Source organism: Castor canadensis, chromosome 2 (genome assembly GCF_047511655.1).
Source record: "Castor canadensis chromosome 2, mCasCan1.hap1v2, whole genome shotgun sequence".
Lineage (NCBI taxonomy): Eukaryota > Metazoa > Chordata > Mammalia > Rodentia > Castoridae > Castor > Castor canadensis.
Genome location: NC_133387.1, coordinates 179967144 through 180039232, shown reverse-complemented (window position 1 = coordinate 180039232; position 72089 = coordinate 179967144).

Below are 72089 nucleotides of genomic sequence, written 5' to 3'. Positions count from 1 at the left end.
GGCTTATTTCACTTCATTTGATGCCCTGCGTGCCATGCTCATCCATGTTATTGCTAATGAGAGAATTTCATTCTTTTTAAAGACTGAATAATATTCCATGTGTACGTGTTCCATGTTTTCTGCATCCATCCATCCACTGACAGACCCTTCAGTTAATTCTGTATCCTGGCTATCATAAATAGACAGTGCTATAGACATAGGTGAAGCAAAAAGTATAGCTGTCTTTGACACACTGATTTCACTTCCTTTGGATATCTATTCAGTACTTAGATTCCTGGATCACATGGTAAATCTATTTTTAATTTTTTAAAGCACATCTATACTGTTTTCCATAATGGCTATGCTTATTTGCATTCCCATCAAAAAGGGAAGATTTTTAAATGGAGTTGGATAACATTGTTGAACATTTTTGCTCCCCACTGTTTTCTATTTGAGTACTAATTTTTTTGATGGTACTGGGGTTTGAACTTGACTTTGGGCTTGCAAGGTAGGTGCTCTACCACATAAACCACACGTCCAGCCTGTTTTGCTCTGATTATTTTGGAGAAAGAGTCTCACTTTTTACCTCCTATCTTCCTATTTTAAGCTTCCACCATCACTGGGATTACAGGCATGATCCACTGTGCCTCAACTCGAGCAATAATCTTAATAAATGTTAACATGGATTAAACACTTCCTACAAACTAGGTTCAGTAGGCATTTATGATACTATTTTCCCAGCCTCTGAAGAATCTAGATTATTATTATCTCCAAGGAACAGATGAGAACAGTAAGGTGTAAGAGTTTTAGCAACATAGCCAAGGACTCAGGTAGAGCAGGAATTCAAAACTAGAACTTCCTGACTTAGAGCTCCTAAACAATCTGCTTTGGCACCTTCATTACTTGTCTCAGTGACTGATTCTCAGATAAACATTTGGGATGAGGACCCAAGGACTTTGACATACATGAGATTTTTTAGTAAAAAGATCTGAGAAATGAAGTAAGTAGGTCTGGGAGGTCTTTCCATGGGTGGTAGAAGCTACTGGGCAAGATGTCCTGATTGTTAGTGGGCATGGGTGCGGTGAGTCTAAGAGCAGTTTCTGCCACCATCCAACCCAGTCCAGCAATCACTTGCCATGATCCCTCAGGACTGCATGGAAGTCTGAAGGGATTGAAGCAGACCTACTCATACCACATATGCTTCAGGGTCAAACTTTCCTTCTTCAGTTTTTAAGCAAAGTTAGGGCAGCAGATAAACAAAAGATGGGTCTTATTCATTTTGTCGTTAAGACAAAGCCCAATTATACTTCAAAAGAAGAAATAGAACAACAAGAGGACCACTCCAATTTTATAGATCAGGAAAGCCCCCCAAATTGTCAAGTCAGGGACTAATTTAACTACTTAATAAAATGTGATCAGAACAAAGAAAAAAATGTAGGGGCTTTTCAGATGGTTCTGGAAATTGTGAATACTGAAAAGCCTGGGGCTCCTTTCTTCTTTCTTTGAAATTGTGGTGAAGTACACATAACGCAAAATTTAACATCTTAACCACTTTCAAGTGTATCGTTCAGGGCATTAAATACACTCACATTGTTGTGCAACCATGAACACCATCCATCTCCGAAACTCTTTCCATCTTGCACAAGTGAAGCTCAGCACTGAGTAAACAATAACTCCCCATGCCATCTTTTCTTGGGTGCTGGGAACCACCCTTCTACACTCATGTCTCCATGAATGTGTTTGTTCATCATTCGGTTATACAATATTTGCCTTTTTGTGACTGGGTTATTTCACTTAGAATAATGTTCTCCAGGTTCATCCATGTTATGACATGTATCATTTTTTAAGACTCAGTAATATTCCATTGTATGTGTATACTACATTCTGCTCTTCAACTCATTCCTTTCTTCTGTTTCCAGTTCATCTGAATTTGAGCATTTGGCCTGCCAGTTGGGTTGAAGGAATAAAGAAGACAGATAGCCCATCCCTGTGCATTCCCAAGTTCCATCTACAAGGATCTGGTCAGACTCCTTATCAGGCCTGAACGTGAGAAACCCTATTTCCTGCAAGGAGTTTCAAAACTGTCCTTGTCAAACATACTATTCAATGAAGTGTTTAACTAGGATTAACATGGAACCCTATGACCATAGAACTTTGGACACCACACTTCAGCCTCAGATTCCACTCATTCTTCAGGGACAATGAGGAGGAACCAGCGCACAGCACCCCTGGGCCTGCAAACTGCAATGGAGGAGGAACAGAAGAAGGAGGAGCAACACATGGTCTTCTACTACCCTCCCTCCAGCCTACACAGCTGCTTCAAATGCTTCCTGCCGTTCCCTCCTCTGGACCTTCACTCCTCTCTCACGCAGCTTCCAAACCTTCCCCTCCTGCCCACCTCTCACTGAATTAAGTCCTCTCCGTATAGCCATCATCATCAACAACAAAGTGAAGCATAACAAACGAGTAAAATGCACAGTTCAAGTTTTGTACTTCTCTTGCATTCAAGTGAGTGTTAGCCTACGCTCTGTTCTTCTACACCAATGTGACTTGGCCTTCATTTCTTCAAAACAGTGGTTGACTTTAGCTGCATTCATCTCAATGTTAGAAGGACAGTTAATTCCACTGGACTTAAGGTACATTATTCCAAAGGCTGATCTTCCTTGAAGGTGAAACAATTCTCTTTAAAACTTACCTTTATTCACTTGCTTATCAACCCTACTATAAAATGTATGAGCCTGAGACTTAAGAAGAAAAATGGTTTCAAGGGACATCTATTTTGGTTTATTCAATGTGCCTGGGTTGCATTAACTAAGCCTCACTCTCCTTACCTCTAAAATGGAGATGAAATCAACCCCTACCTCCAGTAACTGTCATAAGGATTAAGTGAAAGGGAAAAAGTCAAGTGCCTGACATTTAAGTCCTCAATATATACTAGCTGTATTCAGATAGTTAATAATTTTGTGTTAGTATGCTTTTTTAGCCTGCTTCTTCCTGTGGTTTCACAGGAACTACCTTTATTTCTTTCCATTATTTTGAATAATGAATAAAATATCACTGAAGGAAAGTATTCTTTCTATTATTTTTATTTGAAATTTCTAAGTAGACCTCACCCATAGAGAGTCTCTATGGAGCCCTATGGATGTCTGAGGTGCTCTGTTCTCTACACTGCACTGAAATAATTCTGCTGTTAGCTATCCTTTTAAGACTAACGATTGTGACAGCCTTTAGCTGACTTCTGTAGAGTACTTATGCTAGAAATGGATGAGTAACTTAACCAGCTGTCTCTTAAAAATCCAGGACTTTTAAATATAAAATTCACATATGTTAATATAAAGTTAATCATTTCACAATTAAAAGCAAATACATTTCTTCAAAATGTCTATATGATGTCAAAACAATTGGCCAATTCTATGAAAAAAAATATTAGCCAAATGAATTCACACAAATGAAAGTAACTGCTAAAACTTTTACTTTTCAATTGATTTTTATCTCTTTTATATTGCTATGGTATATCCTGGCTGTCTGAAGCATTGAGGACAAAAAAATATTTAACAGAATTAAAAAATATATACACTTCTACTTGTGTATATGTATGTTAATCATTGTTAATTATGCATAAATATCTTCACATATTATTGACTTATTTCAGAAGAAAAGAAAGAAATATAAAATATATGTTCCATCTATAGTAGCTATAGTTAGTACACCAATAGTTATATTTAAAAGGTCTGGATAAAATTTCCCATAGAGAAAGCATTAAATACCAAAGACACACCTGTATGTCTTTTTGCTGTTTTTTGTGTCATATGGTATTTCCTGAAAACATCATTCAGGAAAGATAAAAATGCATCAATGACCAGGTCTAAATTCTTGCTAAGAATTTAGCAGGTGAAGGAGGACATTTGCTACTGATAATGCTAGTTAATCCCCAGAGTACAACTTGAGTTTTATGTATTTTTAGATGGCAATCACAGAAATTGATCAGCATTTGCTTCTCATACAAGCTTTAAGTGCTAGCTGCAGAGAGGTCTATGAGTATAAGTGTATTTTACCTCCTGTCTCCCTGAAGAAAGAGACTCCAATGCTGATGAAAACAAGGGATCTTTTCTCATCAATTTTGAGAATGCCTTAAAAACATTAGCTACTTAACAAATATATCTGATGAGAAATCTACACTCTGCTATAGTCTATCACTCAGAGACAACTTTAACTGTATGTGATGTGATGCACTACCAACTACAGTAGGAAATTAACCTAGCCCTTAACAATGGTTCTTGGGCATGATGTAGAAACTGATTAATTACATGTAGCATTAAAAAACAATATTCTTGATCTTTCATCTATTACTTAGCCCAAGGAGTTTATAACTTAAAAGCAGAGAGAGAGAAAGAGAGGGAGGGAGGGAGGGAAGGAAGGAAGGAAGGAAGAAATCAAAAGACTGATTTGAAGGTTAACAGTTATAAAATCCAGTAAAACTACTACCAATGAAGCTTGTGTTTGGGGGTTTCTTTTCCATGCTGGGAACTGAACCCAGGTCCTCAAGCATGCTAGACAAGTACTCTACAAATTGAGCTCTATTACCAGTCCCAGTTTACTTTTTGGAGAAAGAATTCTCATTGGCTAGGGGATTCATTTTCTTGGGTGAGCATAGCTTATGTTCATGGGATGAGAGATTAGAAAGGTAAGTTTTTAAATTCTTGGTTTATGCATTATGTTGACAGTGAAAATGGTTATCCATATTTACTTCTTAGCAAGACATAGATTTTTTTTCTAGGGGATATTATATCATGTATCTACAGTATCTAACCATGATTTTTGTTAACACTTAACATACTCCCTGGTACTAAAAATGATTTTTGAGTGAAAAGATAAATCAATGACACCTGATACATGTTCACAGTTATATTATCAAGTAACTGTATGTATTTAAAGACTCGGTTTTGGACACAGGTTCTAGTAGTCTTAGAGTTTTACAAGACACTCAACATTTACAAGGTTTAAGACAAATTGCTAAACAGGTCTGAATCATAGCAAATGATAACATACAGTTATCCAAAATAGCAATGGATAACATACAGTTCAAAATAGTGAACAAATTTTTGGTTCCAGGTGATACAAGTTAATGCACATAGATTTTTGCCAACTGAATAGAAGGAATGCATGTGAATCAAATAGATCTACTTTGATCCATTGACCTTGACACTCTACCTGGTATTTCACAAATAATGTGAAGAATGTTCTTTCTGCATCGACAATATGAATAAAAAGAGCAAACCCACTTTACAAAGCAGTGCATGTAAAGTCTGTCAGGTCTATTAGGGTATAATTGACTCTAATTAGCCCTCCCATTAACAGAATTATTCTCTACCTTAGGTGAATAACATTGAAAAGAAATAAAATACAGCATTAAAGAAAACAGAAAAAGTGCTTTCATTCTGGTTCTCATAGCTGTAACTCTCACAGGGCTAAGAGAGATCCAAGCTAACAAAATTGATTTAAAAATTTGATAATGAAGTTGTATGCTTAAAACTAAGTGCTTGTTTGTTCTACACAAGTAGAGCTGTTTATACACTTATATTCAAACTAATCTTACTATCATAAATAACTGTAAATACATGAACTCATTTTAAAATGTTGAACAATAGGTGGAACAGAATGGAGATTATTGGGGAAAAGAAAATAAACGAGGCCAGTTTCATAATCTTACTGGAAGTACTTTCTTCAGTGAGAAGGAACTCAAAGCACAATAGTATTTCTTAGCTAAGGAGAAGTAAAAGTGTTTAGAGCTGGTGCAATGGCCAGAATCTATGGATTATTATACAAGATAAAAGGGAACTCTGCTGAGAAGGTCCAGAAATCTACACTGGGGGCCCTTGGGTCTTTGGTTGGATGCACAGGTTCACATGTACAGAGCCAGAACCCATAAGGCCCAGTTCAGAACAGCAAACAGAGACAAGTACTGGGGAAAGAAAACTACAGAGGAGCTGTGAGTAGAACAAGTGCTACAGCCTGTACAAGACTGAGAGACATTCAAGTCCTAACCAACCACAGCGTAGAGACTTCTTTACGTATCCACAGTGCTTATTAGAGAACACAGAAAGGCCATGTCTTAGTAAGAGAGCAAATTTATCCCTAAAAACTATTCTGCTCCAACAGAATTTAGAATCAAGACTCAAAAGAATCAATCAAGATGTCTCTCTTTAACTACCTTAACACTCTTTTAAGGAAGATGACAAAAGACAGATACTCTATATCAGATACACATCAAATCAGAAATTACTTGACATATAAAGACCATAGCCAGGAAAAAAATCAGTCAATAAAAACAGGCCCAGAAATGACAAGAAATAGTGGAATCAACAGACAGGAACATTAAAATTATTATTATAAATATGCTTAAGATTTGAAGAAAAGTAGATAAAGTTAAGTGACAAGTAGAGAAATACAATAGAGAATGGAAATTTTATAAAATAATCCTAGAATTTCTTCTAAAAATACATAGAATAAAAATTTCATTGAATGAGCTTAACAGCAAAAGGAAAATTATATTAATTTCAAAATAGTAAAGTAGAAATTATCCAAACCTAAACACACAGAGAAAAAAGGACTGAAAAATTAACCATACCTCAGTGACCTGTTAGGAAATCCAATTACATGCATGGATATAGAGTGCCAAAAGAGAGGGAAAAAAAAGGGAGAATAAAAATTTTGAAGCTGTAATTATTGAGGTTTTTCTAAATTTGATAAAAACTATGAACTCAGAAATCTGAGAAGCTCAATAAATCCCAAAGAAGGTTATTCCATGCACTACTTCAAGGTGTGTCATCACTCAATAGCTTCGAATCAGGAATAAAAAGAAAACTCATAACCATTTTCACTGTCAACATAATGTATACACCAAGAATTTAAAAACTTAACTTTCTAATCTCCCATCCCATGAACATAAAAGCTATGCTCACCCAAGAAAATGAATCACCTAGCCAATGAGAATTCTTTCTCCAAAAAGTAAACTGGGGCTGGTAATAGAGCTCAGTTTGTAGAGTACTTGTCTAGCATGCTTGAGGATCTGGGTTCAGTTTCCAGCATGGAAAAGAAACCCCCAAACACAAGCTTCATTGGTAGTAGTTTTACTGGATTTTATAACTGTTAACCTTCAAATCAGTCTTTTGATTTCTTCCTTCCTTCCTTCTTTCCCTCTCTCTCTCTCTCTCTCTCTCTCTGCTTTTAAGTTATAAACTCTGGCTTCTTGCCAGAGAAAACAGACATTTTACGTAGAAGGAAACAATTGTGAGAAAAGCTACTGACTTCACATCAAGAATGATGCAACCCCAGGACAAAAGGAGACAATTTCTAAATGCTAGAAAGAAAAAGTCAGCACAGAGTTTTATATCTTGTGGAAAATATTCCTCAATGACAAAGTTAAAGTCAAGTGCCAGTGGCTCATTCCTGTCATTCTAGCTATGCAGAAGACAGAGATTGGGAGGATCATGGTTCCAGGTCAATCCTGGCAAAAAGTTCATGAGACTCCATCTCAAGCAATTACCAGGCATGATGGTACTCAACCATCATCCCAGTGATGGCAGGAAGCATAATATCAGGGGATCGTGGTCCAGTCCAGCCTAGGCAAAAAGCAAGACCCTATCTCAAAGGACTAGTGACGTGGCTTGAGCAGTACAGTACCTGCCTAGCAAGCACAAAGCCCAGAGCTCAAAACCTAGACTGACAAATAAATAAATACATAAAAATTAAAAAGGATTAAATAGTTCTACATTTTTTGATGAAAAGAAAAATAGAATTTGTCACTGGCTGGAGGCCTTCTGGTACAGGGTATAAGAAATGTTGAAGGAATTTTTTCAAATTTAGGAAAAGTGATTCCAGATTAACACTCAGGTCTGCACAAAGGGAAAAAAGACTGTTACTTGGAGTAACAGCTCTGTAAGTAATGATAAGAGCTTTCTTATGTTTTTCTTCTTTAATATCTTTAAAAGACAATTTGTTATTTAAAGAAAAAATTTATAACAATGAATTGTAATTTTCCTAACATGTAGAAGTGAAATATGACATTAGAGGAAAAAAAAAAATCCGGATAGTACATATAGAGAATTCACTCTAATCATAGAAAATGATGTCATAGGTGTCAAAAATTGGAAAATGAAACTATAAATGTACAATTACAATATCATTTAAAAATGTAAAATACTATAGAAGTTAAAGAGACTGTTGTATTCGTGTAAAGATTAACAAGTAGATTAATGGAGAAGAATTGAGAGCAGAAAATAAGCCAATACTTAGATGGTTTAATTTTGAACAAGGTGCTAAAATAATAAATACGAAAATTACTTTAAACAAATAGTACTGGTTTCAATGGACTACTTATACCGGAGAAGAGGAGAAGATGAAACCCCTATTTCATTCCATACGTAACAATTAATTTGAGATTGATTAGAAACCAAAACCTAAATGCTGACATTCTACAACTCAAACTCTGTTGAAAGAATACCTTCATGGTATTCTTGAATTGAGGGCAGACAAATATTTCCCAGTTATATCCCAGAAAGTACAAAGTATAAAGAAAACATCATTAAAGAAACACCCAACAAAATGAGCACAAATCACTTCACAAAGACAACTGTATGGATGGCCGGTAGGCATCCAGAAAAGTTCAATACTGTTAGCTATTTGGGCAACACAAACTCAGGTCACCATGAGATACCACTGTGTATGTGGTAGAATGACTCAAAGATCAACCACATCAGTGCTGCTGGATGGAGGAACAACTGGAACGTTCGTGGATCATTGCTGGAAGTGTAAAATGGTACAACTCCCCAGTCTGGACATTTCTCACAAAGTTAAACATGTACCTGCTTTTATTCTGCAGTTTCATTTCTAGATATTTACCTAAGGAGAATGAAAACATAAATATATAAACTGATTTGTAAAAAAATATTCATAGCAGTTTTAGACAGGATGGCCCCAAACTGAAAACAACCATAGTAAGCATAAGCAGGAAAATGAAAATACAAATTGTTACATATTCCCATAATGCAATAGTTCTTAGCCATAAAAGCAATAAACCACTGATGAAATCAACAGGGATGAAGCTCAAAGACATCTGAACAAAAGAAACCAAGTACAAAACAGATCAGACTGTGTGACTCTCTATAATACATGATGTCTTGGAAGAGGTAACACTAATCTGTGGTAATAGAAACTGGAGCTGTGACTGCCTCTGGAAGCAGGAGTTGGTGATTGGGTCAGTGGCATGAACAATCTTTTAGGAGTGATGGAAACATTCTTTAAGTTAGTTTTGCTAGAATGCTTGTTTTAAAAATGTCAACTTAAAGCCAGCATGGTCGTACATGCCTATAATCCCAGCCTATCAGGAGACAGAGGTAGGAGGATTTCCAGTTGAAGGCCACCCCTATCTCAGAAACAAAATAAAAACAAACGGGCTCTCAGTTGCTAGAGAGCTTGCCTAGCATGCACAAGACCCTGGTTTTAATCCCTAGCACTGAAAAAAAAAGTCATTTTGTTCCTGTGCAATTGATATAGTAGGGAGAAATTTGAACATGATGTAGGTTTATGCTTATCATGATTTTGTAACAAGAAACATTAAATCCATGAAGAAAACTGCATCTAGCTGGATGGAGCTGTGTAGGAATACGAAAGTCACACACACACACAAACACACCTGAAACACCTGCTGTATTCCTAAATTCAACTGTTATTGCAAACCACACCCAACCTCATGGAGGATTCAGGTAATGACCTTCTTTCCACCTCACAACAACTCACAAGCTACAGCCCTCTGAGGCTTGTTGCCACACACTCATTGCCAATGGCAGGTCTTTTTCCTAGGAAAGCATTCATTTATTGTAGCATTTATGAACTTAATCATCTAACATGTAAAACTGTACTACCCTTTTACTAGGCGCCTCCCTGTCTTTAGGTGTCACCAATGAAGTATGTAATTGTTTTGTCCCTGCCCCATTTTTTGCATTAAACTTCTCCTGTGGTTTTTGTTGCATGATTTTGCATGGCAATGTTGATTTTTAGAAATGCACATTTCACATCAGGGTGGAGTTAACTGTCTCATGTTAGCGTAGGTGATACAGGCGAATCCGATTGTCAGATTTAATCAAACTGTACTCCTAAAATCTGGGCATTTTGTGGTAGGTAAATGCCATCTCACTAGTAACAGTAAATCAATAATAACACATTTTATGTTTGTTTAAGATTTATCTATATGTAGTCCTTTGGTTTCTTATGCATTTCATTTTACCTCTCAATGAGTAGCTAAACTACTCACACTTCCCTGATATATCAAGTTCTCTCCAACTCTCTGACCTTGACATTACTTATCTTTACAATATGCTCATCCCCCATCTTTGCCAGATTAATAGTCATTTAGATTTTAGTTAAACTGTCTCTGCTTTCAGGAAGTTCTCCTGGTTGTTATCTCCTGGGTCTGATTAAATACCCCTTGTCATGTGCTCACACAGCACTTGTGCTTAGCTCTAATCTCAACTTTTGCTACATTTTGAAGGAATTGATTGTCATTGCTTTGAGATCATAGCTTTCAAGTTGAGAGTTATGTGTTTAGTTTTGAATCTTCTCTCCTAGCTCAATGCTTAGCACATATTCTGTGCACTGAAAATTCTCTATTTGAATGAATATACATTTTCCTGAATGAGTTTGCTAGCTTCGTATCGCTAACACAGAAGCTAATGCAAATGCACTGGCTTAGCACAACACGGATTTATGATCTTATTTACTAGAGGTCAGAAGTTGGAAATGGGTCTCAGTGGGTTCAATCCAGGTGTAGGCAGGGCTGGGTTCTATTTGGAAACTAATGGGAAATCTATTTCCTTGTTTCCAATGGCTTCTGGAAGCTGCCTACATTCCTTGGTTCATGGCCCCTCTCCATTTCCAAAGAAAGCAGCAGTCAACAGTCTCTCTTCCCATCTTCTTTGATTGTCCTACCTCTCTCTCGTCCATAAGGATGTCTGTGATTACTTTGGACCCGCACGAATAACCTAGGAGCTTCTCCCCATCTCAAAATCCTTAACTTAATCTCTTCTTCGAATTCTTTCTTGCCATGTAAATAGTGTATTCATGGGTTTTAGAAATTCACATGGGCCTTTCTGGAGACATTTCTCTAATGACCATGCTGGGCAAAGTGCTCACGTCCCTTCGTGCTTTGTAGTGACTGCTCCAGTGGCCCGGATGACCCTGTCTCTGTATTCAAAGTCTGTCTTCCTCACGGAAGACATTTGTCAAATGTTGTGTCAATGAGATCCCCTCTCCCCTCTGTTTAAAATCGCAGACTGGGTCCCTCTTTCTGGGAACACCCCAGACTGCCCTCACTCTGTTTTCTTCCTTTCCCTCATAGATCTTTTTTTTATAGTTGTTGTGCTTTCTTCTTATCTTATAAGGTAGACTATATTAGGACCAGTTAACTTTGTTCTGTTCAGTGCACTAACATAGCCCAAAGCACGTACAACACAACCTGGAACATAACGGTGACCAAGGAGGCACTCAGTGAAGGAATTGGATGGCTAGATGGATGAATAAATATATAATAAGACTGCCTCTGTTGAGGAGTATGCCGGAGACGTGCAAACAAACTCAGGATCACACGCTACCCAGAGAATCCATGCTTTCGCAAAATAAAATCATATACATTTTTCAGAGGACACTAAAAAAAGTAAATTTCTTGGAAATATTATTATGAAGTTGTACTTACAAAATGAAAGCACAGAGAAATTCCACACTAGGGACTGAAGCTTAGCTAAAATGCCCTGATCAGGAAGTCATTTCCATAGATTGATATGCTACAGGAGTAGCAAGGGACCTTGAGGAAAAAGGGTCATTGACAAAAGCAAAGTAGGCTTTATACTAAATCAAATAGTGGTAGGACTGATGGGTTAATGTTTGTTTTCCAAAACTTAGAAGGAGTTGGAATTTAATAATCCAAATCATAGACTGTTCTTTCCAAGGAGGTGCCATTGAGGAAACACCAGGAGCTCAGGACACATGGCATTCAGTGCTTGGTTCATTTCCGCCATCATGCTGCCCAACTTCCACTACAGTCATGCACCTTTCAACAAATCTCTAATTTTCACTGTATAGTAATCACATTCACTTCTAGCTTACTTTGGGGAGGGGGCACCATTTGGTTTTGGGGAGGCAGATTTTTCACAACATGAAGAGAAGCAAAAGGCTCAGCAGATCGTACAACTTAAACACAGCTGATGATAACACAGAACTCACTGAAGACTTCTTCCATGAACTGAGCTGTGTAATACGTGCAGGAGTTTAAAATTTTTTTTGTTTTTGAAATTTCTTGTGATTTGTTTAGTTACTAATTTTTTGACTGTGCTTGACGGAAATTGCACATAATAAATCAGTGAATAAGGCAGGCTTACTGTAACCACAATTTGTTGGATACACAATGATATATGCTATCTGTGATTAAACTGAATATTGTCTTCATGACAATGCAAATAGTCTGTCATTTACAAGTAATTTATTTGCTGCCATCACAAATTCCCATGCTAAAGAAAACTTTGCATTGCTCCTACAGATCTTAAATAAATAAATTTGCATCTTAAATAAAGCAAATGCAAGTGACATTCTCATGCTCACAGTCATCATTTAAAGCAGTATTTCTAACAGCATAGGCCTTTACAAATCATACTCATTTTTTGGTAAATGCCACATATTGTAAGTGGTGTGCATGCAAATGTAACTTGTGTACACATATGTGTCAGCATATACAGATGTCACTGGTTCTGATCACTGTATTCTGGAAAATCGGTCTGGTCTAGAGCAAACCAAAAGTGTACTTGATCTTATTAAACTTTAAAGTAAACACAGCAAGTTCTTATAAAGTTAAAAAATGGGCTGAACTGTGGTCACTGCACATAGTGGTGGTAGTTGTTCTCTTTGGTTCAACCTTGCCCACAGAAGGCAAAAACTTTCTCTTGACTTCTTTATTGGAAAGTTGAGCTAAGTGGACTCTTTGCAAATGTCATTATATAATAAGATATGACAAAAGGAAAATGAACACATGGTCAGGGAATATAAATGTTATGGCTTAGGATCTAGAGGGTACTGATTCTACCATGACCTCATTGTCTTTTTTCTGAATGCTATCTCAAAATAATTGCATTTTATAGGTTTGAGAGTTGGCCAGTTGTGCACTTGATTGGGTATCTCACATCTTAGTTTCCAATCCATTTCTTTGGACCTTTCTTTTTAACATCTTTACCACTGGGTTATGATCCAACCTAAAGTCTAACATCAATGTCTGTTCTAAGACAGGTACTTTTTCCTTAGGTGAATAATACCTTTCAGGTGAAACTATATTTTATTTCCAACATGAATGGGGACAGATTCTATGAAATGACAGAGGCACTAATCTGGTAGTTATCTAAATTCTTGCCCTGTTTTTTCTTTTTATCTTTTTTTAAAGTATAAATGTGAGCCATTGTTTTAGTGATGTGTTGTTGTATTCCCCCTTGCCCAATTGAAACAACTATAGAACATTTTCTGGTAAGGGAGGTGGGGCGTAAAAGGGGAAATTTCTCTTAGCAAAAAGGAGATTGTTTTTTGCATAATTCCTGTTGGAATCCTCACCCTCATTTTCTGGACTACTTTTTTTTTTATTAGTATGCATTAATACTAGAAAGGGGTTTCACTGTGGGAACTCCATAAATGTGTACAGTGTACTTCAAGCAATTTATCCCCTTTATTATATTCCTTCCCCACCTTTTCAAACAGTATTTGGTGAGTTTTGCTCTGCTATCTTTATCTATCTATCTATCTCATACATATATCTACATGTATCTAGCTATACATATTTAATACTTCAATCCTCTTTATCCCTAGTACCTTATTCTTTCACTCTCCCCCTCCTGCTGACTTCACCCTCCAACCTTCCCCCTTTTACACTCATGTCACATATCACCATCATTTTAGGTCTAGTTTCCACATACGAGCCAAGTATTTGGCTTTTTAACCTTGACTTATCCCTCATGATGATCTCCAATTCCATTTTCCTGCAAACAACATAATTTCATTCTTCTTTATGGCTGAATAATACTTCGTTGTGTATACATAACACATTTTCTTTATCCATTCATCAATTGTTGATACTCTTGCTTTTCACCAACATAAATTCTGAAATCTCATCAGCAAAAATAAGGTGACTGACCTTGTCTGTTTTTAAGTCTATTCAAGTTCTGTAGTCACCATTAACAAGCATTATTGAGATTCTTCTAAATGTAGGGTACTTATCAGTTAATGAGTCTATCTTCACTTTTTAAAAGAAGACAAAGAGCTCAGAAGGGTCAAAGGTTTTGCTTTTGTCACACCTCCCATAAACAGCAGAGCTCAGGCTCACAGTTCTTGTCCTCAGAACAAACTTCTTTGTAAATGCTACACTATTATCCTTAAGAAAAATAGTTAAAGACAGAAAAGATTCCAAGCAATGCCTGATGCCCTGTACCTCCACTGTTCAGAAGGTTTCCTCAGAAGCCACCATATTTGATGAGATCTTGGCAGCTTAGTGTCTGCTGGTTAGTTTGAGTAGACACGAGTCACACTGACAAAACAGAATCCTTCCGCAGGACTTGGAATTATAAAAGGGAATTAATCTTTCTGAGGTTACTGAAGCCGTAAAATGAAAAACCCAGAAGATATTATTGGTAATGTCTCTTGCCAAGTGAAGAAAGCCACTTCTCAATGAGAGATGGAGAAGCAGAGGAAAGAGGGAAGGTTCTGGCAGAAATTGGGCCTGACCTTTGGTTTCTCATGAGGTCCAGTTGCATGTGTGGCCTTCTAACAGCTCCCTTGAGCTCTGTCTCCTAATTATGCCCCCTTTTCTTATATTGTTGAGTAACCAGTACTAGTTTCCCAGGGCTATCCTAAGAAATTGCCACAAATTGATGGTTTAAAACAAAAGTAATTATTGGGTAATTTTAGAGACCCAAAATCAGAAATCAAGGTGATGGCAAGGTTGGTTCCTCCTGAAGGCTCTGACAGAGAATTTATTCCAGGTGCCTCTCCCAGCCTCTGGCAATTCTTGGCTTAGAGGATTCTCTCTTCAGTCTCTGCCCTTCCCCTTGTGTGTCTCTATGTGTTGGATGATTTTATCTTAAGAGACTGTTAGCATAATTATCTCTGCAAAGACTCTCTTTCAGTAAGATCACATTCATAGGCTCTGGGTGGATCTTTAGGGAAATCTCTATGGACCTGTAGCAAAAAAGAATCCCCTACTGTGGTGGTGACAGTTTTTGAGGTTTAATGATACCCACTTTCATAGTCTTTCAAGTAGTTAATTGCATCTTCCCTACCGCCATCATTGCCTTTTTTTTTTCTTTCTTTCTGAGAGGTCATTTGGACATTTAACAAATATCGTGTTGGAGCATACATCCACAAACATTTTAGATTCATATTTTTGTGTGTTGGAAAGATAAGCAAGATGATCAAGTGATCCTAGCCTGTCCAGTCAAGTATCTTATTTTATTTAAGTTCTCCTTGGAAAGCTGAAAATTCATTTTTTAAACTGTTTCTGAACCAGAGTTATAAAATCTGGAAGAATGGCTTACTGGAGAGCTCTCATGTCTACACACCACATAGGTGTTTTTCTTTGTTTTAGTGTTAAAAAAAAAAACACAAAGAAGAGGAAATGCATTGGTATTTGGTCTTTAAACTGATATAAATTGCCTTCTTTTCCAGGGAAATGTCCTCTATTATGTGAAGTCAATTTCCATGGAACCAGCCATTTGGTAGAGTAACAAATTTACCCCATCCTGGAATCTCAAATAAAAAATCCATTGTAATGCCATTGTATAGCCGGTTTTATGTTCACTAGCAGCTGTCTTCAAATCGGCACTGTTGCAGAGTAAAACTATTATATTGGTATTAAAAATATTCCCATAACAACAACATCAACAAAAAATACAAAGGCCTTGGTTTACGAGAAGTGTTTTATTAGGAAAATACTGAGGGATGGATTCAATAAAAACAAGCCATGCCTTCCGCTCAGTATAATCTTATGGATGCCTTCCATCTTCCTGATTCATGGAGGAGGCGTTGTTTCAACCTACAGAGGACTTCCACCTGCTTGAAACTTTGTGATTTCTATTTCCTGCATTTATCCAAGGCAACTCCCCACTGCATATGGTCTCTACAAATCAAGTTTGAATTCAAATGGAACCAATCTTGAATCTTGTCGCACAAGTCTTGCATCAGATAATAATATAGAGTCTTCCAAAATGTATGCAAGGGTACCTCAATTTAGGGACCCTTACCTTGCTAAGTTGTAACCCGTCTCTTGTGTATCCCAAACACTATTTTAACAAAGTAAATCCCCAAACAGATGTGCCAAGCTCCTGCCATGTAAAATCTCTCAGTGGAGTACTCAAAAGGAAGATATAGCTTTCATAGAGTGACAAAAATGCTGTAAACATGTGATGGCAATTTTGTTTGGGATAGAGTTAATTACTTCCTTGTTAATTCCTGATAGGACTTAGAAGCCTCTTTAACAACTTACTTCTGGCTATTGATGTATCTTTTCATATAAAGAACCATAGATTATTCAGTATTTTTTTTAATCTGCACTTTTTTCTTATAGGCAACAGTTCTCTCTGATTTTATAATTTTCCATCCTTAAACTGATTTGATCCTTTTTAATGATGTCCCTGCCCTTAATCAGGATTATATAAACAATCCATATTACAATTTTCATAGAGACATATGTGAACATTTAACAGGCTTTGGGAGACATTTGCAGTTGAAAATATTTAGGTGGATTTTTCTTTCTTGGAGATTATCCTGTACTAGTAACAGGCAGAGAAAATATTTCCCAAGCCTGTGGGTGTTTAGGAGTTTCTTTGTGTGCAGATCTTTTTCTCCCATAAAGGGGAAGTGGTGTGCCTTGGGGGGTGGGTAAAAGAAAAATGACAAGACGCAAAGGTCCTGCTGCCAGAGGATCAGATTCCAAGCAAAATTCCTTCCTACACTTCCATTTCTATGAAAGTGCAGTGTGCGTTCCTTTTCACTGTATCTGCTCTCTTAATTGTTTCTGCCTGTTCATTTCATTCTTCAGTGAAAACATTAGCCTAAGGGACATTTGAAAATCAAAAGGTAGGTTTGAAGTTTAACAGGAAATGAATAGTGGTGTTGCTGCAATATTAAAGTAAAAGTTTAGAACCAGACAGGAATAGCCACAGCTCTAAACCCAACATGGCTTTTCTCCGTTTTTGCTGTTTCTTCCTGCTCTCCCAAGTGTCAAGGTTAAAGAAAAACATACCATAGGTTCCACATTTTTACATGGCCACTGTATACAAAGGATGCTGTGAGGTCTACATTAAAGGGCTTATCTTTGATGCCATGAAAAAAAATCAAGAGATTTTGAATTATTATGCAGGAATTTACAAAATCCAGGACAGATTTCCTGACAGCTATAATTATTTAATTCTTTTAGAATTATCCCTCTCCACCCCCAAACTTCTTCTTGCCAAAATTACTGAGATAATTAAGGAAGTGGTGGGAAGGTTAGAATCTGAACCATCCCCAAACCAACACTGACCCGATAATTGTCCAGGTTTCTGTTTTCACTTGTAACGTGGCAATAGGACTTGTGTGTCTCCGTGTGTGCCAGTTGACTTTGACCTCTAGCAAGGAAATTGTCTTTAGAAAGAGTGAAACTTGAACTTCAGAAGTTCATTGCTCCTTATCCTAGCTGCTCATGTACACTCTGAGGTAGCTTAGCTTTAATTACCACAAACACAGGTTGTTACTGCTGAGATATTAACAACTCAAGATGAAGTATTGTTATTATCTATCTTCTCTCTGGTCACAGAGACAAAAGATCAAACAGATATTCAAAAGCCACTCTGGGAAGACCTCAACATAAAATGCTGCCTATTTTACAACTACATTCTCCTCTTTAACAAGGAAATCAAACAATTTCAGGAGAGCAAAGAAAGCCATCAGCAAACTTGTTTAAAATGGCCCACTGCCGGATACAAACATTTTAAGAGTTGAATAATGAGGTGGAAAATATCAGGCCTTAAAAAAAATAAATAAACAAAAGCCTAGGTGTTTAAACATGCAAAAGTTATTAGACCATTTATTTTTGGAAATACTTAGGGTTAATTCAAATGGCCATAATGAGGAATAGTCGAATAACAAGTAATTACCTTTTCCGGCCTTTGAAGAACAATGGATTTGGGATGGATCCAAATTTGTAAAAAGCAATCATGATTTTCTATCCAATTATCTAATGGGAAAACTGCTGTAGTTTTGTATGAGTTTGCTGGCACTATATTTCCTAGGCATTGCAATGTGGAGGAATAATTTCATCAAAAGTTCGATTCAATTATCCATGGATTATGCATTGCACTCATTCTTTTTAAGAATAGCAAGACAACAGAACTGTGGATTACAAAACCCCACTTTAGGAAGCAAAACTGGCTGGGTTAGCTACCTTCACAGGGACTGTTCTCCACAGAGAAGGAAAGCTTTTGGCTGTTTCTATCACTGGAATGGAGGCAGTATTTGTGGAGGCAGAGGCTGGGGCACAGCACTAGGTACAGGTCTGAGACCGGAAAGCAAAGCAAATGGACAAATTGCAAGTTAAATACTTTAAAGGGAGGGGATGTATTTTTTACAGGTATCAATTATTGTCTTTACAAGTAATAAATAATGCTAAATAAAACATGTAACTAAACGGGCATTAAAGGCCCTTTACATACGTAGAAGACAAGAAAAGCTTTTTTCCCTCCTATGCCGCAGACTGCAGGCATTTTCCTCTGCCTCTGTCAAGTGCAATTCTTTCTTGATGAATGACAAGGCAGGATAATAGGCTGTGGTCGCCATGGCAACCAGACAGCAGCGCTGTGTGCCTAGCATTTTTTCATCTGAAAATGAAACCAGAAGCAAAGAAAAGCTGAAAATGTAACCAACAGATTAACTGATACAAAAAAAAAGCAAAGAAAGAAAGGAAGAAAAAAGGAACAAAAAGGCAAGTTAGATTACAAGCAATTAAAATTACAGTACCTAGTCTCTCTTTCCTCCTTCCTCTCTTTCACACACACATACACACACACGCACGCACATGCACACACAGGCTAGATATTCTTAAATACTATTTGATAAACATGAAACAATTATGTTTTATCTTTTATTTTCCAAAAAGCCTCATTTCTTTTTAAAATCTGGAAAGAACTGTTTTTTAAAGAGGCATTTAATTTCATCAAACACTGCAATTTATTAAGCTTTATGTATTGTGTTTGTGCTGCAATTTCTAAATTCCTTTCCTCTCTGGTGCCCTTCCCTGAACTCTCCAGAGACCAGGAGCCTATAATGTGCAACAGTTTTATCTGGGAGCTGGGAGGGGCGGGGTGAGGAAGGGAAGGAGACGTGGAGCTAAGAAATGAGAGAACGACTCTGTATTACCACTCCTGGATTCTGTAGACTGCATCCACTGTATTTACTAAGTAACCAGAGTTGCTCTTCTGTTAAGCTAAAAGAAAGTTACGGATTTTTTTGTAATATTCCCACTCCAAAGCCTGAGAAGGGTCTCATTCAGAATGTCGTATATTCTGCCCATTGACTTGATCTCAAAAACCCTCATTGCAAGTTTTCCTTAAAGATATTCTCTGGCTCTACTGAACACAAATTAAAAAGAAGGCAGACATAAAAGGACTATTTTCTGAGCGTAATAGTCTCTGCTCTGGATGTTCGGTATAAGCAAAGAACACTAGAGGAAATTAGCAGACAAGTGCCCTTGCAGGACCTCAGCTTCGAACATCAGGCTGATGAACACAGGAAAGAGCAAACCAAATAGGTCTTGGAATCAAGACCCTTGACTTTGAGTCTTAGCCCTGCCTCTTTGCTAACATGATAATAGATATCCATGCCAATTTTAAATGAACTAGAGTTGTTAACCCCTCTGAACTTCAGTATTTTTCATCTCTAAAATGGGTAAATCCTACCTACTTCATGGAAATGAGAGAACCTGTGAGACCATGTGTTCAAAGTGCCCGGTGTGTAGTAGGAGTCAGTTAAAGAGTCTTTCTTCCTGTAATCAAAATACTCATTTTCTAATCTTTGCTGTAGAAATGTCTGTATAGTGTATCTATGGGTGAGTGTGTGCGAGAGAGAATGAAGAAAGAAACTGTGTGTGTGTCTAACCACCTATTTCAGAAGGCTGTAGATCAAATAAATCATTCTAAGTGGGGAGCTTTGAAAGCATGACATTGCTTATGAAAAAGGAAGATGGCTGCACCTAGAGATGTTGACAAATAGTTTTGTTGTGCTGGGGATCACAGCCAGGGCCTTGCACATGCTAAGCAAATGCTGTACACTGAGCTACATCCCCAGTCCTTGTTGAAAATTTCTTTACAGGTGGATCTTAAAACAAGATACCTCCTCCACCTTAAAGCAGAGAACTAGACTGAACTGCTAAGGGCTCACTTCTTAAGAACTTCCCTTTGCTGTCCAAGAAGATGAAAAAATAGAAAGAGGTTCTCAAGCAAGTTCACAGAAGACAGTGAGAGCATAGGGTGTCCGGATGCTGACAAGTGTCTAATGTGTGTCTGTGCAGAGCCCTCCCAATTTCCCTCTAACATGCCCAGTGGTTGCACTGGCCACCCACAGCAAGGCCTAATAAATCCTTCCTTTGTCCCCATTTCCCCCAACACACACAAATGCAAAGTAAACAGTTGGATCAAAGCTTTTAATGTGCTTTGTACTGTTTTATTTGAAAAGATCAGGTCTGATATTTGAGAGGAAGAGTCCATCTGGCTGGGCTGAGCTCAAGAAGCTTCAGACAAATTGTAAACAAGACCACAGCACAAAGTCCTCACAGCCCATAGCTGCCATTCTCATTGCCAAAGCACCATCCCATGTAACTAGGTTTCCCTGACCATTCATGCAAAGGAGTTCAGCATATTGAAATTGACCCTCTCACAAGCTTCTTCTAGAATTTTCTAAAACATATATTGCAAATTACCATTGTTAGTTTTTTCTAAACTTCTTTTGGCCTAAGACCAATACCTGTTCATATGTTTAAAGTCTCCAACAGTAGATACCATGGTGCTTTACAAACCAGTAAAATGGGTTGTTCAAACTGAGAGTGAAAAGCTGAGAAGTGAAGGTAAGGGGAAAGAACTAATCACTTCTTTAAACGTGGTATATATTTCTTAAAAATGTTCGGCTTTCACTTTTTACCACCTCTGAAATACATGCAAGGAGCACATCTCTCACACTTCCTCCATCTTGGTATTTATTACACTTGACATTTTCACTGATGCATGGGTCTGATCCTGTTGCATTGTGAACTCTTTGCAGACAGGGGCAACAGCCATCTTGCTGCCTTGACATATCCCCAGGGTTAAACAGCATGCTTGGCTCATAGTTGGCACTTAATAAATACGGATAAATCAATCAAATCAAACGAATAAACTTTGAAGTCAGGCACACTGAAGTACTACCACGTGCCAGTTGTGACCATGGATAACTGTACTTTGCTAAGCCTGATTTCTCCCTTATAAAATAGGAGGGAAATTCTTCAGGTGTGAAAATGCATAGTGCCTGGCATAAAACAATAGATCTATAATTTTTATTCATTTTCTTGCCCTTTTAAAATTCAATATCTTTCAGTGACTTTTTAGAGAATTGCTTGCCATTCCAAAAGATCTTTGCTGATAGTCTTTGGAAACCCATGTGATGCTGGTAGAAGAATTACAAGTTAATAAAAGACTCATTCCCCAGAGTTTCTATGTGCACCTGTTCTGAAGACCATGCCTTTTGCAGGCACAGAAGAGCAAATACTATCTATAACTAACTAGAACAGGGAAGGCTGAAAATGATTGGGAAAACCAGTATGGAAAATGAATATAGAACCAAAGGTTGCAGAGGGTGAGGGACCAAGCATAGTTGGACAACAGTATAACCATTAATCTAAGGAAGGCCATGAGCATCTGGTGAACAAATCACAGCAGAATTGGTACACACAGCACTGGATAGGATCAAAGATGGAGCCAGCCTCTGGACACATATTGAGCACCTACTGTATATGGAACAAATGTGTACAAATAGGTACATCCTATGTGGCTATTCTTTAACCTAAGAGGGGTGATTACAGCTCAGGCTTGAGTCAGATTGTCAGTGTTTCTATCCAAGCTCTTCTGTTGGATGATTGGGTGACAAGGCATACTACTTAAATTCTATTGTCATCGTTGATAACAAGAGTAAATGGGATAACAATGAGCCCACCTTACAATCTGTTCTGTCACTCACAAACCTCATTTTCCTCATCTGAAAGTGCTAATAAAGAGACCTGGCTTGGAAGATGTATGATGAGTTGTTCACTTACTTAAGGAGACCATGACTGTCAATAGAGACCATGCAAACTCAAGCAAAGTTTCAAGCTGCAGGCAATGAGGATGGGTAAAGTCACTAGCTGACCTCAAGCCAGGGAAACAGGGGTGAGAGTTTCTGATCTCTGAAACTAAGAAAAAGGGACCCAAACTCTGTGATAGAAGTTGCCAAAATCAGCATAATGGATAACTTCATGATGAGACACAGGGAGGCAAAGTTACTCTTTCAAACTTATCATTCAGATGTGTTCATCATTTCATTGTTACGGGCCTCTGATAAACTCCACACCTGCCTAAGAGTAAACACTTAAGTTCCTGCAACCAGTACACAAATTCTTCCAGGTTCTGCTTCACTTTCAGCACTGCCTCCCTTTTGCCATTGCCTTGAAATGGCCCTTTCCTATGCATACACGTGGCATTCTAGGGAGAGAGATGTCAACTTTTGGTCTCACTCTTTCACGCCTCTATCCATTCCTGTCCAAGTTCTCAGTAACCCTCAAGTCTCAGCTACAGGCTACCTCCTCTATGAAGCTGTTCCCAGACATCCAGGCTGTAAGCAACCTCTAGATCTCTTGGGCAGGGAACAGTTTCTATTTTGAATTACATTTATTTATGCATCTATATTTTCTCCCCAACATAATAGCAAGGTCCTTAATGAAGGGGTTTTAACTGTTTCACCTTTGTTTGCTAAAAAAGGGCTTAAACATAGTAGTTATGCAACATATATTTGCTGTTTGTTTGGCAGTTGTATGGAATAAATGAAGGGAGGGAGGGAGATACAAAAGAGGAGGGAAGGAGGAAGGAAAAAGTGAACCTATACATCCAAAAAAGTAAATTTGTACATTCCTTACCTATAGCCAGGTTTGGTTTTATAATAAAGACAAGATTTTCATAAAAGTTAGTATTAGTAATACTGAGTGTTCAACACTTAGCAATATGTACTATGAGCCAGGAATGAACTAAGATGTGATGAGACAGTGGTGAGTAACCATGTACACGGTCCCCCTGCCTGGAGCTCACAATCCTATGGACAAGACACAAGTTTATCAAATCACTGCCCAAATATGTAATTACAAACCATGAATGGTATAAAGAAAAACACTGTAGCAAGTTATGAGAACACAAACAAAAGGACAAGATCTAATTGGGGACAGGTCATGGAAGACTTCCTTGAGGAATTGATGCTTCTGTTCATGTTGAAATGGTAACAGTTGCTCATGGGTTGCACAGTGACTTGATGACAGGGGACTGAACAGAATGGCCAAGAAGGGCATTTTCCCCTGTAATCAGTTTCTAGGACGGTGTGAGATGAGAGGTTGTGCTAATAATTTTGAGTGTACATTGAAAACAAAGTAGGAGGAAATAAGAAGAACTGTCCAGAGAAGAATGTGATAAAGGAGGTGAGAGATAAGGTGGGAGGGGAAAATAGCTCAATGGAGAAATGATAAACCTGAAAAGACAGAGAAATAAACACAAGGCAAGAATGAGGGAATGTTGATTATAGTATCCATTTTCATGCTGGATATGGTAAATAAATCCTTTAAACCTTTAACCTGTATGTACATTTTCTTTGTAGTTAAACTTTCTGCACTCAAAATTTAAAGAAAGAATTTTCACGAAAGAGAAACTGTAACCTGGCTTTACATGAGAATATGCACATTTGTATCCAGATGTTGGGCCAATGTGATTCTTATTGTTTGTTGGATGTGTGTGTGTGGTTTGGGAGACAGAGGTTAAGAAGAGTAGGGGTTAGACAGAATTAAAGGGAGCAGGCTGGAGTCAATGTCTCCATGTCTTTGGTTCTGGCTAGATATCTTTTTGTAAATATAACTGTAGTTGAACTTAGGAAGAAAACTGGAATGATTGAAGATGCTCTTGGAGAAGAAGGCTGGTGGAGTGACATTGATGACCTCTAGGGTTTGTTCCTGAGGCTAATGTCTTAAGAGTTGAAAAAGGAGACAAAGAAGGTGCGTCAAGAACCTCGAGACACAGCACTGATGATTCTGTATCCACAGTGCACTGTGTACCGAGTGGTGTTCTTGGATATAAAGAGACTTCAGGTATGTTTCAAAGAAGTGTCATATTTTCTGTACTTTTCCATGTGTGTCGAATGAACTTACCTAGTTTCATTGGCACAATCACGGAGAGAGAATGTGTGTTCCTGGGCACATTTCAGGTTCAGTGGGTTTGAACTTGAAGGCAGGTGGAAGAAATAAGAGGGTGCTGTGCCTACATTACTGAGTGCAAAGAATAGAGAAAGTAAAAGCTGTGGCTATAAAAGATCAACTTCATTTGCTAGCAGTTTTTCCCAGGTAAATGATGTTGAGAAGCTTTAATAAAAATGATTTAGCCTGAGATCTCCCCATTCACCCTACATGTCTGGCATGGTGTCAAAAAAAAAAATCTATCATGGGAGAATCCTTCTCTGAGCTGTTAAGTCTATAAGGTTCCTTCATTAAAGCACGAATACTCGTGGGAGGTACCCACCTTATTAAATAATATCTTAAAGAAGGATTAATCTATCAGTTATTCTTTAATAGGTACAGAGAGTGAGCCTGAGGCGCTAAAGGAGGAGACACAGGAGAGAGATGAGGGCTGGGCAGAGTGAGTGGGAGAACGCTGGAGACAATTCCATCCAGCTTCACAAGCAATGCTGGATCAGGGACTTGGTTGTGAAAAAGCCTCTGTTGGCTTCCAAAAAATAGCTTCTGACCTGACCAAGGTTGCTGTATGTGCAAACATTTTATTCACAGAGTCACTTGCATCAGTTATACAATAGAAACATACACATATTTGGGGCATTCGCTCTTTAGTATTCATGGAACTTCACATAGTTTGGATGTTTAGCCAGATGCAAGAAAAAGTGATTTTAAGCTACATATAAAATGAAGAGTGTGTGAGATCTGTTCCTTGAGCACATGATTGCCTCATCCTGTGCTGCTGTCACTGGGCACTGCTGGCTCCATTAGGACCACAAGCTGATTCGTCAGTCAGAACTCAGTAATGACTTCATTCCAATTTGGTCATGTTACACATGCCATATTCAGAATATGATAAAACTTTAAAAAGTCTTAAAATGCAACTTAATAAGCAAAAAATTTATCAGTTCAAAAGGTGAATTGCTTACTCATCTAAGAGTAAGACTGTAGTCACTGCAAAAAATCCTGGAGGGCTGGGCATGGTGGTGCACACCTGTAATCTTAAATACAGAAGAAGCAGAGGTAGGAGGATCTTGGTTAGAGGCCAGACCAGGCATAAAAGTTAGTGAGACCCTGTCTCAAGGAATAAGCCAGGTATGCTTATGATTACAGCTTGTAATCATAGCTACTTGGAAGGTGTAGATAGAAGCATCACAGTCTGAGGTCAATCCCAGGCAGAGTGTGAGACCCTATCTGAAAAATAAACTAAAGCAAAAAGGGTTGGGGTTATAACTCAAGTGGTAGATCACTTGCTTAGTGATCTCAAGAACCTCAGTTCAAATCCTAGTACTGCCTAAACGACAACAAAAATCTCAGAGAATGTGAAATGTTGGATAAGGCTGAAAGTGGAAATGGAAATGAGCTGTGTTAAAAGTGTAAACGACTGACTTAGGGAGGAGGTAACTTGCTTTTGGTATGACTGGTTTTTTTTTTTTTTAGCATTCAAGACCTACTTCTATCAGGAGGCAGAAAGAGGAGGATCATAGTTTGAGGCCAGCCTGGACAAAAGTTAGCAAGACCCTATTTCAAAACCAAGCCAGATATGGTGGTTCATGTCTGTAATCCCTTCCTATTTGGAAGTTGGAGGTAGGAGTATCATGGTCTGAGGCTTAGACAAAAGCAAGAGACCCTATTTGAAAAATAAACTAAATGCAAAAGGATTGGCGGTGTGGCTCAAATGATAGAGCATTTCCCTAGTAAACTCTAGGCCTAAAGTTTAATCCTCAGTACCACGGGGGTTTAAAAAAAAAAGACTTACTTCTAAAATTTTCTTTGGCTGTGGTTCAAAGAGGCTTAGCATTTGACTTCTGGGGTTTGCGTGACATACTTGTCACCTCACAGGCTGCAGACCCTCTTTTCTAAAGTCAGGAGGAACACCTGTGTGGCATGCATTAGGAGTGTCTCAAAAGCAGCATTTAATGCAACATCTGGGTTATGCTTTTAAAAAGATGCTTAAAAAACCCTCAAACCAGAAACATAATTTTTCCCTCATTCTAGGGCCCTGAGATCAGCGGATACAGACTAAGTATTCTTGAGGTGAAAAATTCAATCCCAACAGGAACCAGATAGTTCCATTCCACAAATGCTCATTCGGCACTGTGATCTTGAGTGGTCCAACCTATGCACAGCTAGCACTTCAGAAACGGGTTCAGCTAAATGTGAGATCCGCCAAACCACCTTGCTTTGTAAAGGAATGGATGTCTTACCTAAGTTAATGGATTCTCTTTAGGACAGAGTACAGCTCAAAGACTGTGACTGTTTCCCCCTTGCTAGTGAGTCTTTTGCAAATATGTTTTTAATATACTTGATATAATTATCCACAAGAACAGATGGAATGGAGGCAAAGGTAACTCAGCTTTCTAGATAATCTGAGGGCCGTTTCTGTTCAACTTCCTACACAGGCTCAGTGTCTCCCTTGTATTTAGCTTAACCTAAAACCTGCCCTTAATAGAGAAGGTCACATGATCCTTTATGTGGCCTTTCTCAAATTTAATCTACTGTCCTCTAGATATTTTCCCCAGTCTCTTCATCTATTTCTCCCTTCTTCCTCAGTCAGGCAGAAACAGGCACTGTTGATTTTCCTGGGATTAAATGCACGTCTTTTGATGTCTGCTTCTGCTGGGTGAGCACTTAGAAGCTCAAGATAATGTCTTACTCATCTTTGTATTCCCAGGATATAGTAGGTCTTCAATTAATGATTATTGAATGAAATAAGTATAAAATGTGTAACAACTCATTAAAATATTTTGCCCGTTGATTCTATAATTTTTTTTAAACTGTTGGTTTCAAAAGCATCACATTGCTTTGGGCAAGCAGGTAAGTGAGTATTTACAAGGCAGATTTATATATAATTGAATGTAATGTATTCTAATGATCTGAATTGATTTGGTTAGTCTCATTTGGATGAAAGACACCTAGTCCCTTGGTGTTATTTATTTCCTTGGGGGTAATAAATGAGATCCCCTTTAATACCTTGCTGATAGCAATTTGTTTGTCACTCCAACAGTCGAATCCTTTCACTTTTGCAACAATGGGTTAGGGGCAAACAATAGCACCCTTAAAAACCTATCTAATCCAGCTTTATGGTTTCATAAGATGTCAGACTCTTCATTTTCTTTGTCATGATGGGAAGACAAGACAGGATATAAGAAAAGCTGAGAGAGGACCATGGGACCTAAGGAGCTAAAAGACTTTGAGTTCATAAATAATAAAATTGGTTTGTTGAGAATAGCTTTCCTTTTAATCCCTCTTTCTCATTTTTCATTTTTGGAAACACATACATAAAATCTTAATTCCTAATGTACAAATTCTGAATTATTCTAGGAGTAGTAAATTAGGAAAAAAATGTCATAATCAATTTGTAGAATGAGGTAGAAAGTTACCACACTAAGGGAGGTAAAATTCAGGGACAAAATACTCCCACATTAACATTGTTTAGTAAATTGAAAGTCAAAGATGGGATCATAATTAAAAGGCAATCCTGGCAATTATAGAAATAATGGTCCAGGTAAAAGCATTTAAAATTTTCATATTGAGTAGAATTCCTTAAATTAAGTTTAGTTTATATCTGTACAACCAATAGCAACTTAGACTCAAAATTAAGCAATCTTCTAGTTTTTGACAGTGTTTTAGTAGATCAAAGCATTTGGCTTGATTCAATGACCTAATCTGGACTTTGGACTTGAAAAATTAAGCAAATTCTACAAGTACTTGGATAGAGCCATGAAGCAGGAATTAAGAAAACTAAGAAATTCAAGTTCATGCCTGGTCCTGCCTGCCTTCATGATGGCTGCTCGGTATCTCTTCCTTCCAGTGTCCCTTTTACCAAGATGAAATAATGTCTTGTGGATATTAGGCAGACAAATAAGATGCTTGCATGATAAGAAAGTGCTGCTCTGTCTCTTCAGGAGAAATCGATTGTAGAAATATACAGGGCTGTTATTTTTATTATGTCAGAAATAGCCACAGTCCTGTATCCAGTTCAGCCATCCTGCTAAAGATGGATTTGGAAACAGTTCAGGGAAGTGCCACCCTGATGTTAAGAGTTCTGGAAATGGATGTTGTTAAAGAAGGCTAAAGGAACTGGGATTGTTTATCTCATTGAAGAAAAGACAAGGGAGGGTAAAATAATGGTTTAGAATTAGAGCAACGGTTCTCAAAGTACAATCCCAGGACCTGCAGTAGCAGAGCCCATGGTAACTTACTAGAAATGCCAGTCCCAGGCTTTTATTCCTAACCCACTGGATTAGGAACTGTGGGGTGTGACCCAGCAATGTGTGGTTTAGCAGCGCTCCAAGGCGATTCTGATGCATAGTCCAGTGTGAGAACCACTTAGTGAACCAAAGTGCTGGTTGTGAGAAGGGTAGTGACAGTGAGGAACAGAAAAGAAGGTTGGGCAGGTCTGTAATGTTGCATCTGTTTCCCTGGTGAAGTTTCCAGACAGCAAAAGAAGAAAGGATATAAGTAATTCAGAAAAAGACAAGATGGGAACCATCCCTCCCTCCCTCCCTCCCTCCCTCCCTCCCTCCCTCCCTCCCTCCTTCCTTCCTTCCTTCTCCCCTCTTTCTTCCCCTCCCTCCTTTTTTCTTTCTAATACCACACAAACAAACCTATATTACATTTTACCTGTGGTTGTATATCCCATGGAATGTTAACATGGGTTTACTTAGAGGTGAAATCTTCCAGAATGATGGTACAATGAGAAATAAAGTTGTATGGATGGACCAAACTGAAGTAGCAATGGCTCTTAAATAGTTCATAAGTTGAGGGAAAGAGCTTGACTTTTCAGAAATCCATGAAAAGAGAGAGAAACCACAAGTTAAAAAAAAAAAAAGATAGAGGAGGGAAGGGAGGGAGAGGAGAAAAAAGGAAAGAGCAATAGCAAATAGGGCACAGAGAAAGAACTGCCAAGTCTCAGTACAGGAGGAGTAGGAACAGATATGAAAAAAAGGGGACTTTCAATGCTTGTAGATATCACTGCTATCTGATAGCACAGTCCACTGGAGACTTGCTAAGAGTTCTGTCCTCTGGGGCCAGATTGTGGAATTGCTTTCTCATGAATTTCAATTCATTTTAAGAATTTGAATTGCGTTGAAATGCCTTATTATGAGTTTCCTTAGGCACTTTGGTAATTAAACCCTCTGGACAGGTGCCAGACCATAGTCACCTTATATAACTCCCTCTCACAGAGACTAGTTACTACACTGAGGAACCAGAAAGAACTATTTTAAAATCATATTTACTTTTGCTTTATTTTGTGGGATAGATGAGAACAAAAGATTTCCAACTTCACTTCCTCTAAATTTCTTCTTTCAAAGAGGGTTATGAATCAACCCAAAGAGATAGCAAGAAAGAGGCAAATTTAATTATGTGCAATAACTTAATGCATGCAGTAGTGACTTCAATTATTCACTTATGATATAGTCCATCTTTTGATGCTCTGAAGCAACTCTTGATCCCTTGCCATTCAGTGGTTACCTAGATGTTTGTTTTCTAACATTAGAATTTATTTAGAAGTATGTAAGGGCTTGAGGCATGGCTCAAGCAGTAGAGCACCTTCATAGCAAAGCAGGAAGCCCTGAGTTCAAAGCCAGTACCATCAAAAAAAGGAAAGTAAAAATATGTATAAATATAAGATCAAGTCAAGCAAGTAAACAAACAAAACTAACCACGTCCGGGAAACTTCCCTTCTTTCTTTGGTGGCTGTTAGACTGACAGTTCTGGGAAATGACATCTGCAATCTTAACTTTAACAAGTCACATGACCATGCTTTATCCCATCTTCCTTGGGAAAATTTGAGTGAGTCAAATGTGAAGTAGAGGACTCTGAGAGTCCAGGCACCAGTCGCTCACACCTGTAATCCTAGGAACTTTGAAGGCCAAGATGGGAAGGATAGCTCCAGGCCAGCCTGGGCAAACAGTTCACCAGACCCCACCTCAGTGTTAAAAAGCTGGAGGTGCTGGAGCTCTGCTGTCATCCCACTAATGGTAAGAAGCCTAAAATAAGAGCATCATGGTCCAGGGCAGGCCTGATAAAAAGCAGAGCCTATCTCCAAAATAACCAGTGCAAAAAAGCCTGAGGTATGGCTCAAGTGGTAAGAGCATTTGCCTTACAATTGCGAAGCCCTGAGTTCAAACTCCAGTAACGCACACATACACACACACACAGGAAAGCTCTGAGAGAAATATCTAAAATATCAGATTTCCTAATTAGGATAGAAAAAAGATAGTGAGATCAGAATAATGGGCCGAATCTAGGCTGAGAGAAAAGGTGTTTGATAGCGGTACATATAAAACAGACATGTATTTTAATAGATAGGAAGACGACACCGGTAAGCACCATTAAATGGTTAATAAGAAGAGTAATGTGAACATTTATTCATAGAAATCCAGGGTTCAGGATTTTTTTTTCAACAAGTGGTCATTATATTCCACACCCCATTTGTCAGCCCATATCTAGAAAATTCCATTTAGTTCAGAGAAGTGCATGTCATGAAGCAGCTAGACAAACTGGAGTGCAGACTCACTCAGAGGATGATGAAGGTATTTGGATTAGTGCCATGGCAGCGTGGTTGAAGGTGCTAAGTGTGTGCAAACTGAAGAAAAGAAGATCCTGGAAGGAACATGATTCTTCCTTTAAATATTGTAGGACTGACAAACAGAAAAGAGATCAAACTTACACTACGTGTCCTAAGGGTAAAATTAGGAACAATGCAAGAGGCCGTTGTGATTTAATAGGAGGAAAAAGTATTTAAACCATCCAAGTTGGAATTTCTCTTCAGGGAACTTGTCCATTGGAAGCTAGCACAGAAAATTCAAGCAAATTTGAGAATTAGATTTTGTGGTTTCTTCATCATTGAAAGCCTATGACCCTAGAATTAAAAAAGAAATTTGACTGAGGCAAACATATATAGCACATTCTGAAAAATCATACTTATTTTTTATAACAACCCTGCTTATCTCTCTTAACTACCTATCTAAAAACAGTGGTATTTAATCTATGGCTTTCTCAAAATGGCACCATATTTATTTTCAAAATCTTTGTAAGGTAAGGACATGTCAGCTACTGTGTTCCTCCTTTTACATAAGAACTAACTTAACTCTGAAAATTTTAGAGGAAATAATTATAAACAGATGTATTAGTCTGTTTTTTGTTCTTATAACAAAATTTTGGAAGCAGAATAATTTTATAAAGAAAGATAATCATTTAGCTCACAGGTTTGGAGGCTGAAAGTCCAAACAAATGGTGCAGGCTCTTGTGAGAGCCTCCCATTTACTAAATTACCCTGTAGTGAATGGCAGGGGCAGAAGCCCATGTACCAGAAGAGATCACATCTCAAAACAGGAAGCCAGAGAGACTAGGGGGAACCAGACTCAGACTTTTATAACGACACAGTCTTGAGACCTAACCAGGCTCCCCCAAGAAACACCTTAATCCCTTCCAAGGACTTGCTTCCCAACTCTCCCCTGCACCCCTCCCTCCCTCCCTAAGGAGTTCCAACTAGGTCTTACCTCTCAAAGTTTCCACACTAATTCCCAGTAGCACCATCTTGGGGTGCACATGAACCTTGGGGAACAAACCACATTTAAACCATAGCAATAGAGTTAGATTTGGAACATGGGGCCTTTCATTCACAAAGATGAAGCTTTCAGCGTGTGTCTCTTGACCTTCACTGTCTGATGTACCTCTTGAATTTTTCCCTAATGTTGATTAAGGTAATTAGTTGATTAGTTCAAGTTCACAGAGTGTCATCTAAAGTCATAACTCATTATCCTATGATCAAGGGAGTACTTTTGTGAGCGCAAGGATGCAAGTATTGGTGATACTCCAAGCACAGGGGGAAGTTGTGGAGGGTCCTTCTCTAAGGTTCTTCCAGATGGTGAGATCATTCTACCACTGGCTATGTCATACTTTCACACTGATCTACCACTTATCACACTGTGGGAAGAGTGAAAGAAAACACTGTGAATCAAGCAGTGCTGGCAACCTTGTTTGTGCTTTACGATATCACTGAATTTTTTTTTTTTCACCATTTCAGTGCTGGTATGGTATGGTCCCTTGCCACAATACCCAACTCCATGTAGTAATAGTGGGGGCTCACAATTCCCATTTATTCAAAGTGTTGTAAGCACCAGAACAAAATGAATTCCTTCAAGGTTCCTTTTGGTCCTTGAGTTTATCACAAGTTTAACATTAATCAAATTTTCGTGGTATTGGAAATAATCCTGGTCTTTTGGCAGTTATTATTCCAAAAGGATTAAATCAGAAAGTTGAGAGGTAAAGCCTACAGTAAGAGTTTTCTGATAGACTAACTTAAGTAATTAGATACCAAGGATATAACAGGAATAAATCTCAAGGGCCATGTGATTTTTACTAGTAGAAATTAACCTTAAGAGTCTTATCTTTGGACATCCCTCCTGTCTGAGCATTTGTCTGCCACATAGGAATTCCTCACTCTGCCATTACAGTTCTTCCACATCATAAAAATTCGGTGGGCTCTTTTAAGCCAGGATAATTGCTCAAAGTATTGAAACATTGGTGGACTAAGTTATGTCTACAGGCTAATACTGATGACACACACATGAACACAGAAGGCTGGCTTACCTGAAATCTTGGCATCATAAAATGTCAAATGACTTTCAAATGTGATTAGCTGAGACTTCTAAGTGAAGAGACAGTGAAATGACAAAGAAATAGGCATACATTCCATATTTTTGCTGGCTATACATAGTGCTGTCTCTGAGGTTAAAAGATGCCAGCATTCTTACGTAGAACCTCTCCCCACAGCTTAGTTTACAAAAGCTGAGTATACTAATGGAATGTTGGTTATAGCAAAGATTTTGCAAACTATTCATTTTTAATGTTGCAGAGTATCCCTATTTAACATGTAGGAACCTAAAAATATACCCAAACCAAATGTGGATGCATTGTAGGAATTGCATGTTATGATTCCCTCGTTGCATCTGGTAACTGCATGTGGTTAGCTCCACTTGGTACAACTCGGTACAGCTTGACATATTCTGGGATTTATTAAAATGTAAATGACAAAGCAGAAAAGAATGTTCAGACAATTGGATTACTCCATTGACTGAATGTTCCAATACTGTATCTATTTTTGTCAAAGCAATGGTGGCTCCTGCTGTGGAATGCTGAATGGAATATTCCACTGGAGGGCATGGGGAGAACGTGCCTGAAGGAAATTGAAACCAAATCATTTACTTTTTAATTCACTTCTCTGAAGGCAACAGATTGTCAATACTTTCTCAAAGAAATTATGATAATTTTGGTATGTAGTTATTGGAAGATTATCATTCCCAACTATTTATTCAGTGTCTATTATTGGATCTGTAACTTCATTCAAGAAAACAATGAGGCAGTTTCTTGTTTCTGTGCTGGGCCTTGGATTGTTTTAGTGATGAACATTGTGTGGTATGGCAGTGAATATGCACAATCCAAGAGAGCCGTTTTCCTCATGGGAACTTATTACTCATTCCAGGGGAGAGAAGGCTGAGAGGTAGGTGTCTTTAAGGACATGTCGGAATTGAGTTAGAAAGAATGGAAGCCAGCTGTTCTTCCTCTCCACGGGGAACAAGAGAAAATGGTATTAGACGACAGCATGAGGGATTTGGAATAGAGATGAGAATTTCCAAACTGTGTAGGTTCTTGAGCACTAAAATGTGTTTTGAAGGAAATATGGGGACAGTCATCTTATTTTGATGTCTTTAAGAAATGAGAAGGCACATCCTCACTCTTTGCTCTTTATGGATGAAGAGTGGGCACAATGACATACTTTCTCCTGGTGCGAGTAGAATCTCAAAATGGGACATGGTAGTAGCTAAAAAAGTAACTATTTTTATAGTAGCAACTTTTCTCAGGGGGACAGACTAGCAGTTTTTACCTGCATTGTGAAATGTAAAGCAGAATGGAATGTCATGTAATAAGGTAGGTGGGAACTGAGAATGTGGGAATACCATGCACTCTTTCATTTTCTCTTCCCACTACCATTTCTGCTATTGAGGAGTTCAAGTTTAAAGGCAAAATGCAATTCCTGGTTATGAGTGGAGTTTAACATATGTACATTGATTTTTGAATTTGTGAGAACTTTGTCAACATTCCTGGGGAACTGACCTCCTTCTTTATGGATTGTTACGTAGATGATAGCTAGCTAGCTAGATGATAAATAGATAATAGACAGATAAAGAGATAGATGATAGATCTGCCTCATATATATGTGTGTATGAAAAGCTGCATGCATATATAAATGTATGTATACACATGTATGAAGTCGCATTTTAATAAAATGAATAGTGTTCACATTTGATTACCAGAAATGTTTGACTGTGTGAGATTCAAACTGGTCCCAAATCAATCCTTGCTTTTAAAAATATGATCACAGTGGTGCTGTGAAATCTCTTGATTTGATGATGATTATGGTTTCCATTTCCTTGGAACAGTTTATTATTGCAAGAAGAGTATTTTTTCCAAAATCAGAAAGTGGGGTTAGGTTTTATCTCAGTCATGAACTGGCTGTTTGACTTGAACAATTCAGTGACTAAGTATCAGTTTATATTCTGAGGAATAAAAAATAGAATGAAGATATGTTAGACAGATGTTTTTAAAGTTTCTCCTTTTGTTTCTAAACTGCTATCAACTATCAATACCCAAAGCTTAGTTTGCTGAACTCATTTTAATGTTGTATCCCTAAACATCAATAGTTTTAACTTTGGTAGCACATAAAAGCTCCACAGGAGCTTTTAAAAAACAAAAACTAATTCCCAGTCCACTCCCCACAGCAATAAAATTAAAAAATCTTTTGAGAAGAAAGCCAGGTATCGGTAGTTTTCAAACTCCCTGGGTGGTTACAAAGTGCAGCCAAACATGGGAACTCTTGCTTTGGTTACAATGCAGGACAACTGAAATAGCTATATTTATATTACTCACTCTGAATACAAGAATTATGCCCATCCTGTTCCCCGCTACATCTATAGGATCTAACAAAGTTCCTGGCACACCATAGGTGCTCAGTAAATAATATTTTAAATAAAATTTGGCTAGTCCTTAAAAGAAATAGGGCTTATCAAATTTGGTGTCTACATGGGTTATTTCATTATGATCTCACTCACTGAATTAGCACTCAATTCAATTTTTTTCTTTTATTTCCCTGTGTAAACATCAAAGGAAAGAGAAATAATAGGTAATCCTATTCAGTAATACTTTTTTTTAATCTATCTTTGGGATAAAACTAAGGAAATTGTCTATCATCAAATCCTCTAGAGAAGGGGCTCTTTGGAATCTCATGTGATTCCACATCTGTAGGTGAAAATACATAGAACTAAGTATCTCTAAGTATACAGATGTGTCATTCATTGGCAAATATTTATGGAACACTTACATATGCCAAACACTGTGGTTAGCTATTGTAGACAGACATTCTCTACCAGAGTTTTATGCTAGAATTAAACACTAATGCCTTGGACATCTTTACATATAATGAACTAACTTTCTGCCTTTGCATGTAGTATTTATTATATATCAACCTGGGATAATTGTGAAAACAGTCATTCTAATCATGTTTTTCTTCTCTGTGGTTCAGATTTTAGAATGCTAAAAGTCCAGAGAATGAAATGACCAATGACACACAGTACTTATTTTCTAGAAGGCACCATCCAACAGAACTTTTTTGGTGATAGAAGTGTTTTATATCTGTGCTGTGCATTAGGGTGGCTGCCAGGTACCTTGGCTATTTAGCACTTGAAATATGACCAGTGCAACTGAGGGACTAAGCTTTAATTTTTAAATATCAATTAAAGCTTAAATGGGCACATATGATAATTGGCTACCATGTTGAACAGTGCAGCTTTAGAATCTCATATTAAAGTAGTGGATGGAGAAGGCACAAAAGTTAAAAATACTTGGCAATTAGTGTTAATACAGAATAAATACATAAGACCATGAAGGCTCCTTGCTGGAGAAGATAGCTGTAGGGATGAAGCCCTTCAAGAGGAAATGACTGCTAGTGTGACACGTGAAGGTCAGTGATGGTGGTTGGAAGGAGAGAGTACTAGGCAGAAAGTTATGTGTATGAGAAAACTGAAAAGATAATGTTAAGAAAAAATGCAGAGAACATGGCTTGTGCCTACAAAAGGAGGAGGAGACAGGAACTTAATGAATCCAGAGAGGACCCCTTGGCCCAGGACATAAAGGGTTTTAGGTACCATGGTATCTCAAGGGGAACTGGAAACAGTGAAGCATTTGAAACCATGGAATGATATGGTCAGAGTTGTTATTTGGAGAGTTCCCTGGCTGCCACTTAGCAGTGTGGAGGGATATCCTGGAGTCATGATGCAGTAATCGGCTGAGGAATGAGAGTTGTCTTTACTGCAGTAGCATAGAGAATGGAGAGGGGCACACATATTTGAATAACAGAAAGAAGGCTACATCAGGGTTACCTGAGTGATTGGCCATGGCAGGTGGAAAGAGAAGGACCATAGTTTGGTTTCTCATTTGAGTAGATGATAGTGTCATTTATTTAAAAGTAACATGGGGGTCATTTAGAAATTGTTTCTTAATTTAAATTTTCTTATCACATTAAAGTATTTGCTTTGCTCCTTATGGATGCTGACACTAGCTTTGACATATATATACATATATATACATATACATATATATGTATACATATACACATATATACGTATATATACATATATATATAAAACATAGATATTAATGAAAACAAATTATGAAAGCGTGCTTTTCCAAGAGATCAACACAAGTTCACAGTTAATGCAATATCTCTTTTATTAGGAGTCAAGGACATATGACAGTCTCATAAAATGTCAACAAAGTCACACTTTGTGCTTGGCTACTCTTAAAAAAAAAAGTGTTTATTTATGAACTCACTTAATGAGAACAGTATGAGATATGGCCAAGAGTCATCATTTTGAAAACAGGACAACCAGACCCACAAGAAGAACTAAATGTGAAAATGCCAGATATTTAAGTGGAAATTTACAATAGTCAAATATTCAGGTGCTTGCAAACATTGAGATGTCTGTAATTTAATAAACCCAGTTTAACTGACTCCTTCAAGGCACATGGCATTTTGAATCTCTATGTTACCCAGTCAATCTCTTTATTAATCATTCCTGAACGGCAACTGAATGCAAAGGGGATGAAAAGTGATTTCTTAGTTCTGGCTTTTTATGAGCAAAGTGTTCTTGAGTTAGTCCCATGGATAAATGAGGATTATAATAGCAAATAACTTGATATTTTAAAAAAACATAAGTACTACTGACAGTTTTGTATAAACATTCCTGCAGAAGCATTTACAAATTTTTACTGTGCATAAAGTTGTCTGAGAAGACGTGTATTAGAAGAGTTAATCTGTGTAAATGAGCTAGAATTCAAATAATTTGAGGGTATCATTAAAGGCACTGCTCACATAAAACTTTGGCCATGATGCATTCTTTGGGGATGGACCATTGACAACTCTGGATTTAAAGATGTTAGTTCGATTTAAAGATGTTAGTTCATAGCTAGCTGTAGTTCACATTGAAGTGGGATGCCAAAGAGGTCCAGAATTGAAGCAATCTACTGGGTACAGTGCTCCCTGATTACTTAGATATATTGCTTTCTAGAACCAAATTCAAGATCATGCTTCATTTGGGCAGGATGGAGTTGTTCAAGAGCTACTGAGAGGGGACTGGAGGGCCTGGTTTCTGGTCTTTGCTCTACCCCACCCAAACATGTGACTTCCTGTAAGTCACTAAATTTATGGAGTATAGATTTAGCTCATCTGTAAAAAAGGGGGTATTGTAGTAGGTCACTTAAGCCCCTACCTTCTTATTCTTAACAATGTAAAATTCCATGCAGAACAAAGTAGAAAATCTCATTAAAGCCTGACCAAAATAAAGAAGAAATGTCTAAAATGCTGACAAGCTCTACTCTATAAAATTTAAAATTTTCTATTATGAAAATATATTCTGTGATTGTAGTATAATTTAAACAGAAAACTGAAGAAGTTCAGATAATACTTAAAATAAAATATTTAAATAATAGTCAATAAAATATTAAATAATATTTAAATATTTAAACAAATATTTCAGTAAAATATTTGTTTACTATACACAAACATTAAGGAATATAGAAAAAGTGATTGACATTGAACATTGACGTTGAACACAATATTGTCATTTTGTGCTTTATTTTATTTTTCATTTTTTTGGCAGTACTGGGGTTTGAACTCAGGGCCTCATGCTTGCTAGGCAGATGCTCTACTGCTAGAGCCACTCTACCAGCCCAACTTTGTACTTTAGATCATGAGATTTACAATCAAAATCTTAAATGTGAACCTCCCTATATGGCACTTTGGCAAGTTACTTCCCCTCATTAAACCTCAGTTTTATTTCCTATAAAGTGGTATAGTCTCTAATTTGCATAGTTTGCCATGAGGCATAATATGTAAAAATGGTACTCAGTGAGTACCAATTACTGTTAAGAGAAAAACCATGAATTCTCCATACAATCACATCACCTCCACTTACTTTAATGGCAAGGAAATATGACTATACTTGCAGGTGACCTGGAGTGAGAAAGAGGTGTGTGTGCAAGTCTTTACCAAATACATAGAGATGCTAAGTGGGGGTGAGGGTGAAATCAAATCAATATGCATATTTATAAGCTCCAAAACTCACCACGTACATTTCCTCTTCCTTGACTTTGCTCACAATATTATGTGAGCAAAGGACTTTATTTTCTTCTATCTCTCCATTTATGACAATTTTTGACTTCTTTCAAATTTCACCTCATGTTTTCCTCTTTAAGAAACTTTCTTCCCTAAACAGTCAGCTTTGCCCACCTTGTGGTGCAGTTTCTGAGCTCAGTTACTTATGAATTTTGTTTTGGTTTTACTCTTATCATCTACTGACTCAAGCTGTTATTTAGCATTTCAAAAGTGTGTGTTCCTTTGTTTAGAAGCAGCAACTCCATCTCACAGAACCAAACTTGCTTGATAAAAGTAATGGTTGTTTGCTCCATGTCAGGTGGAATAAAGTGGGATTTCTGCACTGCAGTAGGAGTTTCTCTCTTTATTTTACCCTTTGAATTGCCTGTGACTACATTGCTATTTCAAAAGTACTTTGAATTCTCTCAGTCACTGTTGATAACAAACTCCGTGTGTGGCTAAAAATTCTCCTTATAGCATTAATTTTGTTCTTTAACACATTTGTGCAAATTTAGATTTTTAAGCCAATGCATTAATAAGCATATTCATCCATACTAGAAAAAAAACGAATGCCACATGAATTTAAATCAAACAGAGGAATACACATGAGGAAGGAAAAGTTGTTGGTTCATCAGAGATGTCATTATTGGGTTTTTCTATTTGTTGCAAAGACTGCCTCTTATTCTGCAAGATTTATTGGCTGAAACTGCACCACTGGGTGTGTTGCTTGGCAGGAGAGATGTCTTCAGATGGTCACTTTCTTTGTTTCAACTTCACAGTTGGTATGAAGATCCATCAATATAGCAGTCTCTGCACTTTTTGTCCTTCCACTGGGGAGACATTCCTGAGGAGGGGGACTATGGGACCAGCTGAAAGGAACATCAACACAACTAAAAAAATAACAAAACACATCACAGAAGGTCATCACATTGACTCTTAAATAAAAACAAATATATGATACTTTGGGGACCATACTATTTCTACTGAGAGTTGAAATGCTGCTTCATTAGAAAAGTTTACCTTCCTTTTGCTATTCACCTGGCTCAAGACTCAGTCAAGCAGTGGCCCAGTGTGTGTATGAGCACCACTCAACCTTGGTGGGGAAAGCTCTGTAAGAGAAGCTTCAGTTTTATCCAATAGGGAACTTGCTGAAGTAAGACACAAGAGGAAAGAACAAAAGGCCACAGGTCACCAAGGACACATTCAAATAAATCCAAGGACCAAGGTGAGATGAAGCAGTTTGAGGGTACCTCACTGCCTAGTGATACAGACATGAATGAAGGCATTAGAATTGTTAGTCATCAATTCCTTCTATTTGATTTGTCTTAGTAGTTTTGGTACATGGCATAGAATTTGGCACATGATGTTGGAAAAGAGAAGGGAAAGGAGAGGAGGAAAAGTAGGAGGAGGAGAGAGAAAGAGGAGGAGAGAAAAAGGGAGGGAGGGGAGAGAGAGAGAGAGAAAAGAAGAAGGAAGAGGAAGGGAGAGCAAGAGGGAAAATGAAGGGATGGAGGAAACAAAGGAGTAAGAAATGAAAAGAAGGGGGAAAAAGAAAAAGAGAAGAGAAAGAAGGAAGGAAGGGGGAGAGGAAGGAAGGGAGGGAGGGAGGGAGGGAGGAAGGAAAGGAAGGGAGGGAGGGTTTCTGAAATGCTGCAGCCCTGTATAACATGTACAGAAAGAAACCAACTTGATGTAGGTGTATCAAAGATGTGAAGGTAGCAGGCTTGCTTAATTCAAAAAGAAATTGTATGTTCTGAGTGGTTTTACAAAAGGGCAATATCCAGGTGGCTTTGAACAGGTTAATTTGGGAAGTGTGCTGTGTTAATGCAACCACTGTAAGCATCTGAGGGGGATATTACCTTGATATTACCTTGACTTAAATGAATTGAGTGGAACAGGAACGTGAAACTCAAGTGTCACTCCAATGGCGGGGGGGGGGGGGGGGGGGGGGGGGGGGGATCATACTACAAGAAATGACCTGAAGGCAAAAGGACTAAAGAATAGGGTTTAGTTTAAAATAGCAAGGCAGATGCTTGTCTAGGTTGCTTCCACACAAATGTCAATGGAAAGGGCTTAGAACTCAGATCAAGAATTTGCTTCTCCCACTGTACAGCTTTTTTCACTCCTCAGCTGTTGCTTTTTGTTGTCACTGCCCCTTCCTGCAAATGAACTCCAGTCTTGACTGTTTTAGCATCAGGGCCAAATATGTTATTAAATACAGAACCTGGAGGTGGAATCAAATATAACCTGGATTCACAGGTACTGCTATTATTCCTGTTGCTCCGTACTTTCAAAATAGCTTCAACGATTCTCAGAGCTGGAAAAGAATTTAGAGTCCAGCTAACCCAATCCGCTCATTCGACAGATAAAAATATTTGAGAAGAGTTGCATTAATATTTCTCTCTTTTATTCTACTAAAGTTGCTGTCAATGAAACATGCTTTTCAGGTAGATTTTAATTTAACTACAGCCTTTATTATGCTCACACAATGAAGACGCACAATGAGTTAGGCATACTAAAAGGGATATACCATGGCACGTCACTGCTTTCTGCTCTTACCACTTCAAGCACACGGAGGATGCTAGTCCTCATGATGGCAAATATAATATTTTTTTCAAGCCTGTTAAATAACTTCGAGTTAAGTATTGTTATTAGGTGTTTTTCTGTTCCTGGATAAATAGTTAAGTATACATTTTAATGATTTTTGGAATGTATTTTGTGAAATTGATAGCGATGAGGGGTCCTAAGCTTCCAACATACATGTGTAAGATTCATTTGTGAATTAATGAAAATATTAGTGTATTAAGAAGGACATTCCACATAATAATTTTTGTGATTTACTTGGCTTAATGATGAAAAGTCCTTGAATATATGGGTAGATAAAAAGTATAGTAAGGCATGCTTTTGGTGTTCCATTGAGACAAAATAAAGACTCTATTATTAAAATGAAATTTGAGGAATAAATAATATAAATATGTTAACAATCACACTCTAGGCGGCTGGTATATGTTAAATATTTTACAAATCAGCTTTCTCCAGGCCCTGTGTCTACTTAAGTGGATTTAGTAAAACTTTGATCACCTCTACAAGAGCTTCCCTTAGAACTCTTTTTGTCTCCTGAATGCAGAAGTATAAATCGAAATCCTTGTATGGCCTTGCTCAGGTTCCCCCTGTAATCTGTTGGTAATGATTCTGCAAAAGTACGTTAAGAACCTTTTCACCTGCTGAACACATGGAAAATGCCAGGATGACCAGTCAACTCACTGTGATTCTGCCCAGGTTTTTTTCTGAATAGGTACATCTTCAGAGGCCAGTTCCTTGGAGGGGGCTTTCCAGTAATGCCAGCAGTCGACGAAAAGGGAAGCTGATGTTAGTGCATAAATGACCTAAGGCAGAGTTTCAGTTATTCATCATGCGCCATGCAAAATGGAAGGAAAAAAAAAAAGAAAAAGAATTGTTTATTACTGTTATTGTTTTGATTACATTGATTAAAATTATGATCTCTGCCTAAGGCCATTTCCCTGGCATTTATCTCATTATTCCAACAAAGGAAATGGATTTCTTATGAATAAGATTTACTGTTCTAATATTCTCCATACTTGAAGTTGTCCAAAGTCAGGATGAAGACTCAATCAATAAATAGTAACAAATATTTTACAAATAATGCAGGTGTCCACAGTGATAACACTTTTAGAGATCATTTCCAACAGCTAGGTCATACACATTCATTCTGCACAGAAACGCAGACTGTAGAGTCCTTTTATTCTTATATTAATTAACAAGAGATTTAAAGCAAATAAGCTAACTTAAAAAAATTCTACTCGAGCAATTTCAAATGATGTGAAATGCCCAAGTGTGTGTGTGGTGGGGGGGAGGGCAGTCGGCTACAAGCTCAAGTAGGCAGCATGCAAAGCAGCACACAACTATATGCACATTAGTATAATTACACATTGCAAATTATATCGGATGTATCTAATATCTAATTTTTTGAAAGCTGATTCCACTTGAGACCTCAATAACAGCATCAACATTTTGCAGGTGGCTCCTTCTGTAGAGTATCCAAAGGGAATTATTCCTCTAATGTGCTTAGAGCCGTCAAGTGAAAACTGGAGCTCTCTCTTAAAGCACCAATGAACAATGAACACTGGGACTATCACCTTGATAAAGGAAAAGGAAAGAGTTCCACCCTATGTAATACTGAGCACCGTTATTTTTTCTGTTCCTTCTGTGCACATGATACTTCCTTCTTCAAGCAATAAAGAACTTGAACATACCTCAGTAGAAGATGTGGGAGAGGCAACACGTACATTCTGAGACAATGATGTGAAAGGCTAAGTGTTGATGATTATTTTTAGATAACAGATTTAAAAAAACAGAGCTGTGCAATAAAATGACATATTATACCTTTGATTGAAAACGGCAAGCCCTACATCAAATTCGGTTGTACTAAAACATACAGTTAATTTGACCTACAGAGGACAGGAGATCAAAGGTCTGTTTTTGAGGACTGGGCTTTTGTCCTCATCTTTCTGTATGAATCAATCATCAAATAATCAAAATATATTTGTGATCTTGGAGAATGAAACATATTATTCAAGTTGATTGGATCCATTTTCTTGATTCCTTCTTCAAGATCTTTCTGCTAATTAGTCAGGATTACTCTTGAATTATTTAATTATCTGCACTTTTGTGCAATGAAATATGTTGTCATATCACATGCTTTATCGTGCTGCTGCTGTTCACACTTAATGATGCCTCTATAGTTAGCAGTTTCCTTTGTTCTGCTCAGTAAGTGGTTTTTGAAAGGGGTGGGCCAGGAAGGAGGAGCCCTGGGGTTTGTAAAATAAAATCATACATTCCTGGCACAGAACTTTATGCATTTACATGAATTTGGCTTAAGAAATTAAGTTGCAATTCCATTTGGAACAAGCTGAGAGGCACCTGCCAGTGACTTCCAATGCAGCCAAAGGATAGGACTACACCTTGACCATCTCTCTAGTGCACAGCCACTATGGTGCAATGGTAAAGGGACAATTTAAATTTTTTTTAATCAGCAAGGAATGTCTTTAACAAGGAAGAAGTAAATTATGATAATTACTCTGAATGGTCGGATCCTTCAGCATTACTAATTAGCATTTATTGCCTGGATTACAGAACAATACATGTGAAACTGAACTGCGATTGCTCTTTCACCTTGAAGACTTAAAAAGGCAATGAACTAAAAAAGACAACAGCAACACACCAGTTTAGCAAGTGGTTTACACTTCTTGATAGTAGACAGAATTCTTTGCTTCAGAAACATAAAAATACTGTATTTCCTCCCTATTCAGTTTTTGTGTTGGGTATATATTTGCCTACGAGATCAAAGTTACAGTAGATTCATGAGATTTCTTCTGATACTATTTGGGGATAATATTACCAGTTGTGAGGGATTAACAACAAAGAGCCTAAAACTTACTGTTTCATAAAAATGTGAAATTTTCCTAAAGAAATACTGACTTAAAAAAGGGAGCAGAAACTCAGTCCTTTGTGAATAAAATTTTACATTCAATCCTCCACTTTCTCTTGGAAGGACTACAGTTGAAAATAACTGAGAAAAAGCTATTGGTTTCTGGCTTAAGAACCTTTTTATTTTCATTAGGACTTTGCAAGAAAATAGATTCTGAAATTAGAAAAATAAGTGGATGTTAATCAACAGACCAACACCAGTCATGTAGATAAATGCCACATGTATAATTTGGCAGCCAAAACTCTGAAACCCACAGGTAGAAGGAAAGAAAGAGAAAAAATTAGCCATTCACCATTCTGCTGCAGTCTCAAGGTTTTCCTCCACACCCCAGAATAGCGAACGAAGAGAAAAGAACACTGTGAAATATGAAGTCAGTACTAAATACAGTCACTATTCTTCCTAATACCTGCATGAATTCCCCATCCTGATCCTTTTTAGCTTGAAAGACTATGTTTGACTAAATCTGTGAGAAGATTAAATAGGCTAGTGATAAAAATTTATTCTGCTGAATGAATGAACAAAATGCATTTGGATGTCAGAGATGCAAGTAAGATAATACTTTTCCTTTGACACACTAGGCAGATTAGCTTAGAATGTTAAATTTGATTTTATTAGAATATATTAGCAGTGTTTTAATTAATACCAATCAAACATTTTCTTTCCCCGGGGCTTGATGTGTTCCTAACACTTTCTAAATCAGTTTTTTTTTTTTTTCAGGAAAAAAAACCAAAAACCTTACCAAATCACCCAAACCTTTTGTTACAGTCCTCATAATTTTACTGTATTCCAAGGAAAACTATAAGCTCTTTTACCCAAGGCTGTTTTGTCCATAAAATTTGTCCCCAGTTGCTAGATTTGAAATGAGTACTGTTGACTAGCGCACTTCATCTTTTACAAAAGGTACAAAAAATCGAGACTTGAAAATAAACATCTTCTGTATTTTTCTTTGGGGAGATATGTTGTAAAAGGGGTTTGGGCTGCTTCTTATTACTTGTTTTAATGTCACTGTAGCTACCTAAAGCTGTTAAAATTTCCAACTACATTGATTTCGACCTGGCATTTCTTTGGAAATAGAAGCAAAAAATAACAATCTTTAAAGGATATGGTGGTGATGGGGTGTTCAGTGAAGAATCTAGTTAAAAATACAGTGAGCCAGCGCGCCCCGTGAACTGAATTGTAACTGTGTTCCAAGGAGGTGCAACACTGCATTCCACTCATTATCCCTCCCTTTCTCTCAAGCTTCCTGTCCTTCTGCGTCCCAAAGCTCCAGCTCACTCTGTTCTCTTTTCTTCCCCCAACACACCCCCACTCCAATTCCCCGCCTTATTATTTTTTTTTATCTGGCAAGCTGGATTTGCACTTTTAAAGATGAGTATCAATAATGCCCTGCTTGTTTCGGTTACACTCTCCCTTTAAAAGACAGCCCCCTCTAATTGATGCGTCTGGGCTAGTCTAGACTGGTAGTGATTGAACCAACCACCAATTATGTTATTCGTTTCAGTGAACTTCACTGATGGGCTCCGTGAGGAAGAAGGGGTGTAGAGAAACCTGCCCTTGCGCGGAAGCAGTTGCCTGCTGAAATACAAAATCTGTGCGTCATATGCAGTCCTAAATGTAGGATCAGTTGTAGGATAGCAGCCTGGGAACACTAGCAATCCACTTAAAAACGTAAAAAAAAAAAAAAAAAAACCTGAAGGAGTGCTTTGGATACAAACTGAAACACTCATTAAATTGCTAGCTAGTTATCATTTGAAATCACAGGCGAATTCCATCTTCCATGTTTTTTTATTGATCCATGCACACATTACCACAGAACACACTGCAGATATATCTTGACTTCAAAACGTACCAAATGTTTTGCAAATATTTCATACGCATTGTGGTAATATAGATCTGTAAGTTAAATAGATGCTTTGCTATGATTGCCAAATACCTATGCATACACATCGCTAAGATGGGGAGAAATCATTAATCATTTTATGTAAACTAAAGATGACTCAAAAATCTTTTAAATAACCCTCTTCTTTGAAGCAGAGTCTGACTCTCAAAGGCTGAAAAGTAATAGTAAATATTATAGCTACACAAGAGGTTTCAACAAAAGACATGTTACAATTGTTATCAATTCAGTTTTCTGATACAAAATGGTTTCTTGATTGCAATTTAGAATCAATGACTAAAATTTCAATAAATACTTAAAAAAAAACAGGGAAAAGAAAGATCTCCTTAAACCTTCAACTACACGTAGAAAATGAGGTTACAACCAATATAAAACCCTTAGAAGAAGAAAGCATTTAAAGTCAGGGTTGGGTAAGGTATTTTCCAAAAATAGAAGAGAAAGGTTGGCCCCAGAATACAAAAATTGTTTAAAGGAAATTGTAAAGTGGAATTTTTCAAAACAAAGGAAAGGTAAGTTACTGTTTCTCTTTCCCAACTCTAAGTCAGACCTAAAATACTGAAATTATTCTGTTACAAAAAGTTACAGCTCCAAAAAGCTACAAAGTAGTAATGCTAAAAATTGCCTTACTGGAGGATAATTTTAAATGTACAGTTTGGCTTTATGAATAACTTAGTTGGATTAAATTTAAATCCTGATATAATTTTTCCAGTTTTAAAATGAAGCATAGTAAGCCTTGATTATGCTTAAAGAATACAGTAATTGTTTTGTGTTGTTGTTTCTTTTATTTCATATATTTAGAAAATATATTTCCAATCCTTATCACTTTTAAATTGATTAAATGCCACATTTTTAAAGAGGTACCAACCAAGGAGGCAAAATCTCTCCTTTCATTAAAAAAAAAAAATCTTGCCAAGTAATAAAAATTTAACCCTTATTAATACTATAAATTCCATCCTTTGTGTAGAATAGCAGGAATGTTTTAACTACCGAAGAGTCAAGCCCAAACTATCGGTTCGCCCCTACCTGTGTCAATGGGACCGCGGTGTAGCCATGTATGATACACGTGTGGACACTGCGGATAGAATGAATTCAGATGCGCATTTTAATTGGGCACAATTTTGAGATTAACTGTTGAGTTTAAAAGTTGGAGGCACGGGGCATGCTGGGATTTCAGCTGAGATGTTCTGAGGTCAAGCACCAGGTACTGAGCTGTTCTTGTTACGCTCGGATAGTACTGCGTGTTGCTCTCAAGGAATAGACGTGCCGTTGCGTTCCCCCAGCCTCGGCATCAATAGCACACATAGCATCCACACGCGGCTGTAACGCACTAGATACCTACTTTAGCAGAAATCAGGGGCTGCCACTGTCTGGTCACCTGATCCCAGCTAACAATGAAAACCTCAGAGGTGTCCTCAATCACTTCAGATAAACTTTCTTTTCTTTTGTTTTTGCTTAAAAAGAAAAAAAGTTCCACCCAATTTCCAGGATGCGAAGACACGACTCGCAGCTCCCAAGAGCCTAACCCGTGGATTTAAACGGTAAACATCACAAGTTAGGGTCTCAGGGACCGAGAGGAGTGCAACAAATTGTCCTTTCTTGAGACAAAACAAAGCAAAACAGGAATGACAGGCAATTTCTGTTCGAGAATCATCACTAAATGCGACGAACAGGTGGCACGATAGGGGTAGGTCCTTCCTCTGAGCTTCCTTCCTTCACAAAATTCAGATTCCACTTTCATAGACTGTACATCCACACACACGTAATCTCAGGGGCGCAAATACATACCTGAACATATAATTATGAGTCTATCAGAGAACACTCTCTTTCAAGCTTTGGGCAAAACAATTTACCAAAATGGAAAATAATATGAATAGACCTAGAAATCCCAAGTTTTTTTTTTTTTTTTCTAAACCAGGATCTATGATCAGGATTAAAGATCGCTTCAAAGGTTTCATTTGCAACTAACAGAAATGACTGAGAAGAAAATAGGGAGCGTCTCTTTCCCCCAGGGCAAGCATGCCACATGCAAAAATCATAGAAATCCTGGCAATCGGGTTTGGGGAAGGAAGGGAGGCTAGGAAGGTATTCAGACGCAAAGCATTTGCAACTCACCCCTTCGAAGCAGAGCCGGGCTGCACAGCCTCCAGGCGCACCATCCCGAGCGAGCAGTGCGCTAGGCTGGGCGAGGTGTTTCAATAGAGCACAGAGAACGGGGCGGGGAGGGGGAGGCGGGGGCAGGAAGCGATACACCAAATCTAGAGACTGTAACTCTGGAGTTTATGCTTTGACGAGGGGGGGTGGTGGTGGTGGTGGTGGTGGAAGCAGTTGGGTGGGAGTGGAGGGAGGGGCTGGGGCTGATCAAATTTGGAAATTATTCAGTTAAAAATTCAAAAATAAAATCCAAAGTGAGAGAAACCTCCCCAGAGCTGTTTAAAAAAAAATTTTTTTTCCTTTCTTCTTTCTTTAGTGTGCACTTTGCCAGTCCTGCAAACTGGGCCCTCCTCTGTATCAGCTGCTTGGCGAAACCCAGGGCCAAATAACCAGGAGCGAGCACCAGGCTGTCATTTGGTAGACGCGAAGTGGGAAGGGGTGGGTGCGAGCTGGGGAGATACATTCCCCCCCACCCCCAACCTCCCGCTGCGGATCCTTTGAAACCTTTGGCCAGTATTTCAGAGGAATCCGAAGCATAATTTCCCTCCATCTTCGCAGACAGCTTACTGCTTCTGTACCTGATAGATAGTCGCTGTCTCCCTCTCCCTGCAAGCTGCGCTTTGCAGAGTCGCCTCCAAAAACGAAAGGAAAGGGAGGGGAAGCGGATGGAAAGATGATTCTTTTTCAAATATTTCTTCCTCTTTTTTTTTTTTTTTCCTTCTTTTATCCCAGGCCTGAGCAAAGTCCATGGCTGGCTAGTCAAAGAGAATGACAAAGCAGCCATAGCAAAGAAGACACTGGGGGGGTTGGGGGGCCTCCCACACACAGTGAAAATGCTAAATATTTTTAATATCTTTCCATATGCAACTAGGAACAGTTAGAGCTCCAGGTTCGCCCCATCCCCCCCTTTGAAAAATAGAACCATACCATCAAGACAGCTAAATGATGTCTTTTCCCTCTGTACAGGGTCTGCTTAGCACCACCCTCCACCACCCAAGACAACTTTTTTTTTTCTCTCACCTCTGTAGGTTCTTCTCAGGCACAATCCTCGGATCAAGGTCTCTCCTTTTTTCTCCCTTCCCCTTTCCTCTTCCTCTCAGAAAAGCTAGTCGTCAGTCACCATCATACCTAGTCTCTCTCTCTCTCTCTCTCTCTCTCTCTCTCTGTCTCTCTCTCTCAAAAATAATAATAATAATGGCCCTTTCGACATAGCAGCATGAAGTGGCTGTCTTTGAGAAAGCACATTTAATCTTCACTGGCTCCCCTAGGCTTGGTGAAGAAGGAGAAGGCAAGGGAAAAAAAAAAAAAGGAGAGAAAAAAAGATTGTAAGGGAGGCTGCTGACGGACAGCAAGCATCAGGCACAAATCAGCGACAAGTTGAATTTCCCTAGACCACACTGCCCCCTTTCTTCTCTGCTCTCTCCCTAGGCTCCTGGAAAGCCCGAGTGTCTGGTTACAGGAGGCAACGGGTCTCTTTTTTGCCAACCATGGTGCAGATTCTTCCCATGCCTGCCGAAATCTCTAGCAGAATAAGGAATCAATATCCCCCTCTAATCACCTTTAGCTCCTCTATGGCTTCCCCCCTTTCCTGAGAATCCACTTGGCTCTCCCTGCTGCTCCCCCGCCCTGCCAGGCTCGCATACAAAGCTTGCAGCCCTGTCATTTCTCACTTCCTTCCATATCTTGGAGACAAGCTTCTCTTCTCATATTCTCTCGCGCTTGCTCTCTCTGTCGTAGCGTGTCTCATCCTGGACTCGCAGCGCCGGATACACTAAGGCATCTCCCTGACTACTAATGAGACCAAAAGACACCAGCAGGTCAGGGGGAAGTCAGACACTGTATTATACAAACGCAAAAAAAAAAAAATCCTCAGCCATCTAGGCCAGGAGATCAGTTATCACATTTTCTGAAGGGGGGGGGGGGGGTAGGTAATAAAGGTGTGTGTATGTGTGTGGTGGGGGTGAAGAAGGCAGGCTATACTGGAGTTCTCTGCTTAATTGGGAATTGCAAACACACGTGCTTGTATGAGTGCAAGTGATGTATCTTGTGAATCTTGCTGAGTTTCCTTTATGGACAGAAAGTCAACAATGCCCAAACAGTTCTTTGAAATTAGCATCTAGAGGGATAAAAGAGCAATGACTCAAACCTATACTTAAGATCCATATACTCTTCAGGCATGTAATGACTACAATGAGAAAAATCTCTTTCCTTTCAATGGTTGGTTTTGCTCCTTGGCTCTGGTTGCAATATGGACTAATTCACCACTTACATTCCCTTGGATTTTAAAACACATTCATCACTCACCACAGTTCAGCCTCACCCTTGCTTCTACTGCAGACATTTTTCTGATTCCGGAAGTGTTTTTATTCTCCAACGTTCATCACATACATGTACACTTTATTGATTGGCCTAAAGTCACTCAATAATAAGTAGTATTTCAGATGACAAAAAAAAAAAGACACAAGAAAAAAGAAAGCCATCCCCAGCTAACTAAGGAAGAAAGCCTCCTACGTCGTTTCTGTTGGCACCCATTTTAAACGCTCGGCTGCACAATGATCCTTTAAAGCAGGTGTCACTCCCAAGTTAGAGTCTCTACCTTTCTGTACACACAGTGGGTATATTACCATCTTAACCTGATTTTCCTGGCTACAGCCATGCAGATAACCGGCAGTGCCGTGTTTAATAGAATTCTGGGATCTGCAAATGACCAAGAAATGGGAGGAAGGTATCTAAGAATGTACGGCTCCTCCAAGTCCATGTTTTAAAAGGTAGCTTCTTTGTGCTCAACTCAGATATATGCTATGCTTTGTCTCTGACTGTGAGACTTAGTGGAAGCACAGCTGGATGCCAAGGAAAAGGAGAAGCAAAAGCACAAATGAGAAAGAGAAGAGAAAGAGAAACAGAGAGGAAGAAGGGAGAAGAGAGAAGAGGGAAGAGGAAAAGCAAGGTGAGGGGAGTAGAGCAGAACAAATAGAGGCAGATAGAGAAGAGCTTACAGAGTGCTGGATGTTCTTTAATACTTTTTATTTCTGTTTTGTCATTATCGGGAAGGAGAAAGAGATGGTTACCAGGGGTTGGTGACTTGGTCATAATCTTTTTCAGATTTGGCTAACAGGGTATTTGCACTAGACTGATGGAGAGAAAAGAAACATGCTACAATGATCACGAAGGGTGGAGTTGTCAAAAAAAATATCTTTGACTCACTGGGTGCCTCCCTGTAACACCAAGATGAATCATTCCCTGCTAGAATCATCAATTAATTGTCTTACTGGACTTATAGATGAAGGCCAGAGTATATGTCACTGCACCCATTTTCAAAAAGAGAAGGCAGAGAATGTGATTCCCTGTGATTCTCCGAAACCTCTCCATATTTGTGACAGTCAGCATGACTTTCACATACAAAGCTAATTTGCCTCTGTCTGTACCCACTCTGCTTACAAAAATATACAAATATATGACTTATGAAAGTTTTGCTATGAACACATCATTTTCTCTATACAACTCAGCGATGTCTTTGGAGGATACTTATTTCAAGCAGTTAACACCTGACCCCAATTTCTGTGGGTAATTAGTGAGCTAGATAACCACACAAAGTGGGTAATTATTTAGTACCCAAGGGTACGCTAGAAGTGGGTAGTGGCTTTGTTAACAAAAGCATACCTCTAATTATTGTATCTGGGATGGGTGTTTTTAAAATACCAGTTACTATATGAAGTGAACCATGATAAATAAGTGAACTGTTTTGCTGTCCTTAGCACATACATACCTATCTTAAGAACATTTACCTCTCCTGTGTGGTGTGCTGTGGTGTGATTAATAAGCTGACATCGGTAAGCCTTTCAGAAGATGAGATGGGCCAGAGAGCTTCTAAATACAGTATTATAGTTACTGTGATTTTGGCTAATAACCCCTGGCTGGGAAAAGTTAAGGAAGTAATTGCTATCCTCTGGTTTATGCCTTGGTATGAAGATGTGCTGAAATCACAGGCACGATGAGTGTGATTGTGAGGGGTGGTCTCCTATCTGACAGAGTCTAACATGGCTGTAGCAGAATGGTACATGATATTGCGTTGACGGATCTGGATCTGAAGTGCTGAAGTTGGAGGTGGGCAGAGGGAGGAGCAGAGGGAAGGTCGGAAAGGGACCTGAATCAGCTGGACCACATCCTCCTTCCAAAGTCTTTTTATCGTTTTTGGAGGAGCAGCACATATGTACACAAATCCCCAAAGAAGACATCTGTGCAAGTTCTGAGACAAATTCGGCATAATGACAATTCATCAGTCAGTTACATAGTATTTATTCTGAAGAAGAGCCATAAGCACAAAAGAAACAAATGCAGATACATTTTAAAATATTACAGTGTTGAGAATAAGCAGATCAACCTCAGATATCTTTAACTCAGGATATGAACAGCAATGAAGAAGCACTTTCTAATTGAGTTGCTTTTATGAATCACCCCTGGGAGGAGAAAGGAGTATTATTTATTTTTTTCTGAGAAGGAAAGAAATAAGGAAAGTAAGAAGAAACAAGACAGAAACCCCATGCTTTGGGGGACCCTAACTTTGGAGAGCAACAAAACCTTAAAAAAATAACGAACAACAAAAATGAAAACTTACTGCTCTCCCTGTGAAAGTCCATCTCCTTGAGCCGGTTGCCTGGGTCTGGCAGAGGCAGGACAGACAGGCCTCTGGGGTCCAAATCTTCAAGTAGCCTCACCACATTTTTTCTTTCAAAGCAAGGTTGTCCTGAGGATTAACCCTAGAGGTCTGAGAGATGCAAGGATGTAGGAAAGCTGAAGGAAAATATGCAAAGATGTTGTTTTCTACCCAGTTGACAATTCCAGGGGCCAGGCACAGAGAGAACCCCATCAGTCAGTCAACAGGTACCACTGCGACAGACATCTCAGCTGGTGGGCCCCCTCCAGGACACGTGTTTAGGCTGTGATTGGAGGCTGGCGGTGTCACGAACACATTTGGGAACCCAGAGGAAATTTCTCCAAAAGGCACCCAAGCCAGGCTTGTGACCTGAAGGCCAGTATTGGTCATCCCCTCTCCGAGCTCAGAACTACAAAGGCTAACTGGCATTCTCCAGTCCGCCCAGCTCCTTTCAAACCCACAGACTGTGCCAGACTGGCCCCACCTCCCACGGCAGCAGATTCCGTAGCCCTGCTCCATGCTGTGCCGCCAGGAGCATGATTTCCGTTTTAATTGTCCTACCTGGCCGTCCCCTCTGCCACTAGCCCTGGCTCTTGGTTCCTGGCATGGCTCCAAAGGCCCAATCACTTGCTTTCCCCCCCTTCAGAATCTGCAACACCTCCATTCCTCCTTTCCCAAATGTATCCTTTTCAAAAAACAATGGTTGTTTATGTCTTGCAGTCTTCTATGTCTGGTCACCACCACCTTCTTCCTTCAGCCTCTCTCACTCTTCAGCATGTTTTTGTTTTGTTTTGTTTGCCATGTTCTTTCTAACGTTATGGACAAGCCCAAAAGTCAGCTGGTAGCATTTCCTCTTTCCCCTCCCCCACTATATTAGCATAGCTGACAATCCAATTCATTTCAGGACATTTCCTAACAGCTCACCTAAAAAGAGCTTGGGCCAGCAAAGAGTAAGTGCATGTGTTGTGTGTGTGCTTGTGTGCATGTATGCATGCGTGAACTGACCTAACTATGTGAATGCAGCAGGCCCTCATGTAATGAAGGAAGAACAGAGAAAAGAATCTGGTACATTTGTAGCTATGGGGTAAAAGCAATGACAGCTAAGAGTGGCAAAAACATGCAGGGAAAATACTATATACAGATATATGTTTATTTATATATATATATATGTGTGTGTATACACACACACATAATCGGTATCAAGCATCCACACTGAGCAGTTACATCACAATACCCTAAGATGAGCTGAGTATCTGAAAAAGTATTTACGGTATTGTGCACTAGTGAGGCCAGGCCTCATGGTTCTGCAGCTGAAAGCTAAGCACAGAAGCCTCTGGGGCAGACTGGAAGAGGGGGACAAACTCCCTAAGTCATCTGCTTCCTCCACCCTTATCTGGGCTCAGGGGCCAAGAATGCTGTAGCTTCTTTCTGTTACTTCCAAGATGACATGAAGCTTACTATGGCTCTCTCTCTCCTGAAGGTATTTGTGCCCTAACCTTCTTACTTAGGCATTTGTTGCATTTAATTTGTGGTTTTAATTCAGGGCTTTATACTTGCTAGGCAGGCATTCTTCAGCTTGAGCCATGACTCCCAAATCTTTTAATGCAGGTTATTTTGGACATAGGGTATTGCTTTTTGCCCAGGCTGGCCGGGACTACAGTCTTCTTATTTTATGCTTCCTGCCATAACTGGGATGACAGGTATGTACCTCCATTCCCAGTTTTTTTGCCATTGAGATGGGGTATCAATCTTCTTTTGGCTCAGGCTGGCTTGGAACCATGATCTTCCCGATCTCAGCCTCCCAAGTAGCTGGAATTACAGGGGTTAGAGGTCAAGTAGGAATTTACTGCTTTAACGTTGTGATTCTGTTCTCTGTGATTCCTCTAGTAACTACTAGTGGGGGGCTTCTAGGTATCAGATATGGATAATAAATAGATAATAAATAGTCTTTAAAACCATCATCAGTGTTTTACAGTGTAGAGAACGATGAAGGTGCAAAATAGTTAACACTGCCTAGCTTGTGTGTGGCACTGCCAGGATCTGAACCCAAGTCTAACTCCTTACATATGCTCTTTCCTTTGGATTCTTATATTCTTTGTCTTGTCTCAGTGTGACAAGTACTTTTGGCTGTTGGTCTCCTTAAACTAGCTTAGTTTCTTCTGTGCGTTTTCCAAAGCACCCCATCCTGACTCTGTCTTAGCACTGACTCATTCATTTTGCAGATTTTCCCTAATACCTTGCTGCCCAAGTACTTAAATATATATCAGACACTGTTCTGGGCAGTGCAATTTCTTTAGCTGGAGGATAGAAAAAAATGTACCACCTGCCTACTGTGCTATATCCATCTCTGAACTCTAAGGCCTTGAAGAGAGAGGCTGTGACAGGGTCCTCTCTGTATCCTTAGGACAAGGGCATAGCACCTGGAACACAGCAGGATCTCACTAAATGGGTTTTGAACACATTTCCATACTAATATGGTTTTGATCACAGCTTTTTGAGAAAACAGAGTCCCTATCTAACTAACCTTTAGGAAAACGTCCCACAAAAGTAGCATTTGATAAATAGTGAATTGCAGTCTAATTTTCTAAGACTGTACGCTAGTTGAGCTCCCACTTACAGCCACATTTGTGTCTCTGAAAAATACAAGATTGGTCTGTTTAATTCCTTGCATAAGTTTGGAGTTCATGCTGTTTCTGTTTGAAGCCAGCCAAACTCTGCCTGAAATTTCACTGATCTGTGGAGTAGGAGGTCGTGTCAAGTGATAAAGTACCCGGTGATGTGGTGGTGAAGGACTATTCTGGGATGCATGCAGGGAAGGAGTGCTCTTACACATTGGAGTGTTCACGAGTCCAGATTTGTGATACACAACTCAGCTCTGATGCCCTCGTTTCAGAAAAACAGGTTGAGAAGCTAGAAATGGTTTGTGACCATCTGACCCAAATGACTCCAGGGTTTTGTCATGTGTATTCTGAAGAAAAATTAAACAATTCCTTATTTTGCCTAAGGAAAGAATATTTTAAGAACATATAATTGCTATCCTTGGCAGGCCAGCTCCTATTCTAGTCTCTCTCTCTTTTTTTTTTTTTTAACAAACAAAAGGTTTCACGTATTTATCACTAAACCAATCTACTAGAGCAGAGTATAGAAAGAAAGAGAAAAATCAGGTTTGTAGTAAAACATAGCCATCTGTCCAAATTGGGGGTGGTGGTGGTGTTTTTAGCTTGATATAGTAAGACAATGTGGTGGCCTTGAGACAACATAAATCCATGTGCTATCTCACATGGAAATTCCTTATGGACTTCTCTCAGTTTTTCTCCAATTTCTCTACTTGGGCCTGTACCTGGTTTTATTACCAATTTTCATCTGAATCCTGTTTTGCTTTTGTTTCTTGGCCAAGAATTCCTTAATCCTGAAAGTCTTCTGAGAGAACATGGTGAGGAATGGAGTAAGGTGTACAACCTGCTGGCAGAGGAGAAGACGGGGAAATGGGTGGGAGAACGGGTTTAGAAGGGGCCATGAGGTGGGTGAATCCACCCTGCTGTTGATCTGAGCAGTCTCTGCTCTGAATAGAGGTGGACATGGGCATATGACATGAATGGCATTCATTCTGTCCTTCTCTGTCATATTTGGCATTTTGACAGCACTGAATTTGGTTACAAATATAATGCTATCTTCACTGGCTGGGATAATTTTCATCATGTCCATCTAGAGCTTAGTTTGTAAAGATGTGTTCTTTGGGGGCTGGTGACATTTCTCAAGGTAGTGCTGGGTGGGACACCATTGTCATTATAGTCTAAAAGTACTTAAGATGCAGACTATCTTCCCTCAGTAAGAGTGCCTCAGCAATTGGCTATTCTTCATGGAAAGATGAAGAGGAAGCCTACTTATTTACAGTTTGCTCAGCAAGAAGTTCTTTTCTTAAAGCAGTGAGACTTTGAAACAGTAGGAGCTGTGTGTGGCACAGGCCATCTATAGCTCAAGTGGCCTGAAAAGGACTCATCTGGGATTTTATACCAGCTCCAAGTATCAAGCTAAGTAGTATCAAGTTAAATACTTGGATTTTTTTCTAGAAAGAAAATTTCATGTGTGGAAAAAGTTCATGTGTGTAAGGCTTGGTCCCCAGCTGATGGTGATACTGAGAGATGACTGGATTGTAAGGATGCTAACCTCATCAGCAGATGAATCAAGTCACTGATGAATTCACAGCTGAATGGGCTATTAGGAGGTGGGGCCATGGGGGGCAATGCCTTTCAAGGATACATCTTGTCCTTGGCCCCCTCCTGTCTTTCTCCCTGTGCTTCCCAGCTGCCAGAACAGTTTTGTTCCACCACACTCTCTTGGCCGTGATGTTTTGCTTCACCATAGCCCCACAGAGGTGGGACCAAGGGACCACAGACAGCAACCCCTGAAACCAAGAGCTAAAAGAAATAAATCTTTCCTCCTTTTAAATAATTTTTCTCAGGTATTTTGTCACAACAACATAAAACTGACCAACACAGGGTATTAAGGGAAATCAATATTTCTTTAGTATATATATTTAATAATACTTATTATTATGAATATATAAAATAATTCTTTTGCCTCCTATGCTTTACTGAGTGACTTTTGGAGGATTTTTTCTGGTTTTCAGCTTAACTATAAACTGATTGGTGCTTAGCTGATGGACCCATGTGGTCTTTGAGGCTCTCAGGAAAGTAATCTATGGTTCACTGGTTGCCTTGGGCTGTGACTCTACCAATTTGTAGGAACTATGTTTCAATAGGCTTCAGGGTCTAAAAGGTGAGAGAGAAAAACTTCCATATCTCTATGACAGAGAGAGAGAAAGAAAGAGAGAGAGAGAGAGAGAGAGAGAGAGACTCCTCTAAAAGGTGAGATGCCTGTTACCTGTGCATTAAAAGGACTGAATCTGACGTTATAAAATTCAGTATTCATGGCTGGAAGTTGTCATCTAAGAGCCAAGTTCTATTTCCACATAGTTTCCCTATTGTTCATTCAGTCAGGTTCAGACTGGCAGGCAAAGGGGCATGGTGCCTTCCCTGGGACTTTGGAGAGTTGAGATTGATGGGCCAAGAGTTTAGAGAGGAAAGTCAACCAAGTTTAGAAACCAGGGATTTGGTCAGAGTCATTTGTATATTTTTTGAAACAGCTGCCCACAGCCTAGAGGTCATGAGGGAGAGGACAAAAGTGAGGGAAGAGTAAAGTTTTGGAAGCCAAGAGTGTTCTTATTTAAATCTACTCTTATGGCTACCATGGTTCCTAGAGATATTGTGGCTAACCAAATTAATGCACTCTAGAAGACTGGGCCCCTTTTGTGGCACTCTTGGTACCTGGGATCTGTAAGTACTTTTCAAGATACAGGCTCAGAGGCAGACAAAACAATGACTCACAACTAAGGAGAGATTGGATTATAATTCAGATTTCAGGGTTTTCAGTCAAACTCTTAACATATGGTCTCTCATCTTTTCATTCACATTCTGAAAGTCAAGGTACCTTATTTACTTTAAGACTCCTCAGTCTTTTCAGATTCTTTTTTTTAAAGCTACTTAGATTTCATAGGTTTAGGATAAGGAGAAAGAGAAGCAAATACTCTCCCATCACTATTCCTGTTTCATAGGTGGAACCAAGACAATGAATGACTAAATGCTTTTCTTGGGAAGGTAGTAATGACACTGAACAACAAATCTAGGTCTCAACTCAGCTCTTGTGAAGACGAAATGAGTTCATACGTATGAGCTGCTTCAAATTCATTCAAAGAGTGGGTTCAAGTGAATCTAACTTGTCATTAGTAATAGTCACACCCCATGCATCTTGGTTATGCATTACTAACAAATGACAGTACAGTAGGGTAGAACTTCAATAAGATGTGATTAAATTTACTCAAGCATTTTTCAGACAGGTAAGTTTCAAAAGTGCTGAGTATGCAGAATTAATAAAATTAAAAGAACATAGAAACGCTATTATAGCTGTATCTAGGGTTCAAGGTGTAGTGGCAGAATCAAAATTCCTGCTGAGATTAAAACAGAGAGTGTCAGAGCAGGAAGACTCTGGGAATAAGCCAAGGAATATTTTAAAGGTGGAAACTGCTACCTTGGAGATTTTAAATTTGGCTCATTTGACACTTCTCAAGGAGTCTCTCCCTGCTACAAATAGCCGGTACATGAATACCATAGAGAACTGTGTCAAAGGGAGCCAGGCTAGCTTTCTGGGGTCTGAGGCTTTGACATTCATGGATGTTGTTCTGCATGTCTACTGCAGGCTAGCACAGGGCAAACCAACTCCAGTCTGCAACCAACCTGACCTCCCAACCCTGGGAAAGTGGAGTAAATGGGTTGGGGGCATTGTCAAGTTTTCAAAGATTCACTGCGATATCTTGACTACCTACACCAGTTCTGGATAGTTCAGTTTATGGGCTGTGGGTCTTAATGCTTAGCCTGGCATGATTCTTACATGTACTGACTGAGGACATGCTGTGTTGATTTTGATCCTCCTGAGGCTTAGCACTGTGCCTGTCACCTAATAGGAGCTTTAGAAATGACTATTTATTGTGTACCCTGCTGGGGCTTTGTTATTACCCAGGTCAGAGTGTTATGGAGCACAGAGCAATTAGCTGATTAAACACAGACAAGCGATCTTTAACTGATGAAGTTTCTTTCCTGTCATGAGTTCAGTATCTACATCCTAAAATTTATGAAAGAGTGAGAAAACCTGTAAGGTAAAGAAGGAGGAAAGCACTTCAAAATAAGCAAAAATTCAACTGGTATTGTTTAACATGGTAACAGTACTTTGGATGTTTCTAGTAAACATTTAGGAGTCTATCTGTCAATGTCTTTTTAAAAAACTAAACAAAGAGAAAACAGATTTGAAATAATTGTGAGTGATATCTTCAACCCTACTAATCTACATATGCACATATCTCTGAGCTCTGATGACTTGTTTTCCACAGTGCAGTAAAAATTAATTTAAGTGTCAAGAAACTAGTTCTGTTCAGAGAATTCATAGAGAATTGGGTGAGGGGCATGGAGGTGAGAGAAGAGTCTTAAATATTATTTCTCTTCTGTTGAAAACAGGAAGATTTCTCTGGAAAATACCAATGCATAAAATTAACTTCTCTGTCCTTATAAGAAGTGGGACAGGGAATAAAAGCAGGAGACTTATCATCCAATCTGCTCTGTCTTCCTTGACTCCTCAGTGTGGTCTCAGCCTCTCCTTCCCCAGTGTCCCCTCAGCGCTGTGTATCTTATGCAGGACATGTGACACCATGATTTTAATTAAGACACTGTGAAATACATTATATAGTAAACTCTCAGTAAATGATGGAGTTACGTCAACTTAAAGGTAAATTAAGAGCTATCAGATAAAGTGCAACCAAGGCCAAAATAAACACAGAAAAGTGGGAGTTCAATTAGATCCAGATTTGGGGCTGGGTCTTAGTGAACAAGAAAGGGCAAAGAGGCTTCAGCAACCATGAATCTTCCCTCCACCACGAAGATGCTGAAGTCTTGCTGACTGAGTTATGTGTACAGAGTTGGAATCTGGCCCTAGGGAAAACCATAGGCAGACATAGTCTTGTCTGGCCTGCTTACTTGAACTTTAGGTTCTATTTCTGTTTATAATTCCCAAGATACGTGACCCAATGGAAGAAATATAGAAGTGAAATTTAAGAGATATGTGTTCCTCACTTAGCTTTGTCATGGTGACATTAGACAAGACATTTCACCTCTTAGATCATTAGCTCCCTCAACAATCAAATGTGAGGATTGAACTAGTTAATGGTTAGGTTTTCTCCCAGGAAACTTCCTCTCTCTGCCTGGATTTCATTTTTTAAAAAAGAATATTCTCTCTCTTTCTCTCTGGTGTGTTTTAAGACAGGGTCTCTCTTTGTAGCCCGGGCTCTCTCTCCATCAGCCTGCCTCAGCCTCCCCAGTGCTGGGGCTATAGGCATGCACAATGCCGGGCTATGAGAATATTTTTAACAGTTATGATATAGATGGAATTTGGATTTAAAAAATAAATAGAGCCTGGTGTGGTGACTCATGTCTATGATCCTGGAACTTGGGATACTGAATGCAGAGGTAGTAGGACCATGAGTTCCAGGCCAGGCTAGGCTACATAGTGAGACCCTGCCTCAAAATGAGTAAATGGGTGAATGAGTGAATGAAAGAAAGAATGAAATAAATAAAATAAAGTATGCATCTTATCTGATCTTAAAAACAATTTAGAGTCTGAATATACAAAATGAGAAAAGAAAAATGTTGAGTCTCACCATGGTGAAATTTGTCACAGTAGATTGACTCATGAATGGGAATCACCATTTAACTGTCTATAAAATGTCCTGATACTTGAGTGGAACAAAGAAATTTTAACAAGATTCTTGGGCAAGAAGAAAGTATAATGTTGAGAAGGGACAAGCATTATTCATCCCATTTCATGTATAAGGAAACTGAAGTCCAGAGAGAATACTAACATACTCAAGAACAGACGGTGCAATACATAGGCTTCAGGTGCAATACAGGTGTCCTGACTCTCACCCCATTATGTAGTCTGAATTTCTCAATGAAGAGAACATCACTGCTTCCAATCAATATGGCATCACAGCCCAGGGAAACTGGCCAACTTCAGTCTCAGGATCTCTGCTGCCATCAGACCTGCTAAAAGTGTCTATAGTACCAATTGCTAGAGAAAGCAGTGGCACAAATGACTCAGAAAGCTTCTTTAGAAGAGTTCCTGTGGTCAAAGATACTTCTACTGACCTTGTACCAGGGAATTTGGCTTCCATTACAAATTCCATTCTATTTTATCTATCAGTTTTGGATTTTTCACATCAATTTCCTTCCATAGGAGTCAAAAAAATTTATGAAACTCATAAAATGTAAAATAATCAAAGACCAATATATAAGAAATCCTGTTAGAAGAGTTTTGACTGGCATTACTAATTATCTAAAGAAATTGCTCTTAATATAAAAATGTGCCTGTACACATACACACTTTCTTGTATATATAAAATATATTTATATAATAAGATATGTATATATACACATATACTATTTTTTTTGCCAGCACTGGGGTTTGAACTCAGGGCTTTGCACTTGCTAGGCAGGCATTCTACAACTTGAGGCATACTTCTAGCCCTTTTGGCCTTAGATATTTTTCAAATAGGGTCCCACATATCTGTCCAGGTGGCCAAGACCTTGATCCTCCTATTTGCACTTCCTGGCATAGCTGGGATGACAGGTGTTCACCTGTCAGCTTTTTATTGGTTGAGACAATGTCTCTCCAACTTTTTACTTGGTCTGATCTTGACCTGCAATCCTTGGTAGGATTACAAGCCACTGCACCCGGCTCACACATACCATTCTTGTAAAAGCCTTGTGAAATTATGTATTTGCATATGTATATACATCATATACATAATTATATGGATAATTATAATTATATATATATCCCAGTTTAACTGGGAAATCTGGAGATCAACTGCTGGTCTCTTCTTGGACTAGATATATAGGCAAGCAAGCCATCCTTGATTAACACAGCTCCTCCTGGAAAAAGTCATAGAATAACTTTATTGATTTTCCTTTACCCTTTTCCACATTTCTCTGCTGAAATGTTGTCTTAACTCTTAAATATAAGAGGAAAAAGGAATAAAAATAAAAATGAAAACCTTTGCTTCTGTAGGACCATGTTGATTTACTTATATTTTTCTAAAACAGAAGAAGAAGAAAGAAAGAAAAACACCCTGTGGAATGTGTATAGTGAAGAAATGACTCATTTCCCAAGGTTTTCAGGTGACAAATTTCTTTGCATGGGAATCTGTGCTCTGCACACCATGCTTTAGTGAGTACCACATGCACCTTCTTTCCTCTTTCTCTTAGGACTTGGTCAGCCATTTTTGAAAACTGCCAAGACTTCTGAGTAACACAGCCTCCTGCACTTCCCAGAGCACACCCAGCACGTGGGAACATAGGGAAGGTGAATTTCTCTCTTTTTTTTTTTTTTCCTGTTTCAATGGATCCCAGGCAAGATTAAGGAATTTTTATTGTTGTTGTGTTTTGCTGATTTTAAAAGCAGGAAATTCTTTACTTACAAAGACTTAAGGATGGTTGGTATAATTTAGGAGTTTCTGTGGTATGATTTATTCAGGTTTTATTTATTTGTTTGTTTGTTTGTGAGTTTTGTGGTGTTCAGGATGGAACCCAGGCCCTTGCTTGTGCATGCCTTACCTACCACTGAGCCACAGTCCCAGCAATTTTTTTTTTTTCGGTGGTACTGGGGTTTGAACTTGGGGTCTTGCCTTTGCTATACAGGTGCTCTATCAGTTGAGCCATGACCCCAGATTTAAGTTAATTTTTGCTTTTCAATTAATTTTTGGATAAGGTCTTACAGTTTTTTACCTGGGACCAGCTTCCGACTGGGATCCTCCTACCTATGTCTTCCACATAGCTGGGACCAGAGGTATATGCCATCATGCCTGGCTTGTTGGTTGAAATGGAGTCTTGATAACTTTTTGGACTAGAACTACAATCCTATCATCTCTGTCTCACAAGAAGCATGAATTACAGGCATGAGTCAACACACCTGGTCTATCCAATGCAATTTTAGAAATGCTGAAAGGAGGTTCCCAGACACTATCCTTCTTCCTTGAGCTTTTAAGATGACAGAGGAAGAATGACCCAGACCCTCATTCTTACTCTCCTTCCAGCCTCTGAGCTGCCCTGTGGGCTCCATTCTGACTGTGGGCAACAAAGGGGTCAGGGCAATGGAAAGAAGAGAAAGAAGGGACATGAGGGTAACTTAGAGTAAAAGCTCTAAAATTTCCTTTTTGTTTTCCTTCTCTTTCCCCCCACAGATTTAGTGCTACTTTTTATAATAACTAAAAGATAGAGTGCAATTTCTATTTCTATCAAGTTCCTGTCTTTGTTAGTATTTGTTTTGGGAAGGAAAGGATTAACTTACTTACAACACAATCACAATAAGAAAATAAAGATGCATAGTGAAATGAATAGACTATGTTATTTAAAAATTGAAAGCTTATTTGAACCACTATTCAGAAACAAGCTTAAGAAAAGCTGGGGAAAAAAAACAAAACCTTGTTTCTGAACAAGATTTCTATGATGTCCAGTGCTGAACGCACAATTTAGTTCAGCAGTTTTTAAACAATGCAGTACCTATTTCTAATGCACAAATTAAATGCACTAGAAGTTGTAAAAGGGCAGTGATGCACCATGCTTCTCTGAGGCATGATCAGGTAGCTTCTTTCTCCCATGAATTTATAAGCTTAGTTTTAATTAGAGGCCATTTTGCTTTTAACTAGCTAGCTTATCTTTCTTTCCTTCCTTCTTCTTTCCCACCTTCCTTCCTTCCTTCCTTCTTTCCTTACTCCTTCCATCCTCCTCCTTCCCCTTCCCTCTCTTTCTCCCTCCCCTCCTCTTTCTTTCTCTTTCTTTCTTTCTATTTGGTTGTTTCTTTGCCCAGTTTGAACCAAAAGACAGTGGTTTGGAAGAATTATGGGTAAAAATGGATAGAAAAGCACCCTAAGAATTGAGTCATCTCGTTGAAATCCAGTTCTTTCTGTGTTCTGTGTTGTGTAGCAGGGAGCATGATGGAAATTTGTCCTAATATCTTGCTGTATCTTGTTCCAACCCCTTCTTTTCACAGGGCCTCAGCAGGGGAATTATGTGACAGTACAATTTGTATCCTGGCTAAACAAGGAGGACTCTGGAGCCCATTTTCAAGAGAGCCCTCTTGGTTGTAGAGGGGCCCAAGATTGTAACTTGTAAGAGACAATAGAAGTCTTTTATAGACAAAAGAAGTCTTTGGTTGGACCCCACAAGTGCTACAGTGGCAAGCATTCATTTGCCACCAGATAAACAGAACCTCCAAGTGCTCATACTCTCCAAGCAGTGCAGAGCACTCACCTAGCTTCTTAGGAACTATGGGAAGGTCTTTCTTGGCCTCCTTCTGCACGCTGACAGAACACAACAAATTCTCTGGAATTTGAAGCTGCCATATGAGAAAGTCCATCTGTCCATCCATGTATCCATCCATCCATGCAGTTTTATAAGGAAACTCTCATATGGACTGTGTTTAGTCTAAGCTCAGTGTTAGGTAAAAAGAAAAAGCTGTCACAGTCTGTCCTTCTTTTCTTCCCAGCTACTATTCCTCACACTTTTCTTAATTTGAGGTAGCTACTCAGAAAATTCCTCAACTGCACACAGCTTTCAAGTGCTCATCTATGTATTTTATCTGTCTCTCACATTTCCATGTAGAATATCACCTGACCTAGGCTTGTCTGGATAGCTTTTATTAATTAGTGGCAAGACTCAGTAAAATCTTTCTCTTAACAAGTTTGATGTGCAGACTACAACAAAGCAGAATCTACTAGCTAAAAGGGGGAAAGATCTCTTGTTGATTCCTGAATTTTAAAAGGCAGAGATGCTTTTTAGACTTTTTTCCCCTAATGAGAATGAATCCGAGAGTACTTACTTCCTTTCTTAGTCAGAAGGAGCCTAGAGCTTCAGATGTCTAAGGGAGCCATTCCAGAAGCAACAAGAATATCAAGAGAAAGAGTTGATTTAGCTGTCTTGTCTGATCTTATAGTACATGAAGTATCACCCTCACCAGGGAATGACCAGAAAATGACCACTGAAGTCTAAGTCCTCTTCTCAACGATGTGTTGTAAACAACTCCCTGGAGAAGCATCAATTTCCCCATAGTACTGTATACAAATAAATCAACACTTACTTTTTGCTCCTCACAACAGGAAGACTTCAGAAGCACATTGTTTTAATTGACAGTCTGGAAAATTGATAACCAGAAGAATTTAAATCTTGCCTTTCCTTCTGGTCTTGGGCTAAGATGGCATAACATTGCCAAGTGAGAAAAGTCTGGTAATCACTGGCAACCCAGATCTGGAGAACTTCAGAATACTGTTGTGCTGAGAAAGAAGAGGCTGGCTGTAGGCATTTCTTAGTCACAGCAGAGAGGTTGCATGGCTGGATGTGGTATTTCACAGAGCCTATATCAAGGCATGAGAAGGAAAATGTCTTGCACAAATTAGCCCACAGCCCTTCCTAAACAGGACCAATATGCAACACACACAAAGGTAAAATCAACTGTAAGGGAAGATCCTCTCCTTTCACACCATGCCACAGGGATTGCTTGAGTGGTCATGATCTTGACTTCTTGGTTTTCCTTATGCCATTTGAGTAAGAACTCAGGAACTGATGATGCCCCAATTAACCACAGCCATAAGGATAGCATCTGATATCATCAAAAGAATGCCAGCATTGTAGAAAAAGCTGGTGTAGACCAGTGGAAGACAATAGGGAGTTATATGGCATACATGGATAGCCAAGTGCGTTTTGGATCTTCTTTGCTACTTCTGTGTATTTCTTGCTAAAGGCACAACACTTGTCTAAGAAATACTTTGGAAAACTTCTAAACGGATAGAAATTCCAACAGTGATTTAGAAGAAGCACAGAATGCTTAGAGGCAGCTTGGGAAAATCCATCAAGTATCTTAAAGAAAAACAAAAGCGAAATGGAAAACAAGAATGTAGAGAATGAGACCATTCGCGTATGAATGTGAAATCCAGGTCTGCCCCTAGCAACTCTGTAAACTTGGGGACAGTGCTTAGCCTTCCTGAACCTTAGATTTCTGATCCGGAATACTATCTTCTATGCTAATTATTTTGGGGTTTAGTGAGATAAAGAATATAAATGATCCTAGTGCCTGGCATACAGTAAGCAATCAGCAGTGTTAGTTCCCTGTTCTTCCTTCCTTGATGCAGGCATTTTCAGGTTTCTATCTAACTTCTCCTCTGTGAGTTAACAGAAAAGTGATTTTATGTATTGTCTGTTAAGTCTATTAAATTTAGTAGTTTGAAAATTATTCTAAGCTAAACCTGGCAGTGCACATTTGTAATCTCAGTAGTCAGGAGACAGAAGCAGACAGATTGCAAGTTTGAGGTCAGTGAGCCCTCTCAAAAAACCTAGAGCTGGGGAAGTAGCTCATGGGTAGAGTACTTGCTTAGCATGAGCATGATCCTAGCATTTCTCTCTGTGTCTATAACACATTCTAAATATGACGCAGAATACAAACATTGAATGATATATTTTTTTGCAAAAGATGCTCATAATCCACTGAGGAATTTAGAAAAATGCCTGTGCTATCATAAATTAAACAATGTCAAGCAGAATAATTTGGTTTTAAACATTTGGGGGAGTGTGTAAACTACTATGGGCCAAACACCATACAAGGTGGCAGAGACAAGATGTATAGGACACAAGCTACTGAATTTCAACTTAGCACAGGAAGAGACATGAATGAACTTCAACAGAAGGCAGAGATATAAATGATCTTGCATCCAGGAGGGATGCAAAGTGTGGGAAGTCACTGCTGCTGAAAGTGTTAGGAAAGGTTTCACAGAGGAGAGAAATCTTGGCTAGATAGAATGAAGGGTTGAACTTGTCCACAGTATACAGTATGCACGTATGGGAATATCACAATGAAATCCCTTTGTATTATTAATATATGCTAATTTAAAAATAAAATAAAATTTAAAAAAAAGTAGGTTAGTAATGCAAAATGGCCAACTTCCTTGAAAAATACAACTGACTAAAACTGAACTAGAGAAAAAGTTAGATCAAAAAGAATTAACCTAGAAGGTAACACACATGCACGGGAAATTAATGTGAGTCAACTCCCTGTATAGCTATCTTTATCTCAACCAGCAGAAACACTTGTTCCTTCCCATTATTGCTTATGCTCTCTCTTCAACAAAATTAGAGATAAGGGCAAAATAGTTTCTGCCGGGTATTGAGGTGGTGGGGGGGAGAGGGAGGGGGTGGAGTGGGTGGTAAGGGAGGGGGTGGGGGCATGGCGGAAAAATGACTCAAGCATTGTATGCACATATGAATAATAAAAAAATAAAAACTAAAAAAAAACTGACACAGAGGAAACAGAAAATCTAAATAGCTCTGTATTTATTTGAACAATTCATTATCCAAACCTCTGAAAGAAAACTTCAGGTCTGAATGGTATCACTGGTGATTTTTATCAAATATTTAAGTAACAAATGACACTAATATGATTATCAAATGCTTTTAGAAAATAATGGCAGAGGGAACATTTCCCAACTCTATTGTTAACCAAAATCAGAAAAAATCCTCAAGACAATTTTAATTAAATCTAATAACAGAAAAATAATCTAATATGAACATGACCACTTAGGGTTTATTATAGGACTATAATATTGGTTTCATATTTAAAAATAAATGAATTTGCTAGGGTCTTGGCTCAAGTGATAGAGCACTTGCCAGGCAAGTGTGAACCCTGAGTTCAAATCCCAGTACCACCCCCTGCTGCTCCAAAATAGTTTTAAGCTGGATGTGGTGACTCAAGTCTGTAATCCCAGCTACTTGGGAGGCAGAGATCATGAGGATCAAGGTTCCAGGCCAGCCTGGATGAAAAGTTAGTGAGACTCCATCTGTATTAATAAGCTGGTTGTGATGAATCACACCTATCATCCTAGCTACATAGGAGATCATGTTCTGAGCTAGGACTGGGCAAAAACTCAAGATCCTACCTGAAAAGTAAATAAAGCAGAAAGGAATGGAGGCATAGCTGAAGTGGTAGAGCACCTGCTTCTCAAGTTAGAAGCCCTGAGTTCAAACTCCAGTGTCATGAATAAATAAATGTAACCCCCATATCAAAAGAATAGATGGAAAAAGTATATCATCATTCCAATAACTTGATAAAATTCAAGTCCTATGCAGTATTTTAAAAATAAGAAAAGAAGGCCATTTTTTTAGTTTCATAAAGAGCATCCTATAAAAAAATTATTGTTAACCTTACATTCAATGGTGAACTAAAAAATGACTTGCCGTGTGATTTTGAACAGACATAGTAAGAACAGGTAACAAAGCAGGGCTACCTGCTCTTACTGCACTATTAACATTGTACTGGATCTCTTAATCAATGTAATAAAGCACAATAAATAAAAAGTATAAGTGGAAAAAGAAGTAAAACTGCCTGTTTGTCAGCAGCATAAATATTTGTATAAGCAGAAAATCTTAAGGGAATCTATATAGCAAAGAGTAGAACTAATCATTTAATTTAGTAACACTGAAACACATAAAAGTCAATTATATTTTTATATATGAGCAGAAAATAATCAGAAATGAAATGGAAGAACTCTACCTGCAATATCAGCATAAAACATAAGCCACTTAGAATAAAATTTCAAAAATATGAATGTAGTGGATTGAATGATGGCCCCAAAATATAAGTCTATCTATAACCCTAGAATATGACCTGCTTTGGGAAAAGAAAAGAAAAGCTGCAGTTGGAACTAAGGCAAAGATCTCAACTATGGGTTAGGATGGGCCCTATATCCATTGATGGTATCCCTACAACAGAACAAGAAAAGACACAAACACTGAAGCAGGCCACGTGGACACATGAACAGAGGCAGAGAACAGCCATGTGTCCATAAGCCAAGGAATGCCAGAGGCTGCTGGTAGATGCTAGAAGTTAGGGGAGGGGCTTCCAGAACCACCCCTACATCTTGATCTCGAATTTTTGGCCTCCTGAACTGTGAGAACAAATTTCCTTCTAAAATTTCTCTAAACCACTAAGGCTGTGGTAATTTGTTACAGCTGTCTCAGGAAACCAGTACAATGGAGTAAGACCTTCAGCAAAATATTGCTGGGAGAAGTTGTAAAAGACCTTAAGAAATGCAGTTCATTGATCAGAACACTCCAAAATTGTTAACAAAACAATTATAATCAAAATTTCAGCATACTTTTTGTTGTCATCATAGAAATTGACAAGTTCATTTTAAAATCTAGACAGAAAATCCAAGGTTTAGAATTCTCAAAGTAATTTTAAAAGAATGGAGGCTTTATGCTACTTATTTCAAGTTTCACTATATGTGTACAATAATAAAGACAGTGGGATTAGAGGAAAAGATAGACAGGGCTCAAGGTGAGCTCAAGCAGTAGAGTATCTGCTTTATAAGGATGGAGCCCCAAGTTCAAACCCCAGTCCCACCAGAAAAAAATAAAATAAAAGATAGATAAACATCCACAAATAGACCCAGACTTATATGGTCAATTGATTTTTAACAAAAATGCCAAGGCAACTCAGTTGGGGGAAATTATCTCAATAAATGGTGCTAGAACAAGTAGATGACGATATAGAAAAGAAAGAACATTGGCCCTTACCGCATACCATACCCAAAAATTTACTCAATATAAATAATAAACACTAATATAATTGCAAAAATTCTAAACCTTCTGGAAGAAAATCTTTATAGTGAGGATAGGCAAAGATAACAAAAGTGAGACACGAAAACAAAGAACTGTAAGAGAAAATATTTTAAAAAATTGAACTTGCTCAAAATTTAAAACTTCTGCTCTTTGAAACTGTTGTTCATTAAGGAAATGAAAATATGCACCACAAATTGAGAGAAAATATTTGCAGTACATAAAATATGGCAGACTTATATTTGGAATATAGAAAGATCTCATAGCTCAAAGCTAACAAGGCAAACAACCTAATAATAAAAGTATTTTAACAAATTTTTCACAACAGAAGATGTACAGTACACATGGCCACAGGCACACAAAAGGTGTTTAAAGTCATTACTCATCAAGACAAGGAAAATTAAAATCACAGTAAGATATGACGATATTCCCATTAGAACGTGTTTTAACAAGATAATGGAGAGACTAGACTCACACATACACTTCTAGTGAGAATGTGCAACAGTAAATAACTCTGGACAACTGGCAGTCTCCTACAAAGCTAAATATACACGTAGCATGTGATCCAGCAAGTTTAGTTCTAGAGTTTACCTTTGTCTATACAAAGATACTTGATATTCACCATATCAAAACAACTAGGAGCAAGCCAAATGTCTACCAAATGGTGAATGAATAAGCAAATTGCTATCTTCAATACTATAGAGAAATACTTCTCAACAATAGAAAGGAACAAACCACTTTTACATGCAATGGTAAGGATGAACTTTAAAATTGTCACAAGAATATGAAAGAAACCAAGCACAGAAGTGTATATGCCATGTGATTCCACATGTATAAAGCTGAAGAAAATGAGTATGTGGACATGAACACATGGAGACGATATATGCATATATTGTGTACATATATGGAGACAAAGAGGAGACTGGTGCCTGCCTACGGTCAGGGCCAGAGGGCCAAATGGACTGTGGGCTCAAAGATAATTCTGGAGATGTTGAAAGTGTTCTTATCTGATGGTGGTCATTATATGGATGTAAATCTTGTCAAAACTCATCAGTTACAAACTTTAAATGGATATAGCTTTATATGTGTAAATTGTATCTCAGAACTCGGGTGAGTTTTGTCATTTCTCCATGATCCACTGTGTACTGGGAAGAACTCTTTTGACTTATAAGAAGGTCACAAAGGTCAGTTTTTAGTTTTGTTAGTAAACATACTTCTTTCTTGTAGGTTAGGGGTCAACAATCATCGTGCTTGATCCAAATCCATGTTACCTCCTATGTTATTGGAATACAGTCATGCCCATTTGCTTAATATT